At 39.7% G+C, this 60,948-nt stretch overlaps 1 protein-coding gene, 1 long non-coding RNA gene and 1 pseudogene across 2 annotated transcripts; 2 read left to right on the top strand and 1 right to left on the bottom strand.

Moving 5' to 3' along the window:
• Nucleotides 1-712: 712 nt before the first annotated feature.
• Nucleotides 713-3,443, bottom strand: LOC140516931 (inositol polyphosphate 5-phosphatase OCRL pseudogene; annotated as a pseudogene).
• Nucleotides 3,444-3,571: 128 nt separating this feature from the next.
• On the top strand, nt 3,572-32,072 carry LOC140516940 (uncharacterized). The gene is made up of 4 exons (XR_011971431.1): nt 3,572-3,655; nt 30,099-30,218; nt 30,761-30,826; nt 31,811-32,072. It is a non-coding gene; the product is annotated as an uncharacterized lncRNA (long non-coding RNA).
• A 17,607-nt stretch (nt 32,073-49,679) lies between these two features.
• On the top strand, nt 49,680-55,546 carry NPY4R2 (neuropeptide Y receptor Y4-2). Its single transcript, XM_072627760.1, has one exon. The coding sequence runs from the start codon at nt 49,753-49,755 to the stop codon at nt 50,875-50,877; it is 1,125 nt and encodes a 374-aa protein (XP_072483861.1). The 5' UTR covers nt 49,680-49,752; the 3' UTR covers nt 50,878-55,546.
• The last annotated feature ends 5,402 nt before the right edge of the window (nt 55,547-60,948 follow it).

Raw genomic sequence — 60,948 nt, 5'->3', positions numbered from 1 at the left:
TCCAACTCATAATTGAACAGGAATTCCCTCTCTAACATTTCAGACAAATGGCTATCCAACCCCTGCTTGAACACCTCTAAGTAAAAGAGAGTTTGTTATCTTACAAGGTGATCTAGCTTAATTTTGGATAGCTCTAATAGGATTTCTTTCTTATGCTGAGCTGAAATCTACCTGCCTATAACTCTACTCACTGATCTAGGTTCTCTATCTAAGACTAAATTTACTTCTCTTTACACTTGGCAGTCCTTCAGTATTTGAAGACAGTGATCATTTAATCGAACAAACATTTATTATGCATCTACTACATGCTATGCTTTGTCTCCCTTAAGTTTTCTGTTGTCATGTGAGATGATGGAAGAAACTGTACTAAATTTGTACTAACCCTATAATATATACTAGAAATCAAATTTTTGAATAAATACTTCATATCAGCTCACTGGACATTTGTCTTCCTCAAGAAAGTGGGAGGTGGAAAGTGATTTTGGTTATTTGGTTTTTCTAGCTGTATAGATTCTGGATAGATAAGAAATGTAGGAAACAGTTTGTGTGAAAAAGGGTCTGGGACTCTTAGTGAACTGCAAGCTCAATATCAATCAACAGTGTGGCACTGTGGCCAAAAAGGACCCAAACTACCTTAAGCTGCATTAATAAAAGCACAGCATCCATAATGAGGAACTTCTGCGCCAAGAATGACTCTGTATGCTACCTTCACTCCAGGGCTGGAAGTCATCTTGGACTTTTTTTTTTTGGACTGTGAATACATCTCTTTGCCCCACAAAGATAAAGCACAAAACATCAAAACATGGGATTCTTTGGCTTGGCAACATGATGAGTCTTAAGTCCTCCGATGTACAGGATATGTTGCTAGTGTGTTGTGGATCAAGGGGTTCCTAGAAGACTCACTTTCCCTAATGTACTTTTAAGGTACAGATTTTCAAAAGCTAATAGCCCAAAAGCTGGAGTGTAGATCCCTTTGGAGACAAAGAGGAATGCTCTCAAATCAGTTCTGAACATTCACAGCCTGAGATTCCTTTGTCCTGGAACTTGGAGGTGAGCATGGCAAATGAGAGGAAGAGTTAATGTTTATCACCTCCAAGCAAGAAGCCCAAGAGAAACTGGACAGCACGTTGGTGATTGTTCTGGGTCTGTCTTGCCTTTGAATTGGGTGGAGGCCGCAGTAGAAGACTTGAGAAAAGATTGGCAAGCATATTGGCATTAATGTTGTTAGTTTCAGAGTGCCTTAAAAGTTCTTGAAGGAAAGCTACAAGGTACCAGAAAACGTTTCTGTGGCACTGTGGAAGGTGTGAAATTACCTGCTGGCAGAGTCGGAAGTCATGTGAATAGTCAAGGCATCGTTGATATAGTTCATAACAGATAACAGGCTCTGGCAGAGCTTCCAGGAAGATGAGGAGTGTTTCAGCTACTGAGAGATTACTGCCAGGTACTGTCTTAAGAATGCTAGTATCCAAGGAATCAATAATTTGCCGAACTTCTTTTTGTGATCCAGGGGTCTGGAACAAATCCTTCTGGTCACAGGCATGCTTATATAAGTGGTCTACTAAGAGCCAGAGTTCCTTGGGAATCTGAAGTGGTTTTTCGCTGACACTCTCCTCCAAAGGACTCACCTCCAAGTCTATGAGTTTGGTAACAGGAACTTCTCTGATTGGTCTTCTCATCTGGCACAAAGCCTCCAAGGATGTGCCACAACAACTACGGAGGTAAGTGCCACTAATGGTCAAGAAGTAATCTTTGCCTTGATCCAAGTGAAGGACAAGAATGTCTTTGATACTATTCTCACCTGAATTCAGGGCTGGCACACAATCTTTGCTAACATAAACACTCAAAGAAATGTCTAATGTCTCATTTGGCTGCAAGCAGCCCTCACAAGGCTTAGCCTGAAGCCATGGTTTGCAGTACTGCCTGTCACCAAGCTTAGAGATGAAGGAAAAGTGACAGGGAACCGGACCATTGTTGGTGACTTGGAATTTCTGCTTTTGTGGTTGCCGAAATTTCACATTTTCAAACACAAATTCTCTCCTGCTTAGTGCTATTGAAGGAAGAAAATAATTTTCCATTCTGTCCATGAGTTGAACACTGTCTTCAAATATTGCTTGGTATTTCCTGTCATCTATAACCTTCACTCCAATATGGAACAAAGAACTGACGGGTTTGTGGTCACTGATTTTTAGCCCCATGTGACTCTGGTAGCGGAGCTGATTAACGTTTGCCCCTCTCCAAAGGACTCGGTCACACCATGCTGGAATCCGGCACTTCCCACTGGAATCCCACCGGTCTGTTTTACTGTCAAACTTGTATGTGGGGATAAACCTAATTTCTCCTTCTGTAAAGTCAGCAAAAGCTTTCTTGTTTGTACGCTGAACATTCAGCTGGTCTAGCTTCAGGAGCTTCTGAAGGTCATTTCTATTAATCAGTCTTTTCACTTCTTTGGCATTATATATGTAAAGCCTGTAGTTCAAATCTCCTAACCAAATGACAATATCGTGCTTCATGATATTCAGGTGACCCTGCTTTGGGACAAGGAAACTCATTCGGGCACAGATGTCCTTATAATCCTGATTCCTACCTTCCACATCCTCCATCTGGGCAGCCAGGTGGGAATTGACAATGCAAAAGGTAGTGTTGTGGAACAGAAACCTCACAGCGACTGCTCCTTTGTTCCCCATCTTCCCCATGAGCCCGGTGCCCACCGTGTCGGTCACAACATCCTGGATGTGCACGCAGTGCTCCTTCCTGGCAAATATCAGGAGCATCATTCCCACCAGGCGGACCAGCTGGACCTTCTTGTACTTGGACTTGAAATGCAAGGCCTGCTTCACGGAGGCTAGCCACTCGTGCTCTCTCGTGGACTCCAGGTAGAAGAAGGCCTCCATGCTCAGGTCCAGCTCCTGGAAGCCGAGGCAGTAGATGTCCGGGGGGTCCCGATCACACCGGAGCCACAGTTCTAGGCCGCTGTCCGGAGCCTGGCCATTCACATTCCACGTTCCAACAAAGAACCTAAACTTGTGAAAACTGACGTACTCCTTTTCTCTCCTGGCTGCGATAACCCTGATGAGCTCCTGCCGCATTCTGGGCTGGAGGCTGGGTGACGGGAGCTTCCTCACGCCGCTGCTCACCTGGGAAGCTTCGCGGCTTGCGCTCCCCTTTCCACGTGGGAGCTCCCTTCTCCCCGGATGGGCTGTGGGGGGGCGTTCATCCCGAGTCTTCATCTGCTGGTACGGCACGCTTCTTTTCTTCTCCAAACTCATCGCTGTAAGATGGTTTCCAAATCCGAAAAGCCCTTCCTGCGCTGCAAGGATGCCCTAACGGAGACGGTCCAATCGCTCATCAGGGAGTTCAAAAAGGCCCTCCACCTTCGGCCAGTGCGTGTCTTCCTCGGTTGTGGGCGGTTCCATCTGGAGGGCTGGGGACTTCCGGGGTCACGTGGGCAGGCTCGACCAACTGACGACCGGCAACTTCCAACCGCACCTCGGGCGCTCCAGTCTCGGCACAGGCCCGTGCGTGAACTGTCGCGAGTCTTCAGGAGCTCAGGAGGCGGGGCCGAACGTGTCTGAGCTCTCTCAGTTTGAGCCCTGCGTCTGAGAATGGACTACATCTCCCAGCGGGCCTTGCGTTCCAACTCGGCCTTCACTTCCCGGTAAGTACTTGGCACGTGGGACCCCATGTTCCAGGAGACTCTCTCCTGGCTATGTTTGTATTGTGGTTTGGGGACAACCTGGGATTGGTGGAGGAGTAGGCTTTAAAAATGTTTAAAATATAAATCATTATTAATTAATTCATTATTATTAATTATTAATTTGTTTTTCAGTTAACAAGCATTAGTATTTTTCTCTTTCTCATCTCAAGTTGAAAAGAAAAAAAAAAAGAAAAAGACCAGAACCATTGTAACAATTATGTGGTCAAGGAAAACAAATTCTCTATACTGGCCATGTCTTCAGGTGTCTCATTCTGCAATTCCTCAATGATCCTCTGGAATCCGTTGGCTGTTTTACTGTTTAGAGTCTGAGCATTCATTCTGGATTTTTTTTTTTTTTTAATAATCTGTGCTCTCCAAATTGAAGAAAAGGGGTGGTGAGAAAGAAATAGATCTCCTTGTTGAGTGGATGACTGACATAGGAAGCAGTGATCATAAAGCACCAGCATGATTTTTTTTTTTTGGAAATAAATTCTACCAGATTAATCTTATTTTCTTTTTTTTGGCAGCTTTACTAAACTGTAAATCAGGGGACCGAAGACCTCCGTTAAGACCCTGCTTGCTACCTGTGTGACCTGGGGCAAGGCATTTAGTCTGGGCCTCATCTGTAAAATGGAGAAATTGGACTAGATTGCCTTTAGGCCCTTCCAGTTGTAAATCTAGAAATGATTAAAGCAAGGTTGACCTATCTAGATTTTTAGGAAAGTGTCTCATGCTAGACAGGATGGAGAGGTATAGGTTAGTACAATTATATGAATTCAGAACCAGATACATGGTCTGACCCAAAGAATAATAATTTGTGGCTGTATGTTCCATTAGAATATGAACTTATTGAGAGCAGAGAATTTTAAAATATTTTGGGTTTTTTTATATCCCCAGTGTGCAACACAATCCCTGGCACAAAGAAAAACCCTTAATAAATGTTTGTTGACTGTTTAATGTATCAACCTAGAAAGTTCTCCAGGGGAGTACTCAGGGATGAGTCCTGTGCAATCAATACCATACACAAAGGATGCTTATTAGATTATCAGCTTATCAGAAAGCTAGGTCAATTACTCAACCCATGGAAGATCAGAGCCAGGATTGAAAAAAAGACTTTGAAAGGTTGTAACATTGAACTGAATTGAATACATTGAAATTTAATAAGTGGAAAAGTAAAATTATACTTGAATTAGAAAAAAATAAACTTTTGGCCTGAGGGATGATATATAAGGCTTAAAATAAAAATACACGTTGTCACCCAGGACTTTTGTTTTTTTTCTTTCCAGCACAATGTCAGGCATTATGTGCAGACTTGTGAGGCCCCACAGAGATGCCTGTGAGCTTCCCTGATCTTCTGGTGGCTGTAGGCCTTAGACTGAGCCCCATTCAGGCTGCTGGGACCTGCCCTCACCATCTGTTTGTTCTTCTGAGACAGTTTCTGGCTCTCTTACCTACTTTAAATCTAACTGTGGCATGATAAGGCATTCATCTTAAGAAGAATGGCCTTTTTTTTTTGGTTCACTGTAAGCTCAGTGCTGATGTCATCCTAGGCTGTGTTAAAGGAGGCATAAAGTTCCTTAATATAGAGGTCATAGTTCTGCAGTACTTTATCTTGAGTACTGCAATGGAAAGAGAGCAGGATTTGGAGTCACGGGACCTCTGCTGAAATCCAGGCTCTTCATGACTTTGGTCAAACTACCTTAGCTATTGAACCTCATCAGTAAAATGAGGGGGTTAGAATACATGACCTCAAAGGTTCCTTTCAACTCTAAATTTGCAATCCTGTTGTGTTCAGCTCTAGGCATTGCATTTTAGGGAGGGTAATTGAGAATCTGTAGAGTATCCAGAGGAGGGCAGTCAGCATGGTGAAGGGCCTCCAGTTCAGATGGTAAACTGACTCACTTCTCTCTTCTGTCTCATGGATAGCTTCTTTGTGTCCAAGGAATATGACACGGACTCTTGGGTAGCTATTTTTGATATGAGGACTTGCTGTTAATGAATTATTTGAAAGACTTCCCAGTATCTACTCTACAAAATTTTTTATGAAATTGATTAAAAGTGGTGGCTAAACTTTGCTGTATTTTTCTTGAGTTAACCTCTCCTCACCTGAGGAAACGTTGTGATTCCAGATTCCTTTTCCAGTTCCTGGTGTTTTTTGTTTTTTTTTTTTGAGACCAGCTGAGTTACTTCTCATCTTTTGTTTTCTCTTAATGGTGTCTCAGTCTGCTTTTTTAATGCATTAAAAATATCATGTGTCCAAACTTGAGTTAAAATAATTCAGGTCAAACCAAATATCTCTTAGCTCATATTCTTTGACTATAACTTGAAATGGAAAATTAATGTGCTTATCAAGTTAATTAAGTTCAGGATTTGGCCTGAACTGTACTGCCTTATAGGGTTGAGTTTTACCATGTAAGTCAGAAACTAGGCAACATGGGTGTTTAACAGATATTCTTTCATTATTCTCCCTATGCCATTATAGCAATCTAGTTTGTACTCACAAAGTTAGAGATTTAAGTGAGATTGTATATATGTATACAGTTATCCCTTCCACATCACAATTTCTCCATCATGGTTTTGATATATTGCAGGTTGGCATAAGAAATTAAATGGGAATTTTTTGGGAGTTTTGTGGAAGCCACAGATGACACGTGAAAGCCAGCAGAAACACAGAAAAATATTTTTACTTAACTTTGACGTCTATATAGCCTATACTTAATACTTAACCCAAATTTTACAAGATGGTACTGTAAACATCCCATAAAAGAAAAAGAAAAAAATCAGACTTCTTTCTGGTATGAAGGGAGGATCAAAAAATTTTACACAAAATTTCTAAATCATGGCATGGAGGTGCCGTGCCTACCATATGGAAGAGATAACATTTAAATATATGTATACACATATACGTATAAATATATACATATACACAGAAATACATATATTCTCTCTCTATATGTCATATAAGAGGCAATGTAGTACAATGTATAGGATCAACTTGAATTCAGTTGTAATTTCTGATATTTACTCACTACGTGACCTTGGGCAAATTACTTAGTGCTTTTCACAGATTTCTAAGATTATGAACTGCAGAGAAAGTACAATGGTAGTTTCCTCATTGGGGATTTTCTTATATTAATGAAATTACAGGTCTAGTACCTAGCCATCTTTGTATATATTTATGTATACACATATTCATCATATACATAAAATAAATCTGTATATACAAACACACACAGATATGTATGTATGTATGTATATATATGTATATACATATATATATATTTGGAGAGACAGAGAAGGAGAGACAGAGACAGAACCCTTAAAGAGAAAGAAACAACTCCTAATTAGGTAAAACCTTGACTCAGTGCTTGAGTGAGAGGTTCATTTTTTTTTTTCTTGTCATTTCTCAATCCTCCCTTCTCATCTATATGGTTAAAAACCCTTCAGGAAATAATTAAGATAGAAACACTTCAGAAAATATGCTAATTTTAAAGCAGATTAGGATGAGAAAGAAGTTGGTGATTTGAATAGGGATATCGTTGCATGTCCTAATCATTTTTCTCTAAGCTTTTCCATAATGTTCAAGGTCATTTAACTGTTCTATTGACTTAGTGTCAGTGTCGTTTGATCTCTTAAACTAGGTGAATTCCAACATCTTTTCCAGTTCTCACATGCTTTGAAAAGGGAGGTATCAAATAAACCTAGACAGATTGAAGAAATTAACGGATGATAGAAGGGAAGAGAACATAAAAACTACAGATGATATAAAAGCTTTGGATGAAGACCTCTGACTTTTTTTGACACCAGACTTTGGATCTTTTGAAGTATCTGTGATCTCATCAATATAGGTATTTCCTGGGTCAAAGCAGTTCTGAGCTCTTTCAAACTTTTGTATTTGAGATTCTTGTCCATATCTTTTCATCAATCATTCATAGAGGATCTACTCAACATACCAGTGTCCTATCTCTGGTCTCTTGGAGTTATTTATTTTAAAAGTGGAATATGGGTGTAATGTAGTTTCTCTGGTGGATCATCAATTCCTCCACTGTTGGACACTCATGTTAAGATTGTACATTAAGAGTGTAATATAGTTAACCATGAGTTAAGTAATTGTAGACAGTCTAAAAATGGTTTGGTTCTTAATAACTTCTTCCTTTATTGCTGCTCCACCATCTTCACTGCAGAAACAGAGACTGGTCAGGATGGAGTCCTGGTTTGCATTTTTGTCCTCTTCAATGGTTATTATGGTCAAAATATTCATCAAATTACTGGTGATGATCTCTTTTTAAAGTTACAGCTTGCCCCTTAGATGGTCATAGCATCACAGAATTTCAGAATTCAGTGAGACTTCAGAAGTCATCTAGACCAATCCATTAAAGTCGAAGAATCCCTTCCAGCTATCTGACCTTTTCTGGAAGGCCTCCAGTGAGGGAGAAACAACTGCCCATTCCATTTTTTGGATAGCTCTCATTAGGAGGAATTTTTCCATAGATGAAGCCTCTATTTGCCTTTTTGTAACATCCCCATTATTTGAATTCAAGTATCTGAAACAGGATTGGAACTCAGGTCTATTTGGCTCCAAGTTCAACATTCTCTCCACTTCACCATCTAGCTGCCTTGGGTAGAATCACCATACTACTAGTCACCAAGACTTGACACTTTAGATTTCTCTCTCATTCTTAATAAACAACTAAATGCTAATCCTTATTTTTTTTACCTCCAAAATATCTGTTGCTTCTGCTCCCTCACCTTCCTTCTCACCACCCTCACTGAGGACCATATTGTTTCTCAACTTTCAGTCCTTTCCCCTTCCAAACCTTCCCACATACTGTCCTCGGAATAACCTTAACAGTGCATTGATCATGTTATGTCACTGCTGAAGAACTTTAATGGGTCCCCATGACCTGTTGAGTAAAAGCCAATTTCTTTACCTTGTCATTCAACACTGTTCCTTTTTTAGCTCCAATACACCTTAATAGGTTTTACCCATCATCCCCTGTATAAGCTTTACATTCTAGCCCAATTGAAATGTTCACCCTTTCAGAAGGAAATCTTATATTTTCCAGCTTCTTTGCTTTCATGTTCACACTGTTCCCAATATTTGGAATATACCTCATCTTGACTTCAGACCTCTCTCTGAGTAAATCCTACCCAACCTCTAGACAAAACTTAAATTTAACCTCCACCACAAAGCCTTTCAGGGCCACTTCCCCACTTTAAGGAATTTTTTCCTCCTCAGATCTCACATAGCACTTTGTGATCTGGGTATCAGTGGACTCTATAACTTTGTGTTAAACACTGGTTGTTTATATCCTAGTCTTATCTCCCTTCCCAAACTGTAAGCTCTTTGAGGGCAAGGACTGTGTCTAATTCATCTTTATATCTCAGTGCTTAGCACAAGCCTTGTATATGAGAGGTACTCAATAAATATTTTTCGAATGTGGTGGTGGGGCCAATGTAGATATTATGAGTTTAATAACTTTTGAAAGCTTTTGTTTGTATACTCTTATCAAAAGCAATCAAATAGTGAAAAGACAAGACAATCTTTTGCTGTATCATGTGAACCATTAGTGTTAAAACTCAGTCTCTTCCAGATCTCTAGATAATGGTCTTTGTAAATACTATTGCCAGACAAAAATGCCTGGAGCCCTTTCAACAGAGCTGTGGATACCCAGCATGCCAGACTACTGCAATTTCAAGATGTGAACCTTCTGTTTGTAAGTATTACTATGAAGACCAAGTACATGTATACCTTACTGTATATTTATTTATTTCCCCTCATGAGTTTATTTACAGGCATTCTTTAAGTAAATTAGTTTCCTGACATTGGAAACTTACAAAAGTAACCAATGGCCTAGAACCTCAAGTTTCAGGTTTATTTGGAGCATATTTATTTGGACTGGGATCAATCTTACATATTCTTCTTGATCTGCTAATTAGTGGAAAGTCAATATAAGGACCTCAGCAGAAGAGTGGAAAGATGGAAATGATGCTTGGCAGGGATGTGTTAGATGAAATGGAGCATAGAGAACTCTGAGGTATGGAAAGTAGTTTGAAGACTGTTATAATAATTCAGCCATGATGTCATTAAGTCAATCAGGCAACACTCTAATTTTTTTTGTTTTGATTCCTTCCATGGCTTCTTCTACGTAGGTGAAAGCTCCTCCTAAATGCCCTCAATGTATAAGTTGTGGTTTTCCACATTTTTTTCTCTCTCCCTCCTCTCCCCCTTCTCTTTTATCCCTTCCTACCTCCCTCATTGTTTTTCTTCTTCCCTCTCTTTTTTTCTCTCTGTCACGAGGAATTCTAGCCCGCAAGAATGGTCCATGGGACACTAAGAAAAAACTCTTTACTCTTCTAGCCTGTCTGCCTGGAAATATTTTCCTTGCAAGGCACACTGATGTCTATTTCCAAAACTTTTGGAGAAGCATAGTCATGAGTTTGTAACAAGATTGTTTAGTCTAGTTTAATACTCCACATTACACAGATGAATAAACCTAGGTCCAGGGAGTTGAGTGACTTTGTTAAAGTCACTCAAATAATTAATGGCAGAGTTTGGACTAGAATCATGGTTTCCTGACACTCAGTCATGTGGTCTTTTCAATTTTCCTTTCCCCTCCCTCCATTGCTTGCATAACTCAAAATGGAGTTTTAATCCATAACATAGGAATAGTTCAATGGGACATTAGGAAAAGTGTATTTATTGCTTTAGCTTACCTTCCTGGAAGCATTTTCTTCCAGGAGCTGTCTCAGTGTACCTACAAGCTAAGAAGTAATGTTCTCACACCAGCTTTACCATGAGGTTGCTCATATGGTGTCCAGTGGAACTATTAATTCCAACTCCTCTAATATAGAAAGGTAACCTAACCCAGTATTAGAAAGAATCCTGGACTGGGAGTGAGGGGACCGTAGTTCTTGTGCTAACTCTGCCATTAGTGTAGGAGCAAATGAACTCCAAGTCCCTTCCAGCTCTAAGTCTATGATAAGCCATTTCAACTTAGTGCCTCAGTTTCTCCATGTGTATGAAGTATGGTTATAATTAGACTAGGGGCTCTTAAACTTTTTTGTGTTTGTACCCCTTTAGCAATCATGTGAAATCTGTGGATTTCTTCTCAGAATAGTGTGTGTAAGCACATAAAATAAAATGCCTAGGATTATAAAGGAAACCAATTATACTGAAATATAGTTATAATAATAAATTATTATTATTATTAATAAATTATTAAAAAAAGTTTATGGACACTCCCTTAAATTTATCCATGGACATCTTGGAACTCCAGATTAAGTTAAGAACCTCTGGGCTAGATAATCTTGTTACCCAAAGTAAGCCTCTGTGACTCTGTTTAGGTTTTTGGTGGTTTAGAATGAGTGTAAATAGCAATTGTTTTCTGTTCTGGCCAGAACTTCTGAGGGTCTCCCCCTCAGATATCTTTGCGATGATAAATTGAGTCATCTTTTGTCTTAGCTCTTATCTAGCCCCCAGTTATTGAATGGGCATGACTTCACACAAACAGAGACCTGGGAAAGACCTCAATTTAAAAAGGCCAAAGTCACCCATTACATCTTGGGTCATTGCCATGTACAAGTCAAGACCTCACCCTCATGATGTCATTTGCCCTTTTTGAGAATGGAAAATGAACAAAAACAATAACAAACACGGAATATGCTTTCTAATAGTTTTGCGAATTTATTATCTTTTGACTTTTATAATCATCCAGCTACCCACACTTACAAAAGCCCTTTGTAAAAAGGACTTTAACTGCTCAAGCATATAGAATTAGATACATATGGACTACTTTGGGGGAAATTTGAGCTGCAAGACAACCATTCAAATAATTATTAATAAGAAATGATGGATTAATGTAATCAGATGACTTTAAAGGAAAAACTTAACTTTAATCGCTTTTAAAAGTATTTGACACACCATGGTCACTTGGAGAATTCATATAATATAGACGGGAATTGGCTGAGAGTGAAGGAAAAAATATGCAGAAGTGGAGGCTTCCACTTACGAGGAAAATACAGCCAGGAAAATAAACTAGAACAGCAAAGATACCTTTCTTGGTTTACTATTGGACCATTTTTGTCCAGTTTTTTGTCTGAGTTGGAACTTCTATTGAGACAGAAAGGAGGAAAAAAGTTATGAAGGGAGAGAGTCAGAGACAGAGGGGCAGAAGAAGACACAGACAGAGATAGATAGAAACACTCCCATAAGCATTCTTCTGAACCAGCCATCAGGAAGAAGCAGCTCCCTCAGAGCCTTGCCTTTGTTTTTATAAAATTTTCCTCTAAACTATAATACACATAGATTTTATTGGCACTCCTGCTTTGCCAGGCAAGGATGTGTTTGTTCTTTGTTTTAATATTTTTCTATCCTCTGCCCGACCATCTGGGCTTGCAAATATTCCCGTAGCTTTGTGCAACAGATAAGAGTGCCAGGCCTGCAGGCAGGGAGATTCGTCTTCCTAAATTCAAACCTGACCTCAGACACTTACTAGTTGTGTGACCCTGTGCAAATCATTTAACCCTGTTGGCCTTAGTTCTTCATTTGTAAAATGAACTGGAGAAGGAAATGGCAAACCACTCCAGGGTCTCTGCAAAGAAAACTCCAAATGGGGTCACCAAAAATTGTACAACATTAAAAAACAATCACAAAGCTATAATTCTCTTGCCATTGGCTATCTGATAAATTGTATATTCTTAGAATCTTTTTCTGCATCTGCAAAAGCAAGGTATCAACTCTTCAAGGATTGTGATGCAGCGTGGAGGGAATTAAGAGGGAAACCTGTATGTATGCTCTTCCATTAGTTGGCTTGTTAAGTACAGTACAAATTGACCTTTGTAATTTTGCTAAATCTAGTTTCTCTTAACCATTTTTTTTTATCCTGACTAAAATTTTGTCCTAGAATTGTTAACTCTATAGTATATCTTATGATACTGGACCTTGTCATATAGTTAACAAAGATATTTAATAGTAATATTCAGTGAGGTCAAGATTGCTCCAATCAGGATTTGAAAATATTAGGGGCTTTAGAGAAGTCCTGCCACCATTGTCAGAGGCTAATTTTCCAATGACTCTCACTATTCCTGGGTGTCTATAATCTTATCACTAATCACATGAAGTCCTAAGTGCCATTATTTGGAATCATGGAAACAACATTGGATTTTGAGTAAGGGGACCTGAGTTTGCCTTCTGTCTCTAGTGCCACTTGTATGACTTTGGGCAAGTCTCTGGGCCTCAGTTTCCTCATCTGCAAAATGAGAGCATAGGAGCAAATGAACTCCACAGTCCCTTCCAGCTCTTAAGTCTGTGATTCCCAGACCCCAATATTCTGTCCATGAACTTTCAAGGAGGTGCAGTGCCAACAGTATCCAAGATGTCTTTGAGACCTGCCGTGCTACGATTGATTCCTTTATCTAGATACTTGCTACTCTTTGGAAAGAGGGCTAAAATTTACCTTGATTTTCTGTGAAAAAAGAATGTTCTGACCCAATGAGTAATATAAATGTGACAGGAAAACAGAATGTTTAAGTTATTCAGAGGAATAGTTTTTGAGCCTTTAGAAGCACTCACATGTATAAGTGGTAGTGTTTTATGATAGATAAGAGACCTAGACTTGGAGTCTGGAATACCTGGGTTTGAATCCTGCCTGAGCCTCTTGCTAGCTATGTAACCCTGAATAAGCTCATCAACCTCTCTGGTCTCAGTTTCTTCACCTATAAAATGAGGTGTTGTACTCAACGACTTTTAAGCTCCATTATGATTTTAAATGTAAGATCCCATGACCTATTAATTCCAAGTCATTGCTTCATAAATGCTTATTGACTGAATGCAAATTAAAGTTTAGCTCCCAGAATTGAACACAATCTTTTAAATAAAAATATGTATTTAAAAATATTCTAAAATGAAGGAAATCCTTCCCCCAATTAGGATCTTTCCTGTTGTACTCTTTTACTTCTCTCAATGTCCTCTATTTCCTTTTCCTCTTCAATTTCGGAGGTGGCTGTCCTTCACACCAGAGTTACTCCCTCCATTTTTCTCATCAGTCCTACCTTTTCTTGCATCTCCCATGACCACAAATCATCAATTATTTTCTCTCTTTCATGCATTTTCAATTTCTTCCTCTCTTCTGGCTACTTTTCCTCAGCCTACAATCAAAACCAAACCAAAGCAAAACCAAAACAAACAACCCTATTCTTTGGACTCTGCCGTTTCTTCAAGACATCATCCTATCTCCATCCTTTCCTTCGCTGCCAAATCTTGGTTCTGTCCCCAACACCCTATGGGAGGTGGGGACTCAGGGGGGCATCCAGTTACTTGAAGTTCATAAATCACTTCCTTGTTGCTAAATCTAATGCTCTCTTTTCTTTCTTCACCCTCCTCAGCCTTTTTGGGGCACTGACACCATGGATCACCTCTTTCTTTGGGACGCCCTCTCTTTTATTAGCTTCCATGGCTCCCCACTCTCCTTTCTCTTTGATTACTCCCTCTTTGTCTCATTTGCTGGCTTGTCCTTTTTTTCTCACCCATGTAGGTGTCTCCCAAGGCTTGCTCATTGGCACTTTCCTCTCCCCATTCTACTTTCTCCTCCTTGGTGATCTTATCCAGGCACATGTCTTCAATCTCTCCCACAGATAACTCCCAAGTCTGTCTTTACTCCTATCCTTTCCCTAGAGTTTGAGTCCTTTTTCCCCACCTCAAAGGTCCACCATGTTCTACAAACATTGATTATTGTTGTCATACCTATCCTCTCTCCTTCTTCCAACCAGCCCCACAGTTTCCCTCAACATAAATAGATTTCTCTTTGTAAAATATTATTTCCTTAGTTTATAAAATAAGCTTTCTTTAGAAAAGTAAAACTTTACTCAAAATAATTAATTTATTCATTTCATAGGATTATGGTGTCATATCTAGAAGAGACATTAGAGGTCATCAGGTCCGATCCTTTCATTTTATAGATGAGGAAACTTAGTCCCAAATAGATTAAGTGAAGGTTTCATGGCTGTTTAAGGCAAGATTTGAACTCACTTTTTCCTGACTCTGTATCTAGCAATCTGTCCACTATACAAGCTAAAGATATTTATTAAGGACCTACTGTATACAAGATATTGTGCTAGGCACTAGGAATACAATACAGCCTAGTACTAGGTGCCAGGATACAATATCAACCTTGTTCTCACAAAACTTATGTTGAAATTAGAGAGGAAAGCCACAAAGAACTGTGATATAAAAGAGAATAAGATAATTGCAAAAAGAACTCTAAGTAAAAATACTATTAGAAACTTGAGAAGGGAGATCACTAAGGATGGGGATGTAGGCTTGGGGGAGAGGGATCAAAAGAGGAAAAATAATATGACAGACTTTATGGAACAGGAGATGACCCCCGAATTAGACCTTGAAGGAAGAAAGGTCTTTGAACAGATGGAGACACGACATTCAAGGAGCGTGTTTCAGATGTGGGGGGTAGCCTGAGTAAAGAAAGCCAAGTAGATGTCAGAGGGCAGCACTGAGACAGTGAAAGAAGTAAATAAGCATTCATCAAGCCCCTACTGTGTGCCAGGCACTGTGCTAAGTGCTATTTTTTATAGCAAATATTATCTCATCTGGTTTTCACAACTCTGGAAGGGAGGGCTATTATTATTCCCTGTGCAATTGTAGACAGACAGGGCAGACAAAAGTTAAATGACTTACTCAGGGATATACAGCTAGTAAGTATCTGAGCCAAATTTGAACTCAAGTCTTTTTGACTCCACAGTGCTCTATCTACTGTACCACCTAGCTACCTCTGCAGGGCAGAGAATAGTAAAGGGAGATGATGCACCAGAGGGAATAAGAAACATATTGCAGCCAGAAAGGCATAAATGGTAGAATTAAAGCTATACTTTTTCCAGTAGGTAGGGGGGAATCAGAGAAGGTTTTGAGTTAAGGGGTTATGATGAAACCAGAGCACTGCTTAGAAGATTACTCAGTAATGTAAATGTAAGCATACATAGCTCAGTAAGGCAAATGATAGATTGGAAGAGACAGGCTGGGGGCAGGAAGACCAGTGAAGAACCTATTACGATAACCTGAAACGTAAGAGATATGGGCCAGAACTGGAGAGGTTTTGGTAGAATTTGAGATGGTTGGGGATGAATGGAAGAGATATTACAGAGGTAAAATCAATAAGCCTTGAATAGTTATCATGTGAATAGGGTGAGGAGAAGGGAAGCATCAGAGATGGATGTAGCTTTGGTCCTTGGCCCACCTCTGAGGCTCAGGTTGCCTAGTCATAGTTAAGAGGCCTTGAAGGGAGTAGAACTTTTTACTCTCTGTATTTCACAATGAAAAACTAGTACTTGACAAAGACAGAGTGAATGATATCACATATTCTTCCTCCCTCCCTACACTCTTCCACAGTTCTTGATTAATTTTGTAATTAATCTGTTAGTCTGTTCCATGAAAGGTACATTGTGGTAGGTACACAAATGACTGATCAGTCCTGTTCTAGGGTAATATTTCAGTGTCATGGTTCTTGTTTCCCCTGAAATTAGTTTTTGCATTTGTGTATTTAGGCTGTCTCAAGCTCTGTGAAAATAAAAAATCATGGATTACTAAAAACTCAAAACTGTTTTAGAAAGCATATGACTTGCCACAAGTAAATTCCAAGGAACCAGAAATATTCCCAGTGTATTCTGAAATGAAAAATCTGCATTATTTTATTTACCTCATGGCTTTATGGTAAGTTGCTGAAATAATGCACAAATTTCAGGAATCTTTTCTCAGCAAAATGGGCTTATGCTATTAATTCTTGATCCATATTTGAAGATTATCTATATATCTATATAGTCTAGGATGTTTTCCCCTTGGACAGCCAGCACATATCATTTATGATGTCCCTCCCAGCCACCTCCTCCACACACTGAGAAGGCAAGAAATGTAATACCAGTTACACATATAAAATCATGTAAAACACATTTTAATATTAGTCATATTGCAAACAAAAAAGCAATAAAATAAAGAAAGTGAAAAATTATACTTCAATTTGTATTCAGATTCCCTTAGTTCTCTTTGGAGGTGGATAGCATTTTTCATTCTAAGTCCTTTGGTCTTCTCTTGGATCATTGTATCAATCAGAATAGCTATCATTCATAGTGGATCATCATACATTATTGCAGTTACTGTGTACAATAGTTCACTTCACTTTGCATCAGCTCAGATAATCCTTCCTAGGATTTTGTGAAACCATCCAAGTTGTTCTCCAGAATGGCTGGATCACTTCACAACTCTACCATTAGTGCAGTAATATCTGAATTTTTCCACATCCCCTCCAACATGTGCCATTTTCCTTTTCTGACATGCTAGCCAACCTAATAAGTGTAAGGTAGTACTTCAGAGTTATTTTAATTAGCATTTTTCTAATCAATTATAATTTATTTTTTAATAGGAGCATTATCCTACTAGAATTTTGTAGTGTAGAATATTACTAGAAATCTGTTTGGTTAGAGTTTGGAAGTCTTTACTCCAAAAGATTTGCTTATATGATATTTTTGTGGTAAGAATTTACGTGTAACAATAACTTGGACTGGATCTGTAATTTCATTGATGTAGGGAACGCCTGATGAGCTAACTCCCTCTATCCTCACAGATCAGAAAATGTTTCATAATTTATTGTCTTAAAGAATTACCTGGTGGCATTGCAGGACTGAGGGACAGTTGGAATGCCACAGACAGGACTTGAACTCAGGTCTTCTTGACTCAGAAACTGGTTCATATCTACTATGTCAGGCCGTCTCTCCTATGATAATGGTAAAATAATAGTAATGGTAAAAATATCTCCTTTTTAAAATTCTTTTTCATCTTAAAAAATCTTATAATTGTATAGAATTTGACAGTTTTCAAATTCCAGTCATAGCCTCAGTTAAGCCTCCTAGTGGCCCTGTGAAAACTGGGGAGGGAGCAGATGGTAGCACAGAATTACAGAATTAGAAGGAATCTCAGAGATCATAGAGCTCAATACTATCCAAACTTGAATGCAACATTCCCCCAAAGCCTCCCTTTGATGAACTCCGGGGACGGAGAACCCAGAATTTCTCAAGGTAGCTCTTACATTTTGGAACAGATTCAATTGTTAGTGAGTTTTTTCTTAAATTGAATTAAAATTTGCCTCCCTGTAACTGCCAAAGGGTCTTACTTTTTCCATTCTAGGTCAAGAAGAATTCAATTTAATTCATCAAGCATTTATTAAGCACCTACTGTGTACAAGGCAATCTTCTTGAATCAGTATAATTCTTCTTCCGCATGATATTGCTTTAAATAGTTGAAGACAGAGAATCATAGAACCTAATTCCAGTTAATGCCCTGTTCCTTCTTTGCTCTAGGCTCTTCTCTATACCAAATTTCTTCAATTCATCTTCAGCTTTATGTTTCTTCATCATCTTGGCTGCCCTCTTCTGGACATATTCCATAAATCACAAAGTCTCATAATTGCCACTATTTACATTTTGTTGAAATGAAAACCATAAACTTCAACAAAATAATAAAAGTCTTATTTGTTCTATCTCTTCAGCTCATTCTTTCACAATTTGTTGCTGTTATTTTTATATAGTTGTATTCAATGTATATATTATTCTAATTCTCTTTACTTCACTTTACATTGCTTCATATAAATCTTTCCATATTTCTTTGTATTCTTCTTGAACTGATGGTTCACGCTTATTTGTCATGATTTATAAGTCATTGTATTACTATGATCTATTTTGTTCATTTTCCACCTGTTGGACAAATGAGTTGCTTCCATACTCTGATAGTAACGATCCGTTTCACGTGAGAGATAGGGAGTTTGGTTTGGACATCAAGAGCTTCAATTTCCTAGACAAATGCAATGACTCATTTCTTAGCTCATGCCTTTGTTTTCAGATATGCAAACAGATTAATGTTTATGTGCCACATAGCCTTCCAAAATGTACACTTGAGGAGATTGAATATCTGACACTTTTACATACATAACAAAAAAATTGATAGACAAAAGCTCCAGACCCAAAGAATCCAATGGAAATCATTTTTATTAGCACACCATAGAAGAACTTGCTAATTTTACAGGGAGACAAATCAAACTAACCAGTCAGCAATGGATGCTCATTAATCCAACAAGAGGTTAGATTTTGCTTTGATGAAAAAAACATCTATGAGATTTGTTAATAGACAGTTCATTTCTTATGCTCTGCACATAGATCAATGTGCTATTATTATGTGTATGAAACACAATAAATAGAAGAAATGACCTCTGTTCTTGAGGCATTTGTAATCTCAGGATGACATTACTGTACTTGGAGTACAGTGTTAGGAGCTCTGATCATGGTATCAGGACACATGTTAAGTTCTGTACATATCTCTACCACTAACCTGCTTAGTTACTGTGGGCAAGTCACTTTTCTTATTTGGGTCTTATTTTTCCTTCACTAAAATGGAACAGTTCAATTAGATGATGTGTCAGTTTTCTTCCAGATGTCCTGTTTTATGACTCTATGACATGTGAAGTGCCTAGTAAGAAAGAATTATGAAAACAAGTACATATTATTTATGAGAATTGTTAACATATTGAGTAAAAATTATATATATTTTGTTATTCTTTCATGAGGTATGAAAAAATTCTTCAGTTAAGCTTGATAGAATTATAGGGCAGCTAGCCATTGGTTCTTCCAAGGACATCTCATGCCCCTGGTGGTTTTTAAGAAACAAGAGACAATGTCTAAAGAAGCAAGGAGACAGGTTTGAAGAGTATCGAATCTGACAGTTGAAAAGAGAGCAGGCTACTGAAGAGGAACCCAGTTCTTCAATGGGAATCACTCCTCTCCTTTTGGGAATACTAGTTTTCTCTATTGGTTAAAATCTTTGACTTTTCTCTCTCCTGTTAAGTAAAGAAAGAACACAGTGAGTCCTGGGCTTCTAACGTTTAGCATGATGATACTTCCTCTTTGCCACTTAATTGCAGCTATGTGAACACCACACAGCTTTTTCTCTGACACTGGATTTTGCATGTAATGCCTCATTTACTAAAAGCTAGAATTCATTAAATAAATTATCAGGTTTCATGGCAGCTGGGATGTCATTTCTCATGAAATAATTTTACTTTGTTTCCTATTTTCATTTGGAAGTGTATGTATGTGTGTGTGTATGTGTGTGTGTGTGTGTCTGTATATGATTCAGACAATAACAAGATGTAGGTGTGCTATTCCTTAAAATATGGGAGCCAGACTCTTTTCTATTTTAACATAATTGAAAAATTCTCTGGAATCAGAATATTATTATGCTTACAAACGGTAGCTTAAAATTGACAGATGGATGGGTACTTCTTGGGTTTTTAAAGTCATTGGCTTTCCCATATTCCTATATATTATGGACAATAGGCGATTATGTTATATCATCTTTGAAAGGCCCTATCCATTCTTTCTTGAAGCTATTTTTGTAGAGTGACAGATTACCCAGGTTTTCCACTACTTGTTAAAATCCTAGACTCAAAGCTCTAGGACTGAAATGAACTTCAGAGGCCATCTAGGGCAAGCCCCTCATTTTACAGATGAGGAAACAGACTCTGAAGAAACTGAGAGATGAAGTGACTTAGACAAGGTCAAATAGAAGTTAACTGTTGGAAGCAGGATTTAAACCTAGGTCCTCTGGTTCCAGAGTCAGGACTTTCCAGGAATGACTCTCTGGAAATCTTCTCCCTTGTACTTTTCCAGGACTTCAAGATTTCATAACACATTCCTCTTTCTTAGCTTTTCTCTACTCTTAGGCACTAACATCATGACAAGGTGGTAGACTTCCTCCAGCTGGTCAAGGAGTCAAATGAGGTACTAGTTAGAGTGCAGTAAGCTTCTTGAAGGCAGGGACTCTTTCATTTTTTCTTTGTATCTCCAGCCTGAGCACAGTACCTGGTACATATGTTAGTAGGCTCTTAATAATGTTTATTGTTTTCCCAATTGATCATGAGTCTATATCATTCTCATCTTCAGTGACTAAAGCAGCCACATTTCTCACACATACATTGACTGATCTGGGGCAAAGGCTACTTCCACTGAGTCTTCTGCTCAGGCCTCAGGATCCCATGGCATGGTCAGTCAGGTAAGATTAAAATGCTCTGTCTATGGGCCTCTTGGAGAATGATAGGATGCAGTCCTAGGTAACCTGATTCCTTAAGTACCTTGCTATCCATATAGCAATCCTGATTGGATGGAATTATATCAGGTAAACCATTCACTGAAAATATTTCTCCCACAATACCTTGGTATTGAGAAGCCTTCTGCTTCTCAGTTGGCTAGGCTTGTGTGTAGGGGTGAAGTGGTTTTTCATCACTAGGATGTTGCTTAGTTCACCTTATCACTAGCTCCAAAGGCTTGTTGTTGGTTATCAAGGAGGTAGCTCAAATTGGTAGCACTTTCCTCCAGACATATAGGGCACCAGCCTTGTCCTTCTTATATAGTCCACCTAAAATGTCACCTCATTTAATCTATCCTAATGTATCATGAGCTCAAAACCTTTCTTTGTATTTGCAGGGCTTAGCACAGTGCCTGGCACATTGTAAACACTTAATAAATGGTAGTTGACTTGACTCAACTTTACTATCCTGGCTGCCCACCTTTGGATTCTTGACAGCTTATTAAACAGCCAATGAAAATTTATTAAGAACCTGGTTTCTCTATGTCAGACATGCTAGGAGCCATGGTTGCAAATACAGTAAATAAAACCATCCCTACTTGCAAGGAACTTACATTCTAACAGTGAGAGACAATGAGCATATACATGTGTGCATATATAAAAATAAGTGCCTACAGAATAAAGAAAAATAAAAACGAAGTCGTTAAATACAAGATAGGGAGGAGAGGCACTCGTATTTGGAGGGGGGAATCAGGAAAGGCTTCATGTAGATTAGATGGCTCTTGATTTGTGCCTTGAAGGAAGGGAGAGATTCTACAAGACACAAGTGAAGAGCGAGTGCATCCCAGGCATGGGAATAATCAGTGTGAAGGCATAGAAATGGAAGATGGAAGGTCATAGGGAAAGAATACAGAGAGGGTGAATTGAACTGCATTGCAAAATGCAGGCGGGAGAGTGACATATGTTGAGGCTGGGAGCAAGATGGTGAAAATTTAAAAAGTTAACCCAGCCTTTTATTCTAGAGGCAACATGATTTAGAGCATTTTTTCATATGATTATAGATAGCCTTAACCTCTTCCTCTGAAAATTGCCTGTTCATATCCTTTGACCATTTATCAATTGGGGAATGACTTGTATGATTATACATTTGGATCAGTTCTCTATATATTCTAGAAATGAGGCCTTTATCCCTGAGCTTAGCTGTAAAAATTCTTTCCCAATTTACTACATCCCTCCGGATTTTGGTTGCATTGGGTTTGGTTGTGCAAAAACTTCTCAGTTTAATGTAATCAAAGTTATCCATTTTGCATTTCATAATGCATTCTATCTTCTAGAGGCAACATGGAGCCACTCCAGTTTATTGAGCACGGAAGTGACATGGTGTTTGCCTAAGGCAAAGACTTGGTGGCAGGATGTAAGATGGGCTATGACTCCTAGAACTGGACCCTCTTCCTAGACCGGAGGATGGTGGAACTCTTACTTCTCCCTTTTTAGATGCTTTCCCTGTGCCTCAGTACAGCCTAGAGTTGCATCACCTTTTTTGCCTGCTATAATATACTGTGGACAGTTTACAGCTGATAATGTTTAATATAAAATTTTGGAATAATCTCTTTGTTCTCTCTGAAACAAACTCAGAGAATGCCTCTTCCTATGTCAGCAAAAGCCAGCCAAGGCTGACTCTACATTCCTTAAGGAGACCTTTAACCTAAGACACTATCTTGAATAATGGGACGTTTTCCATATCTTAATATTTGTAGACCTACACTATGTTATGGCATGTTAATGGTAAAGAAAACACAGACATCTTAGGTCGTAATTTCTATTGAACTTTGTTTACCCTTTCCTATGTCAGTTATCTGTTTAGGGCAGGAAGCCTGCCACTTACTAGTGGTGGGATTTCCTTACCACCTGGGACATATGTTTACCCAGCTTGGAATCTCAAGACTTGACTGACATTGCTTTGTTAATTGTCCTGTCTTACTGAATTTATGATTTGTTCAACTAGGAGAGTTCCTTTCTCACGGCAAAATGTATATAAGCCAGAAGATTTCTGCACTGGGTAGCCAGAACATTTCTGGCTCCATAATGCATTATGTAACTGTTTTCTTTATGGGGAATTGATCAATTAATTAATTAAATCATAAAATGTATGCATTTAGCCATGTTGCCTTTTCTTCAACAAGTTTTAAGGTCAACACAGGACACAAACAAACAAACAAAAACCCTAGAACTTTTTTTATACTAGTAAAATTGATTTTTTTAAATCCACATAAGATGTTATATTTATCCCTTTTGCATTTCATCTTACGAGATTCAGTCCAGACCATCAAGATCTTTTTGGAGTCTGATTCTGTCATCCAGGGGGTTTGCTCTTACTCCCAGATTTGTATTGTTGGTAATTTTAATAAACGCACAATCTCTGCCATTATCTGACTCACTGATTAAAAAAAAATCCCACCTGCCCAAAGTACTTTAGCCACAGCTACTCTGGGGTAATGGGAAAAGATCCCTTACCTTCTTACCTCTGTGTTACCACAGAGTGAAACTGGTCTTAAACCATTTGACCAAAACAAATGAGATCAGTGCTAACTACTGATGCCTTGGGAACACAGGTATCTCTCCCCAAATGGAGATTTACACAAATTGCTTCCTTAGGAACAAGCTGTGCCTTGGGAACAATAGGAAATGAAACAAGTAAAAACTATTCTTTGAGTGACTTTCAACAGGTCGAAGGGGAAAAAACAAATCAAACAGAAAAATTCAGGAAAAGTGGCCAGGCTGGCAGTTTGCCATTTATGCCAGATATATATATATATATATTTACCAATTGTATCATCAAGGACCCTGGCATAAACAGGAGGGCCTGATTTCTCTGTACAGGTTATTACAACTGCTTTTCTAAAAGGAAAGCAACTTTTGAGGGCTCAACAATCTACTTTAATGAAGAACATGTATCATTCACTTAGTTCAGGGGAAAAAGTCAGCACCCTGAACTTCAGAGAAAATACAAACAGAAATTCCAACTGTCTGACCGTAGACAATACATACATCACTACCAGAGAGAGAAGCACCAACACCTGCATTTTCAAAGCCAGGGGCTTCTAAAAATGGCTGCCCAGAGCCTCATCTGGCTCACAAACCTTCTTTCAAAAATAATCCCCAAAGCAAAACCTTACCTCAGAGTATATATACTCTTTTCAGGGCTGGAGGGTATGTCCCTTGTGACCCTGTGCCTCTTTAGAAATGAGCAAAAGGTGTCTGAGGCCTATGAATGGGCAGGGAAGATCTTTTAACCCTTCCCCCATCCACCATTAACCTTATATTAACCTTGCACCCATTGGCCAGTGTGACACAATGAAAACATCCTCTATCTTATCACTGCCTTTGTATCATGCTTTCCATTATTTCAGGTGGAGCCCATAAAGGGAAGCTTGATTAGGGGAGGTTTATTTTGTAGGAAGGCCCACACCTTTTGTTAATTGTTAATGAGGTACTGGGTCCCCAGGACTGTGATGCCCTCTGGCTCTGAAAAATGTATGCATACTCTGAGGTGAGATTTTGCTTTGGGGGCTTGCTCTTTGGCAGAAGGTTCATGTGCCAGATGAGCCTCTGGGTAGCTGTTCTACCCCCAGCTTTGAAAACCCAGATGTTGATGCTTCCCTCTCTGGTAGCTATGTATGTATGTAGTGGTCAGACAGTTGGATCTGTCTGTTGATCTTTGATGTATGTATTGATTATGGTCAGAGAGTTAGAAGCCCTGTCTGTTGGTCTTTATTTCTCTGCTTGTATTTTCTCTGTTGGTATATGTGATTAAAGAAGATTGTTGATCTCTTTTAAGTTGCTTTCCTTAGAAAAGCAGATGTAAGAACTTGTGTCAGCTGGTCATCCTGGATGGGTGTCAGGGCGCTTGCTGCTATTCATAGGTAAGTCAAGACATCACCCTGTGATGTCATTGGTCCTCTCTGAAAATAAAGGACCACCACCACCACCACCAACAACAACATGGAACATGTGTGATCCAAGGCGAAATGTGTTGATTGATTACATGGACATTAGGAGTGGCTTCCTAAAATACAAAAAGACTATGTTAGTTAATGTTGATGGTCATTATTGTATTACTTTGACTTTTTGTTTCACTATATCTGTATATTGAGTTCTCTTAGTTATCTTGGTGCCATGTGAACCTACCCTCTAAAATTTAGTCTTTGGTCTTAGATAATCTTCTTATGGCTTGTATTGTGTGGCTGGTCAATCTTGTTCTTACATTAATTTGTCAGGGAAAATTGTGATGTCTCCCATTGACAAAAAGGGGGAAATTGAGAAAAATCAAACAATCCTGATTCCATTTTGTAATTAATTCTGATACCATTCTGTATCACTCCCAATAGGCTGTAAAATTGCCCAAACTATGTTTCTTTGTCTCTAAACTTAGTTCAGAGATTCAGCTGGCTTGTAATGAGTGAAGTTAGGGAATCCAGTTCTCCCACTAATCACCAAATGACATTGAATCTTTCTTTTCCTGCCTTGGGTTAGGGTGGAAGAAAATGGTAACCATTGTGGTAATTGTCTTGTTGTTTATGTTATTTTCCTACTTCTGCTTGTATTATTGTTGTAGACTGGGTCTCCAGTGAAGCTCAATGGTAGGTTCTTTTGCTTTCTCCATGTTAACAAGACTGCTCATGTACTGCTCAAGTACTATCAGAAAAAATGTATGAGCAGGTCATGAGGGATGATGTGTATGGTGGGAACCAGAGTGTGAGTATGTGATCTATGACTCCATAGCTAATGTAAGCTACCTGGAATGAATGTAGACAGCAAAATAAGCTCCAGCTATCTCATGGGAAAACTTGCACATGACCCTAGGCCATCTCTGGCACTGTACCTTCTTTGTTCTATTTCTATATATGATCTGAATGGACCTAAGGTTGGTGTGGGTGTAGGATCTACTATTCAGCCCTCCTGCTGCAAAGGACTGGTCTTGGGAGTAAACTCATCCAATTAACCCAATAAACCCTATACTCATATAGTCCCCACACAGTTGCAGACAGCTTTTCTTTCTTCAGTTTTTCAGTATTCTCTCAGATGGTCTGTCACCTATACATTGGTATAATCAGGGCAGAGCAGATTTTGAGACTTTATTCTCAAATTCTCAAACAGACTGATTCTGTTCCCTAGGAACTATCTAAGTCCTAGAAAAGTATTGAACCTGTGGGCACCAAGTAAATACCTTCCTACATGATCCAAACTCAGCGATCCTTTCCAGAAAGAGAAAGGAACTCATTTCAAATCCTATCTTAGATACTTGCTTAACTATGTGACCCTAGGCAAGTCCTTTAATCTCTCAGTCTCAGCTTCCTCATCTGTAAAATGGGGATGATAATATCCCTTACCTCTCACTGTTGTGCAAGAATTAAATGAGACAATATACCTATGGAGTTTTGTGAGCCTTAAAGCACTAAATAAATACCAGTTGTTATTGTTAATATTTTCTCCAGGTAGAATCAATCCTCCACAAACTCTTAACTGTTGGGTTTCTAGGCCACTTTATTAACTTGAGATCTCCCAGGACTTTCATTTCTCTTTAGAAATCTTTCCTGTTCCTTTTCATAAGTATGTGCCCCGGGCCTCCCCCTTGTTTTCCTCCTAGGTTCACATCTAGTTGATAGGCAATGTTTTGAACAGAAGACACTTCCATCTCTTAGAGGTAAGAACAGAAAACTCTTTCTTGGTCCTTAAGCTTATTCTTCATGGATTCCCCAAATTGGACGGGGGAGCAATCATGGGATGATGCTATCGGTATTACAAAAAAGCCGAGACTTCTAGCAGCCTATCAGACCTAGGTTGGAGTCAGACGAAGTCACTGGTGAGAATAGTTTTGGTGGACTGGTGTGAGAGGAATCCAGGTTGAGTGAGTCTTAAGACTCAATCTTTGTTCATTTCTGTATTTGGAATACCCTCCAATCTATCATTATTGATTTAGACATTGAAGAAAGCTTAGAGTAATTTGATGCAAAGGAGAGACCAGTTAGGAGGCCATTTGTAATAGTAATAAACCAGTGGTCTTCAAAGTGAGTTATGGCCTAATCCCAAGGGGCGTTTGATCAACTATTCAGGGGGTGGAAAGATGTGTCACATCCTACTCTCCCTGCAATAGGTGGCCTACAACACAACCACACCCACCCTCATCCTCTAATATTCCCACCCTTCCACAGGGCAGGCTCCCTCCTGAGGCAGATGTCAGTACTTCAGCATAGTTATAATCTAATTTCAAAGTAAAATCCCTCCAAGGCTTCCATATTCCTTCCCCACTCCCCTGCCCCAGGGGGTTGTGGTTGTGGCAGGTCCCCCTTGAAGGCAAATCTATGCTCTAAGGCAGTGACCTGGGAATAAGAGTCCTACATTCCCCCTTCTTCTCTTCATAGGGACAGAGCGAATATATGTGTATGTGTATACACACACACACACATACATATGTATATATATATATATATATATATATATATATATACATATACATATATGACATAGTACAAGCAAATATGAAAAGATTGTGATGCTTATCATAAATGTCATTGCATCATCTTTCCCGCAGTCTCACTCCTCTTCCCAAGCTCCCTATTACTGTCAAAGACACTCATCCTACCAGTCACCCAGATGCACAACCTTGTTACCACCATCTGCTCCTTATTCCCCTTAATAGTATAATAACTAATATTTGTACAGCAGTTTCAAGTTGGCAAAGTGCTTTACCACACACAACAAGCCTGGGATGGAGGTGCTGTTATTATCACATGCCGGGCTACATACAAAACTACACATGCCTCGTTCTGCATCCTATGTCCATCGCCTCTGTCATGAATAGCGCGTTTCATCACTGGCTTTCTGGAATCGTGAATGGTCGTCGTACTGATCTTTGTTCTTGTAGCTTTCAAAGGTGCTTGTCTTGATGATATTGTTATTGCATAGATGGTTCTGATTCTTCTCATTTTATTCATCTTCTCATTTATAAATGTCTTCAACATTATTTTTTTTCTCATACTGATATTATAGTATAGATCTTCTGGTTCTGTGACTTCACTTCCATCAGTTCATATAAGTCTTTTGATATCTCTTTGAAATGATCTATTTCTTCATTTCTTGTAACACAATTGCATTTCATGACATTCACATACTCTAATTTATCCAGCTGTTCCTCCATTGAGGGGCATCTTTTTAATTTACAGTTTTTTTGCCACTACTAAAAGAGCTGCTGTGCATATTTTTGCTCATATAAGATCTTACCCTTTTTTCTTTGACCTCTTTTGGGTATAGAACTACTAGTAGTAGTAATTATAAATTGCTTTCCAAAATAGTTGCACCCATTCACAGGTCCATCAGTGGTGCATCAGTGTCCCTGTTCTCTCATGTCTCCTTCAACACTGATCATTTTCCTTTTTTGTGCGTATTGTCAATCGGATGGATGTGAGGTAGAATTTCAGAATTACTTTAATCTGTATTTCTCTAATTAGTAACTATTTGGAGAATTCATTCATATAGCATATAGATAGTCTGGGTTTCTTCCCTTGAGAACTGTTACAAACTGGGGAATGAATCTTATAAATTTCAGCCAGTTCCTCATGTATCTTGGAAATGAGACCATGCTGTTATGATTTTTATCCTAGGTAATTATTTCTCTTTTAATCTTAGTGTTTGCCTTTGTATGCTTATTCTTTGTTTTATATTTGTTTGTGCCTTTGACAGAAAAAGAGAAGTTTGTTAGAGGGATAGAGCTGATAATGAATTCTGTTTTGAACATGTTGAATTTGAAACATTTGAAAACTGTAAATTAAAAAGATGCCCCTCAATTGAGGAATGGCTGGATGAATTATAGCATGTGAATGTAATGAAAGGCAATTGTGTTACAAGAAATGAAGAAATAGATCATATCAATTTGTTTCAGGCATTTGAAATGCCTACTTGGCAACGGGTGATATGGGATTGAAGCTCAGAAGAGAGCCTGGAGTTGGATATTTAGATCAATGAGTTATCTGCATAGATAGAGATGATAATCAACCCTCCTCAAAGCTGATGAGGTCACCAAGGGAGAGAGGCAGAGAAAGAAGGGGACAAAGTCTTGGGGAAAATCCAATCAGGAATCTACGGTTAATGTGAAAAGGGTGATCACTGATGAGCCAGTAAAGGAGACTGAGGAAAAAACAGACAGAGAGGGGAACCAGGAGAGAGAAGCATCACAAAAATCCAGAGAGTATCCAGGAGGAAAGGGTATTCAACAGTGTTAAATACTGCAGAGAGTTCAAGAAAGTCAAGGGCTCAGGCTCTAACCACTGCTCCCTCTGGGGAAGTAGCTGTGAAGACCTTTATTTACCTTTAATATGAAATGGTTGGTGATTTCAAAATCCCTCCTAGCATTATAAGCTAAATTCAGTTTTTTCTACAGCTAACCCCACTAAGAGGCATGGGGAATGATGGAGAAGGGTTATGGGTAACCATTGAGTAGCAACCTTGGGCCCTTTCCTATGGCCCAAAAATGGTATTTTGACCTAGGATTAGTCTGAGTTGGTGCTGTAGGATCAGGTAAGTACCTTGGTCCCCATCAGGTCACAGGCTGATGTTAATCAACTTGATGTTGTTATTAGTTGACGGGTCCACTGGGGATGCAGCTAGAAGGACGAAGGAAGTAGACTGAACAATAGTTCACATTTACATTGCGCTTTAAAGCGTGCCCAGCGGTTTGCATATATTCCTCACTTGATCCTTCCAACATCGCTGTGAGGTAGGTGCTATTGTTATCTCTGATCCACAGATGAAGAAATTGAGTTTAGGAGACGTTAAGTGCCTTGCTTACCATCACACAAGTAGTAAGCATCCAAGGCTGGAATTGAACCTGGGTCTTTCTGACTCCCCATGCTGTACTCTCACTACTTATCCCATGCTGTAACCTCATCCCACAAGAGAATGCTTTTGGAAACAGAGGTTCCACATGGCCTCTTGTCCTCCAGTTCTAAAGTTCTTTGAGGAAAGTTTTCATTCAATGCTATTTAGTTTTGGAGTGAAATTCCATTGTGTAATCAGGCTTGTATTGACTCAATTAGCCTTGAAACTGTGTGGGTTTATTTGTATTGTGGATTGGTGAGGTCCTTAGTCTCTATTCTGGATTTCTCCTCTAGAAAGTTGCAAAAGACTCCACATGGCTTTGGTTGCAGCGCTTCATGCCCTCTGATTTGATCAGTACAAGGATCAAAACTAGCCCGTTGTTTGTTTTTGTAGGACAAGCAAGAGGCAGTGAGTGGGCTGAGTTTGGCTCATGGGCCATAGTTTGCTGGCATAATCACATCTGAATGGTGGAGCACTAATAACATGAAGATGAGGCCAGTAGTCTGCTGGAAGGTACCCCTGGATGCTCTGGAACCCTTATATGCCCCAGTCCTTCTTGGTGGGGATAGGCAAGGGTGGAAGGAGAGAAACTGCATCACCTTTTCCACTCCACATAGATATGGCCCTGCCTGGTCCCACTTTTGGCCTCTGTGGGAAGCTCTACTAGGTAATCCTGAAGTGGGATGTGGTCTGGCCCTTGGGATGGGAGTGAGAAGGATGGGAGGAGGGAAGAAACTCTGGTCCTTCCTCAGTGGCTGTAGCCCAGAAAGGCTGAGATACATTTACTTCCAGGTAAGTATAGCAGTCTGGCTGCCCTTCTTCCATTATCCTCATCATAATTCTTGAGAAGAAGGGAGGGAATGAGTGCAGGATGGCTTGTCTCTTTTCTGTGCCTGGGAGGTCTCAGGGTCAGCCTAATAGCCTGATAACAGGTTCAGCATTTCATTCGGCTTAACATCAAAACAAGTTGTTCCCAATATTAAACTCCCCAGAGCAACTTAGTCTTCCATTGATCCTTTGTTCTAAGAGGTGACCTAGATATTTTATGAATTTAGGTATCCATCATTATATGGAGAAATGTGGGAGTTCCAGAGCCTGGTACCAAGAACTCAAGAGCTACAGTAAGTTGCATTGCTATTATCTTTTCCTCCCCAAGAAGAGTGAGACTCAACCTTCCGGGGGAATATAAATAGAAAATCCATCCCTTCAGTTAAATCAGTCAATTGCTTTATGATAGTCACCTCAAATTTAAAGGCAACAGCCGTGGCTCCCCCACTCTTGTCTTTTCTAGACAATTCAGTCAAACTCTGCTTGGTTTCTGGTCCTTTCACCATCCAGATCACTCTCTCTGGATATCACCTGAAAGGGAAGAGAAAGGGAGAGAATTAGCATTTATAGAGCACCTATGCTAAATGCTTTACCAATATTATCTCATTTGCTTCTTACAATAACTCTGTGAGGTAAGGTTCTCTTATTATCCCCATTTTACAGTTGAGGAAACTGAGGGAAACAGAAGTTATATGACTTGCTCAGGCTCACACGCTAGTAAATGAGGTCAGATTTAAACTCAGCTCTTTCTAACTCCAGGCCAAACACTCCATCCTCTGTGTTACTAGCTACCTTGCAAAGATAATGAAGGTAACCCTACTAATGACGATGATGATAATAAAGGCTAATATTTTTAGAGAGCTCTAAGGTTTGTAAAACACTTTAGATCTCTTACTCTATGTGATTCTTTTAACAACCTTGTGAGGCAGGTGCTATTGTCTCTGTTGTATAGTGGAGGATATCTTAAAGACTTTCTTGATCCCCCTCGATTATTAAGAGTCTGCCTCTTGACATCTCTGTGCTTTACTTTGTATGGTCTTTGTTTCTACATACTGGTAAATAGGTTATTAAACCCCGCTCCCTCCCCTTACCCCCCACCACTAATGTAGGCTCCTTGGGGCAGAAACATTTTATTTTTGCTTTTATATCCCCAGTACCTGTGACAGTACCTTTAAACATGGTAGGTTCTTAATAACTGTTGAATTGAACTGAATTAACAGACAAAACCTGAAGTTCATCCCAAACTGACCATGGTTCTTCCCCCTATTTCTTTACAGATATTTCCCTCCTTCTCTGAATTCCAAGAACGAACATCAGAATCACTTGCTTGCATTTCTCTAGAAGGTTGATGCTCAACTGACTGTTTGACTACTTTGATGCAGTTCTACTTACTGCTTGACTGGCTGTCTTCAACATGCTTCTTCTTCTTCACCTGTAGGGTTCACAAGTGTCACCTTTCTGCTTCTTCTGCAGCTTTCTCATGGATGATATTAAAGAAAATGTAATATAACTTTTGTCACAATAAATGGCAGTCCCATATCCAGGGTGTTGCAGAGATTTTTGGTAAAGCTCTTGGTATTTGATGGATCATCTGATAGATAAGGTGGCTCCCGTTTTTCCCTGGGTTATGAAGGACTCTCTCTGACTACCCCCCTTTTCCTCCTCTAGTAGAAAGAGGAAAGTAGTAAAAGCAGAGATTCTCCTTGACAGCCAGGCTTCTAGTGAATAGGGTTGACTCTCAAAATGCCTCTTTTCCCAAGTGATTGCAAAGGAAGCTGTGGCCCAGTCAGATAGACACTACAGCTATTACAAAGCAATAGTGGATAATTACTGAAGTGCCTCGTTACTATGGTTACTCTACAGTAACCATAGTTACACTAACCATTACTCTACAATCTGCTCTCACTTCTTGGCATTGATCAAGGGGGAAAGGAGCTACAGTCCAAACAAAATTAACAGGTGATCCAGAAACCTTGTATGTATTTAGCAGTGGAATTCAACCAAAAATAGATGTTCCTGGTTTCCCCCCCAGTAGCTCACAGCCACAGTGGCTTTGGTTCCACCCTGTCAAATATTTTAATGAATCCCAAAATAACTGTCATCCCGATATTCACAAATATTTGCAATTTAGCTTTGTGTTGACCATGTAGCAACTTTTTATGTTGTTCTCCAGGCAGTTCATACTGTGTGACCACACAAAAATAGGCTTGCCCTTCTGCCACCTCCTACCTCTCTTCCCTTCATCCCACCTCCTTACAGATAACTCTTCCTTCTCCATAATCACCCAGATCGATCCATTCAGTTGCCGGTAAACAAAATGGCAATTCAGATGAACATTTCCAGTCTCCATATCACAGGACCTTTCAAATGTGACCTTGAATTCTACATCTATGTCCTTTGTTACTACTTAGGAAATGTAGAAAAGTGTTTCATGAGAAATAAGCAGAGACAGACAGAAGCTTCTTTTTGTCAGGGTGCTAGAGCCTCATCTATCCTGGAGGAGTTACTCACTTGGTTGAATGATCAGTGAGTCAGGTGAAGATATCCTTTTAGACACTTTCTTTAGGCATTTCACAGAACTATAAGGAGGAACAATTGCATATGGAACACATCCAGTTGAGATTGATAGGGTATAGGGGAAGCTTATTAAGGACAGCCTCAATCACACCTATAGGCAAGGTGGGGGCAGTAGCTCATAGGTTAGCGTGACCATGGCGGCCATTTGGCTGGGATGTTGGGTTGCCTGCAGGAAGAATGTGGTAAGGAGGAAAAAGGTGAGCTACAATGATAGGGTCCTGGGGGTGGTGGTGCAGAATGGGATACCAACTGACTGCTCACTCACTTTCTACCATCTCCTCTCCTCCTTGGCTACATTGACCCAAGTGTGATTAACTGAGTTCATGGCATTCTTACTGCCTGATAAAATTCATCTAGGAAAGTGCTTATTATATCCCTAGGTTTCTTGAAGCCTGGGCTTTGACAAAGTACATATAGTATTCATTTGACAAATATTTATGGAGGACCTATCATGCGTATGATGTGTGTTCCACTGTACTAGGCACTGTGGGGATACAAAGATGATTAAGACATGATCCTTGTCCTTATAGAGTTTATGATTTAGAAGTGGTAGTGGTGATAGGAATGGTGTTTCAGAAGAGTGTTAACTGGATCTAGGGAGGAAAGAAACTTTAGATTTATGAGGTGAGTTTAGGAGAGGAATTCACCTCCTAACATGTTATTACCCCCAAGGTGGACCTGAGTGGAGATGGTCAGTGGGATTAGCCAATTTGGCAAGCACTTACTGAGCATGTGAAAATCACTCCAATGGGTCCTGGCAATGTAAAAAACAAAAATGAAAAAACAACTAAGTTAAATGCAAGTTGATTTAAGAACTGGGAAATTACTAAGGGTGAGGAGGGAAGATTCCCTGTGGAAGGCGGCACCTGAGCTGAGTCTTGAACGAATCTGGGGATTCTAGGAGGTGGAGGTGAGGAGGGAGCCCTCCAAACATGGGGGATGGGCTCTATGGTAAGTTTTGAAGATGGGAAATGGAATTCTGATTATAGGACATAGGAAGTAGGTTAGGTTGGCCAGATCAAAGAATATGTGAAAAAGGAATAAATGTGAACTAAGTCTGCAAAAGTAGTTTGAAGATAGATTGCAAAGTACTTTATGTGTTTAGTTGTTTCAGTTATGTCTAACTCTTCATGACCCCATTTGGAGTTTTCTTAGCAAAGATACTGGAGTGGTTTGCCGTTTCCTTTTCCAGCACATTTTACAGATGAGGAAACTGAGGCAAACAGGGTAAAGTGACTTGTCCAGGGTCACACAGCTAGTTAAGTGTCTGAAACTGAATTTGAACTCAGGTCTTCCTGACTTCAGGTCCAGTGATCTATTCACTCTCAAATGGGTTTGTATCTTGTCCTAGGGGCAATAGGGAGCCACTGAAGATTCTTGAGTAGAAGAGTTATATGGTCAAATTGTGCTTTAGGAAAATTATTTTCTCAACTGTGTTGAAGACTGGAAAGGGGAGAGTTTAGAAGGAGGAGACCATTTAGGAGACTATTACAATAGTCCAGATGAGAAATGATAAAAGGCCTAGAATGTCATGGTAGCTGTTTTAGAGCAGAGAAGGAAATAAATATGAGATATGATAAAGACATATTGACCAGACATAGTAATTGATTAGATATGGAGGAGGAGGAAGAAAGAGGCTGAGGATAACTGAATTTTTGAATCTGGAAGATGTGAATGATAGTGGTGACTTTATCAGAAATGTAGAAGTTTAGAGGAAGGGTGAGTTTTGTCAGAAAATAATGAACTCAGGGACCCCTAGCTTAAGATACCCTGGGTAGGGAAGAGAGCAAGAGGCCAGAGCGTTCAGTATATGTGTGGGGGGGCTTCTAGCTCCTGCCTGAAGTAGGAAGAAGAGGAAAGCAGAGTCTGTAGGAACAATTAGGGACCAGGATAGCTCTGCCAGGTAGGTTGGAAGCTCCAAAGAATGAGACTCATGGTGTCTAGAGGTGAAACTCCTAATGCCTTGTTGCACAAACATTGAAAATGATGACTTCAGCCATGAGACCAGAGCTAGGGAAATGACTGAACCTTTTGGATGCTTCTTTGGTCCCTGAGAAGAAACTTGGGTCTCTGGAGGTCTCGTGTGTACACAGTACTTCACACAGGCCTCTGGGATTGTATAAGGGAGGAATCTAATTGGTAGTCTTTTCCTGAAGTTTCTGAGGCTTCCTCTGTGTATTGTGAGAAATTTGGTTTTTTTTTAAGCAAAAACAGGAGTTAGTGGGTGATCACAAAGAAAAGGAGCACAAGGTTTGATGGAGGGACTTGGAGGGAAGACTAAGGACTTGAGCCCGAATGTCACCCTCCAATGTTTAACATTTTTATCAATGATTCATATTAAGGCATAGAAGGCTTGATTATCAAGTATTCAGATGGCCAGAAGATGTGAGGAATTGCTAACATGTTAGTAGGCAGTCATAATTAAAAAAGAAATCTTGGCAGGCTAGAACAATAGGTCAAATTGAAAAAGATGAGACTTAAGTCCTACTTTTGGTCTCAAGAGATCGACTTTACCAATTCAGAAAATAGAATGTTTACACAATGGTTTATTGAAAAAGGATTTAGTACTTTTAGCATACTGTTCAATCAATCAACAATGTGACAAGGAAGTCATAAAACGTAATAGGATTTTAAATCACATTAAGTGTGGGGTGTTTAGAATGAGAGACATGATAGATGTGTTGTACTTTGCCTTGGTCAGGCCATATCTGGAGTACTGTGTTTAGTGGGGTGTAAGGGGTATTTAGGGAAGATTAGTGCTTCTGGAAGGAGGGCTTGCTGAGTCCTTTTCAGGGCTGCTCATCTACCTTTGGGGTCCATCTGCCACCCAACTCTCCACCTGTGACTCCAAGAAGCTGTCGTTTGTGCAGTGGCCATAACCTGGTAAATCCTTTCCACAGAGGGTCTAAACCAGGTTGAGGAAAACTGACAGACCAGAAACCTATGGATGAGTTAGGGGGGTGTCTACCCCAAGCATGTGAAGATTCTTCTTGGTGGAATGGACAGATGAGGTTCCAGCAACCATGAAGGCAGATGAAGCAAGTGCTATGGAGTGCTTAGAGCCTGGTCAGACATCTATGATGCCAAGGTCATTCACTGCATCCTTGCCATTATCAGTTGTCCTGACTTTTGTCCTGCCACTGAACTGTGGTGACTCTGGAAGAGATAGTGAGGCCAACAACTTTGTGCAACTCTGCCTCACTTAAATCCAATTCACAGGGGGCAAGTGAAGACTTCACCCTGTGATGTCACTGGTCCTCTCTGAAAATGAAAGAGAGCACAATAAAAACAGCAATGTGTTCAGTACTACATTCTAGGAAGGACATGGAAAAGAAGAACGGTGTCCATGATGTTGAAGGGACTTGTGACAATATGATATAAAAGTTGGCTGAAGACACTGGGGGTAATTAACCTAGAAAAGATAAGGCTTGAGTGGGAGAAGAGACATGATAATGGTCTTCAGAAATATTGTCATGTAGATGATAGCCCCATCTATTCCATGTGACAAATGTGCATATAAGAGAGGGGTCAGAGAAGAAGGAAGAGAGCTTTAATTCCAGTTGGATCTGGAAACTCAGTTTTAGATGGGAATGAAAGTAGGTCCTGTCTCTCCCAACAAGATAATTTAGATGTGTCTGTGTGTGTGCATGTGTGTGTATGTATAGAGATTGTGGTTTGTAAGGAGATGATGGAATAGATTCCTGGGGTCTAAGATGTCTAGATAATGTGCAATGTAAGTTCGCTCTCATGCATTTGGCCATTAGGACAGTTTGTCCCCAGAGTGGGAATTGCAAAAATAAGTAGATTAAGTTGTGCAGAGTCTTTGGGGGCCTAGGGAGTTCAGTGGCAGGTAGAACAGTGAGAAGGTGACTGGGGTGGATGACTAAAGCCTTTTGGTGGCTCCATTACATACTTTTGTTTTTGCCTTTCCTCCCTTTGTTCCTGGAACTAAGACATGGATGACTTTTGGGACTACAGAAAACCCACATAACCCTTAGAAATTGCTTGGAAAGCAATCACTTGATATAGTCTGAGGGAGAATGCAGGTCAGTCAAGAATTTATGAAGCACAAAAGGACTGTCTAATCCTAAATTAGAGAAGAGGCTTGAAACAGGAACTTCGGTCATGCTAGTAAGAGAAAGTCATTTCAATGGATACATTAAATAAAAGCCTGCAGATTCTCATTCAGTGGTGTCTAACTCAAATAGACATGGTACTAGGTTCAATCTGTACATAAAGATCCGCATATTGACTTAGTTTTAAAAATGAATGTTGTGTTTTATTGTATTTTAAATTATTTTAATAAGTATTTCCCAATTACATTTTAATCTGGTTTGGGGTGTACTTGGGAGAGTTCAACACCTCTGCTCTAATTACTTACTGGGCTAGTCTGTGTTCCAAAAGAGCATGTAGGGCTAAGGCTCTGGGTACTCACAGTGCCCTAACAGATCTCTCTCCTTACAAAGAGAAAGCTCTGGTTTAGCCGAGGATGATTTTTCTCCCCAGATTTATGACTCAACTTATGAGGACCTGTCTTTTTCATTAACAGAGCTAAGACATCCTTGGACTGATAAGCTACAAAAAAGATATGGAAGAATCCATTCTTCCTTCTTTGGGGAAGAAATGGTGCCTAGTAGGTGGCAGCATCAGGAATGGCTGTATGGAGAAAATGAAGAGCAGGGAGCAGCTCAGATAAAGATAAATGATGACCAACAGAGTGTCCAAGATGCCCAGTGGGGAGGAATTCTAGTGACAGGACCAGAAGACATAGGTAACCTGCATCAATTGAGTTGTTCTTCCACTGGACCATACACGTTACCCTGGCCATACAGTTTTCCTATTTGTACTTCTCCATACATGTGTCATAGTCACACAGATTCTTATATTTCCATATATGTTACCTCTTCCTGTTGATAATGTGATCTGGTGCCCCAGGTTTGTAGGAGGCAAGAGGCTAAATAGTCCATTGGCCAATTATGAAAAATAAATATATGAGTGGGGGCTTGGAAGCTATGGTTTTGAGTGGATCTTCAGAGTACTTAGAACCTTGAGTAACTTTTGTGTGTGAGCGGTAGTATTTCAGACATTACTTTCATTAAGCCCAAGGACATACAGCTTTCTTTTTCAGAAGAGATGGGCCAATATTAAAGGGAGCCTCCAATATTGAAATATATCTTGCCTAGGACATTGGACTCCAAGAGGATGATCTGATGACTAATATCTGAGATCTTTAGGGGAGAAAACCCAAGCCTCCAAATCTCGTGATAAGAGTAAAAAGCCAGAAGCCCTGTTGAGCCTATATGTTGTTCAGTCATGGTCAGTTGTATCTGACTCTTTGTGGTCCTATTTGGGGTTTTCTTGGCAAAAATACTGGAGTGGTTTTCCATTTCCTTCTCCAGCTCATTTTACAGATGAGGCAACTGAGGCAAACAAGGTTAAGTGACTTGCCCAGGATCACACAGCTAGTGAGTGTCTGAGGCCAGAGTTGAACTCAGGTCTTCCTGATTCTAGGTCCTGCACGCTCTCCATTGTGCCACCTACCTGTCCTAAATATGTATAGGAATAGAAAAAAAAAAGAAAAATTGTGTTTCTCTAGCAAGTCACTGTACCTCTTCGGTAATCAAAGCCTATTGGTTCAGTTAGATGATGCCCCCACCAACAACACTACTCCCCTGAAAAAATGGAGAAGCTAGATGGGATGACCCCAGATGGATGCCTTTTCTTCCTTTTGAAAGTACAGTCTCGAAGGCTTGCAATAATTTCTTAGTCACAGAATCCAACAGCCTTTTCTCTATCTTCATTTCCTTCTCTTGATGGCATTTATGTCCAAGGTTATTTTGTTTTGTACCCCTCTTAGTAGTGACTAACACTTTCTGTCTTGCATTAGTCACTTGCGGACATATCACATCACCCTAATCTCCTGGAGGACGGAAATACATTATTCATTTTAAAATTTTCCCTAGGGCCTAACTCAGAGCCTTGTAGTAAATGAGTCTTCAATAAACATTTATTGAAGTGAATGGAGTGCCACTATAATAAAAAAACATAAAAAACAACTTGAAAGCTTGAAGGTACCTTAGAAATTATCTGTTCTAAACTCTTTATTTTACAGATGAGGAAACTGAAGCTAGAAGATTCAAGACTTCTCCTTGGTCATAGTCTTGAGACTAGAATTGAGGTCTCCTGACTCCTAGTGTTTACTACAGTGCAGTACCATCTTGGACAAGATATGTGGCTCCTTTGGGCCTCAGTCTCTCCATCTGGGAAAGGAGGTGGCTGGTCACGATGATCTCAAAAGTGTCTTTCAGGTCTAATTTTCTTTAACCCAAGGAGGAGAGTGAGTGAGCAAAGAGTTGGCTTTGGTGTCAGCAAGAATTGGGTTTGACACCTGCTTTAGACACAAACTGGGTGTGTGACTCTGGGTAAGTCACTTACCTTCTCTGCATTCCAGGTCCCATGCTATGAAGGAAAATCAAGACATGTAGATCTACATAGAGGCAGGACATTCCTTGTTGGGAGCTTCTTTTATTTATGGAATCACAGATACAACGGAAAGAGTTTGTGGGGGAGACGGTGATTTTATCAGTTCAGGGAACATTTAGAATACTCTCTGTGACTTACTTATGTAAGGCCCAGAGAGATACCTGAGGAATGCAAGGACACACACACACACACACACACACACACACACACACACACACACACACACATATACTCAAGGTCACATTGCCTCCTGTCAGAGGAAGATTTTGAACTTTTGTTGTTATTCAGTCATTTTCAATTGTGTCTGACTCTTTATGACCCTATTTGAGGTTTTCTTAGTGGTTTTGCCACTTCCTTATCCAGCTCATTTTACAGATGAGGAAACTAAGACTAATGGGGTTAAGTGAATTACCCAGGATGACACAGCTAGTAAGTGTCTGAAACTGGATTTGAACACATGAAGGTGAGTCTTTCTGACTCCAGGCCCATTGCTCTGTCTACTGTGCCACCTAGCTCACCTGAACTTCCATTTATCTGACTCGAAACCCAACCTTACTCACAGTGCACTACTGCATCCCTATAATAATACCCAACATTTACACAGCACTTTAAGATTTGTAGTGTTCTCCTTAAAGTTTCACCCTTGAACTTTAGAGCAGCTTTGTGAGGTAGGAACAGCATATATTATCAGGCCCATTTTATAGATGGGAGAAACTGAGGCTCAGGGAAGTTGTTACTTGCTAACAGTTACACATCCATTAAGAGTCAGATTTGAGAACCTAGGTCTTCCTGATTCTGAGTCTAGCACTCAAGCCCTTGAACTGAAACACATATGGCTCCTATAGGCCTAGGGCTCTATGAAGCTTCGAGAGATCCAGTCTGATGCTTCCTGTAATGTCTGTTCTTAATCACCAGGAGGTGCTTTGCAAAAGCTAATTTTGCTCCTCTCAGCAAATTAAAGTGGAGGGCTGATCTAAGACCAGGACCCAGAAATCCTGACAATCCCTTCAGACCCCAACCATTTACCTCAAAAAATAACCTCCCCTGCTGCAATCCTGAGTGCTTTGGTCCCTCTCCTTGCCAGAGGCTTTGCTAGGCTGACTCTGCCCTGCCTCTGTATCACCTCAGACAGTTCCAAGCTTCTGGCTTTCCCCAGGCAGCTGCTCCTTGCTTGGACTTAGATGAATTCACATCAACAGAGGGTGCTAGAACTTCGAAGGCCAAGTACAGGCAAAGACAATCCCCTCGGGGTCCCCTTTGCTGAGAGAGAAAGCTGGGTTCAACCCCCTGGTAAGAACTCGGGACTGTAACTCCTGCTCAATTATCAGGAGCTCGGGGAGCAGAGGGCTGGTTTGACTTGCTGCTGCTACAGCTGCTTGGCTCAGTCTTGCTGAGGAACCTTCTGAATGAGCACAGAGCGTCTGACTCCTGCCCACCTGGGGCTGGGGGAATGAGCAGGTAAGACATCTAAGGCTTCCAAGCAGGCTGGGATAGGGCAATGGGCGAAGGGCTCCAGGGGAGGACTCCATCTGGCTAATTTCCTTCATTCTGGGATTTCTCAGTTTTTAAAAATGATCTACGAAAGCCAAGCAAGTGGGTGCTGTGGATCAACAGGTACCCTCTCTGGTCACACATCTGCACTTGTTGCAGGTATATTAGAGTTACCATGTGAAATAGATCTGACAGCTTGGGGGAGTTTACTTACCATATACAAGGCAGGCAGACACTCAGGTAGTGTTTATTGACGAAATAGATGAGTACATCCATAAGAAATGGGAGTGGTATAGGAACGAAAAGGGGTTATTGCCATTCTCTAGCATGCACCCTCACCTGAGACCTTCTGGGCTCTCTGTGGTGTTGTATGGTTATCTCTAATATGCTGTGGTTCTCCCCGATGATAATGCAAAATAGACAGCAAGGATTCCTCTTTCTTCTGACTATGAAGGGAAGCTTGAAGCTATGTGTATTTACCCTGGAAAGCTATCTAAAGGAACTCAGATATGGAGAGAAAATTTTACAGAGCTCCCAGCTGACTCATTGAATGATGTACCCAGGAGAATTGTCCTTAAGTCTGTATAGTGAAGAGAAAATGAGTTTATTCAATTAACATGTTAGTCCAAACAATCAATTGGAATGGGAATTGAAAACAAGAAAAGAGGGCATGATGTCAAAATTAAGAGAAATTTGAGTTTTGACTCAGAAAATGAGGCTCTCTTGGATTTCTGATCTATTGTCATGTTTTCTTATGGCATGAAAAAAATCCCTTCGATGGAGCTGAACCTTTTTTGCCAGCAAACAGGTAGGATTAAACAACTTGCTTTCATTTGGATATACAAAAAAAATGAAAATACCATTTAAAAAGTGGACTGATATTTGAATAAATAGTCACAATGGTTGGCATTTTATATAGGTCTTTAAAGTTTACAGAGCATTCCCCAGGTCATACTCTTAGAGACACTGTCTTATTTAATCCTTACCACAAGGTAGGAGGTTTAAGTATTGTATATCCACTTCACAGATGGGGAAACTGAAAAGGAAAGAAGTAACTTGTACAAAGTCACATAGTAAAAGATGGAACCCAGATCTCATTCCAAGCTCAGTGTTTGTTTTACTACTACATCATGATGCTGTGAGTGAAAAAGGGAAAAGAATTTTAAAAAATGAGTATCATCATGGAATCACTGAATCATAATCCAGGGACCTCAAAAGCCATCCCTTCACTTTACAGATGAGGAAACTGAGCCCTGAGGAATGTGAAGTAGATTAGCTCAAGGTCAAATAAATTACAAGCTTCAGAGGTGAGATCGAATCTCGGTCCTGAACAAATGTTCTTTTTACCAGACTGTTTTCTCTCATTATTGGAATTTTGTGTTTGTTGATTCTCCTGTGAAGCTTTGCTAACATTTTGTTTAAACCAACATGAAAAAGGAATTGGGTTCTTTCTACTCTTACCCCTTCACTTTTTTCTCTCCTAAAGCCAAGGTCTGTCTCTAGGATAAAATATAAATTCCTGTTGGATATTAAAAGCCCTTCACACCTGGCCCAAGACTATCATTCCAGCCTCATTGAACATCACTCTCCTCCCTTCACTCTATAATCCTGCCAAGTTTGCTTTCTTTCTTTCTTTTCCTGACACCCGACACTCTATTGTCTGTCCCTGTTGGCTATACTCTATGCTTGGAACGTACTGCCTTCTTTCAGCCTTGTAGAATCTCCTTCTTTCAAGACAGCTCAAATGCCATCTTTCACATGGAACTCTTTGTATTCCTCCAGCTCCTAGTGCCTTCCTTCTCCAAGTTACCTGGTATTTATTTTGGATGTAATGGTGTATGTACATGTTGGTTTTCCCAATAGGAAGTAAGCTTCTTGAGGGGTTTATTCCCAGTGCCTCATATTTCTATCTTGCATATCATAGGAGTTAAAATATTCACACTAATTGTTTGATTTAAATTTCTGGGATTTGGAAAATAGGTTCTGGTAAGGGGTTTTCTTTTGTCTGCTCTCCATCATGGATTTATATTCAAATAAAATCAATAAATATTCATTAATTACCTTTCTGACCCTCCATTTCCTCATACATAAAATGGGAGGATTGGATCAGATGATCATTAAAGTTCCTTCCAGTTCTAACATTCTGTGATTTGGGCAGGGAAGAAGCTAGCTGGTTTTAGCCTCTTCCCCATGTTAGTTTTCCTCCCCCTTTCAAGGTCTTTTAAAGATGATCACTGTTGTAGGGTGAAAAGGAATATTCACTGATTCTGTCACCTCAGCGCAACATAATTCACTTCAATTCAACCAACATTTTACATGCCTACTTGTATATAGAGCACCATGCTGAGGGAAGGGGGAGAGGCAGTGTTTAGATATCACATTGATAATAAGTCTAGAACTGGAAAGTATCTTAGAAGTCATCTAGTCCAGTCCCCTCACCGATGAGGAATTAGTTGTAGGGAGGTTAAGAAACTTGCCCGTGATCCCTTAGGTAAATATTACGGGCAGAATTGGAGCCCAGGTCATCTGGCTCCAGATCCAATGCTGTTTTCACTAATATGCTGTGGTTTCTGCCCTCCTGGCTCTTACAGTTTAGATTTGGTTATCTCTATTACCTGAGAAGGCAGCTAGGTAGTGTAATAAATAGAGCACTGGCCTTGGAATCAGGAAGCCTTATCTTCATAAATTCAAATCCAGCCTCTGACACTTACTAGCTGTGTGACCCTGAGCAAGTCACTTAACCCTGTTTGCCTCAGTTCCTCTTCTGTAAAATGAACTGGAGAATGAAATGGTGAACCATTCCAGTATCTTTACCAATGGCTGTAGGGGGTGCCCCTTAAGGTGAGTCTTTCAGGGAGTTAACGATCCAAGAGTGAAGATGAAAAGGCAGGCTTATATAAAAGCATGGAGATGGGAATCAGAATGTTGTGTAGGGGAACCTTCACCAACCTGTTTACTTGGCTCTGAATTTCCTTTCTAAAATTAAAACCAATGGTTTTTACAGGAAAAAAGTACAAATAACTATTTCTACCATTGTTCTGGACACAATGACTCTCTGAAAGAACTCTGAATGATTTTTGACATTATGATCATGGGAATATAAGCCCCATGAGGGTGTGGACTGTTTTATTAATGTCCGGCCCAGTGCTTAGAAATAAGTTATAATCAATAAATATATATTGATTGATTGTAAAGAAACCAAAACCATCTCTAAGACTACATTGCCATTTTTGTACTCTTTGTTACAGTGTTAACTCCCATTGAATGGAAGTCCTTTAAGAACACCAGGTCTTTTTCATATTATACTTTTGTAGCTATATCTCTCCCATATGAAGAAGTTAATTTTTTGAATCCTGCAGTAGGGGACTTGAAATTTATTTTTTTAAAATTCAATTTCATCTTAGTAGACTTGGCCTTCCGTTCTATTCTGTTGAGAGTTTTTGGATCCTGAATTGACCTTCCAGTATTTTAGCAATGTCTCCCAGTTTTGTGTAAAATATGACAAGCATGCAGTCATGATTTCATCAAAGTGTTTGATAAAAATCTTGACGAGCATAAATCCTTTGGATAATTCATAGAGACCTGTCAGAGTAGGTATTTGAAAGCAGGTCTCCTTAGCTTTTTCTTGGTATCTTAATTAAAAATATATAAAAGAAAATAATCCTTCATAAGACATAGGGAAAGACTAAATGAATTATTATTAATATGAGTGACTATTATAAGGCAGGTACATACTCCTTGCCTCCACTGGGGACTGGACAAGAGCAATTGAAATGGCAGGTATTTATGCTAGCCATAAGGGAGTGACCCTGTCTGCTGTGAGACCAAATGTCATCTCCAATTCCAGAGTCCCAGAGTTGGAAGGAACCTCAGAAACCATCTGGTTCAACCCATACCTTAGCAAAAATCCCTTGCACAGCATACCAACGAGTGGTCATAGAGTTCTGGCTTAGAGACACCAGTGAAGGGGAGCATACTTTCTTCTGAGGCAGCCCTCTCCACTTTTCAAGAGCTCTCATTGTTAGAAAGTCTTTCCTTATGTCAAGCCTCAATTTACTTAGTTGTACATTGCTCCTACAGCTAGGTAGAATAAGTCTTATCCTTCTTCTCTATGGCATCCATTGTGAACAATTAGCATGTCCTGCCTAAATATTCTTCCTAGTTCCTTCTGCTCAAGTATCATGTGACATGGTCTCAAGACCCTTCTTGATTCTAGTGGCCTTCCTTCAAATAGGCTCCAGTTTATCATCATCTTTTATAAAATGGAACACTTAGAACTGACTACCATATCTCAGACATGATCTGGTCAAGGCAGGATACAAAGAGAATATCACCTCTATTGTCCTGGACACGAACCAATAACTCTTAAGGTAGCCTAAAGTCAAATTACATTTCTTAGTTACCATTTCACATTGTTGACTCTTATTGAATTTGGAGTTCATTAAATTTCCTCTTCCTCACATTTTTTCCCCCAGATGAACTATCTAGCCAGAACTACTATCTGTCTTTACTTGCAAAATTGACTTTTTGAACCCCAGTGTATGATTTTGCATTTGTCCCTATTATATTTCCTCTTTTTATGTTTTTTCCTAAATTGTAGCCTATATAAGTCAATTCAACAAGCATTTATTAAGAACCTATTTAGAACCCTAGCCTTTCAGAGCTTTCAAGGATGATGGTTGACAATCATTCGTGTGGAATCATGTTGTGCTACTGCATTGGTTGAGTGGCTGTGGGTACCCTGGCTCTCTGATACTGCTTCAGACTGCCTTGAAATTTCATCTGCCTGCCTAAAAAAGTTATGGTAAGCAATGTTTGGGTCATTGGCAAGAACAAAGAAGACAAATATGCCAGAGCTAGAAACCTCATCAGAACCTTATATGAACTTATTAGGTCTGGAACCTTGGTTGGGAACCCTTAAGAAAAGCATCTTTCTTGCAAGGTTCCTTGTTGGAAAATAAGCCCAGAAGCAGTAACCTGTCCTTGGTCTTTGGGCAGCTTGCTTTGACTCTTCTTCCCCAGGGACTTCCCTTCTCATGGTGAGCCTGGGCAGCTTGGGAGGAAAACCAGACTGAGTTGAGAGTCCAGTGGAATGAATGGTAGTAGAACAATTCTTCACATTAATAGAGTACTTTAAGGTAGGCAAAATACTTTCCTCCAATTAATCTTCTCATAGTAGTACAAATATTATCATTCCTATTTCACAGATGAGAAAACCAAGGCTCAGGGAGCTCAAATGACTTACTCGTCATATAGTCAGTAAGCATAAAGGCAAAACTTGAACCCAGGTCTCCTGACTCCACAATTAGGTCCACTTCCCCAAATTTCTGCTGCCTTTGAGAGGTTCCCCTTTGTGTCTTTGATTTTGTGATTCATTAACAGGGAATTTTATAATGGATTCAGAATTAAGATATTTAAATATTTGATCTCTTTGAAAAGCTCTCTGTGTTAGCATTGTCCTGGCACTCAATGGCACATGCCCACATCATTGTCATGATTTTCCAGGTTAGAAATGGGTTAACTGACATTTAAATAGCTTTTTATACTTTCAAACATGTTCAGGGCCATTATCTCTTTTTAACCTTACAGAATATTAAAAAAATATTGACATTATCTGTGCTCTTCAACTCTGACAAACATTTATTGAAGTTGTGGTTTATGGATTATGCAAACCTCTTTGATAATAACCTGTAATATTGGCAGTTCTCTCTCTAGTGCTACACGAAACAGAATCTCCACAGATGGTGTATATCAATGTCTTTTGTTCTCTTTGTAAGCAACGTTTCCTTGATCTTTCTTTATCTGTTTCATTGTCACCATTTTTCTAGGGTCTTTTGTGCTTCTGACAAGCTAGTCTCTCCACTCCTTATGTTTCAGCATTCTTACTACTGTAATAGACTTAATGTATCCCCAAAGTTTTCATTTTTTGTTCTTCTGTTCTATGTTTCACTTTCATTCCATCCCATTTTGACCTGTCATTCATTGCTCAGTCCTTGACATAAATTCTTGATAAGAGCAAAGATAAAATGAACGACAAATTTGAGAATTGTGGGCCCTGGAGTTTGTCATTAATCCTAGCATTTTATTTTTGAGTTACTGATGGTTTCTAGCAGCATCTTTAGGAACCTGGCTCTCGGTGGTCCTTGATGATATTGGAGGTCAGCGACTTTGGGCAGTGACTGTCTTTTGCTTCTGTCTGTATCCCCAGGGCTTAGCACAGTACCTGGTATATATTAGGCTTTTGATAAATGTCTATTGAATTGAATTGCTGAGGGATAACATAACACAGGGGTTGGCTACTTCTTTCTTCCGTCTTGCTTTAAGGAAGGGACTTGTAGCAGGAAGGTGCCTGGAGTAGAGAAAAGACAACTAGATTTTTAGTTAGATGACTTGAGTCAAAGTTCTGACTTTGCCCCTGAACTAGCTGTGTGATCTTGGTTCAGTCATTTAACTTCCTTGACTTCTATATTCTTCATCTTTAATATAAAGGCAACAATGCTTATACTACCCATATCACAGGATTGTTGTGAAGATCAAATGAAATAATGGATATAAAATGCCAAGTAAACTTTTAAGTACTATAGGAATGTGATCTATTATTAATAGAATGAGTGCTAGGCTTCTTGCTAGGGGGTAATGAAGTGGGTAAAAGCTCTGGACATGGAGTTAGGAAGATCTAACTTCAAATTCTGCCTCACAGGCTATGTGACCAGGTCAGGACATATATTTCTTTCCCTCAGTTTCCTCTCCTGTGAGATGGGTATAATAATAACAACACATGCTTCCCAGGGTTATTGTGAAGATAAAAATAAGATAATATTTATAAAGTACTTTGTATATCCTAAAACACAATATAGATGTTATTATTAGGCTGAATATTTACTGACCCAGAAATCTGTATTTGTCTCTTTAACTTTTAGCTTCATCTTATCTTCTATGTGTACTATGCTCCATTAGACTGCTTTCCATCTTTTATACACATTTAGTGCTTTCCTGTATCTTTGGTGTTTATTGATGCTCAGACCCTGTTGTTTCCTATTGGGAGCTGTCCACAATCGAAGCTTATTTGGAGAAATAAGGATGGTGGCCTTCCTTATTAACATTAACATGTCCAGGCTTAAAAGGATATAAAATATTTTGAGCATGACAAACTCATTATTCAATCTCAGGTCATGCTGGACACTTAAGAAAATTTTAGCCACCTAGAGGCAGCTGGACTTGAAGTTAGAAAGACCTGAGTTCAAAACATCCTGCAAACACTTACTAATTATGTGACCCAGAGCAAGAATTAACCTCTCAGTCTCAGTTGTTTCATCTGTAAAACTAGCATATCACAGGGTTGCGAGGATCGAATGAGAATTACACATGCAAAGAGCTTTGTAAACCTTAACGTGCTAGATAAATGCTTATTATTATTATATTAGCCTGACCTCAATGTGTGTTTCTTGCCCATGTGTTGGACCTTGTGAATGTTTTTTTGTTGCTCTACTCTTATGATCTCTGGGCAGACCTCTTACTTTGGCCTCCCATTTTGTGTTTTGATCTCAATATTTCAGTACTGGGAGCTCCCTTGATCTTTCGAGACTTTCCTTCTGCAGAATTCTATTTTGTGGCATCATGGGAAGAGACCCCAGTTAGTCCCATTGAATGACATTATACAAGGGTCCAGATGGTTGAAATCCCCTATTCCAACAATATCTTGTCCCTGTGCCACATTTTAAAAGGAAGCCCGGTGTGTGTGTGTGTGTGTGTGTGTGTGTGTGCGTGTGTGTATGTGTGTGTGTATGTGTATGCATGTGTTAAACAGATGATTTGCTATTGACTTAAACTGAAAATATAACAAAATGAACAAAACATTTATAAGTAATTAAAATTTAAAAAACCCAGCAGAATAAAGATAACTTCAACAACATATGTCATCCCCTCCCATTGTGTTTGATTACTCATGTACCCATTTCACAGAACTAGATGTCTTCCAATATCCCTTTCATCTCTAAAACTTTGATTCTACGAAGTAGGTATATTGGGACAAATCTTTGTGTGTTGTCCCATGCTTCTCTACTCCACTCCTGCCCACTGATATCTTCCTAGTGGTATTCAGAATCACTTAGACTTATATTGATACTACCTCTGATATATCTTGCATATGTTCCCTTAATTCCACTAACATGGCTACCTGGCTCTTTTCACCACTTTGGCAGTAGCCTCCTGATTGCTCTCCTTGCCTCAGTCTCTTTTCTCTCTAATCCACCCTCCACACAGATGTCAAATTGATATTCCAGAAGCACAGACCATGGCTGTGTGACCTTGGGCAAGTCATTTGACCCGATTCTCCCAGTCAGTGCTCTTCCCATAGAAATTACTTTTGTATTTTCTTTGCATAGATTTTGTATTTGCTTATCTGTATGCATGTTGGTTTCTTCAACTGAGTATATATATGCTCCTTGAGGAAAGGATTTATTTTTACCCTTTCCTTTTGGAAAGATGAAAATGCAATATTTCCCTCCCTCCTTACCTGTAGAAGGCATTTAATAAATGCTTATTGAATTGTAGTTTGGAGACTTTGCTCAATGACCTTTCTCTTTGCAGGTGTTCCCGGGTGTCTTTGTAGACCTGCTGAAGCGCCTGTCATAGCTCAAGAGATCCTGCTGTTCGCCTTGTCTCCAATATGAGTTCAACTAATTTTTCCAATCTACTGTCAGTATTAACCCAAGCTCAAAACAGGAGCTGGAGAAAGGGTGTCCTATCAAATTTCTCAGATCATTGCCAGAATTCCATTGACATGAATACCTTCCTGGTCATTGCTTACAGCTTGGAGACCTTCATAGGCATCTTTGGCAATCTGTGTCTGGTGGGAGTGGTAATTAGACAGAGGGAGAAAGCCAATGTGACTAATATCCTCATTGCAAATCTGGCTTTCTCAGACTTTATTATGAGTCTTTTTTGCCAACCTTTTACACTCATCTACACCATCATGGATTACTGGATCTTTGGGGATGCCATGTGTAAACTGTCTGCCTTTATCCAATGCATGTCAGTGACTGTGTCTGTTCTCTCTCTTGTTCTGATTGCCCTAGAAAGACATCATATGATCATCAATCCCTTAGGCTATATGCCTAATATGGTTCAGGCCTACCTAGGGATTGTGGGTACTTGGCTCATTGCCTGCTTCTTAGCTATGCCCTTCATGGCCAATAGCATCTTGAGGAATGTGTTCCAAAAGAACCAATCCAAAGCCATGGATTTTCTAGTGGACAAGGCTGTTTGCACAGAATCCTGGCCAACGGCTCAACATAAATCCATTTACACCATCCTCCTGTTATTCCTTCAATACTTTGCACCCTTGACCTTCATCATTGTGTGCTACCTTCGCATCCATCGACGCCTGAAGAGGAGAAGGGATCTTTTTAAGAAGAACGAGCACTGCTTGGGTGTAACGCAGATGAAAAGGATCAACTCAGTGCTTCTGTCCATGGTTGCAGCTTTTGCCATTTGCTGGTTACCCCTGCATGTTTTCAATGGCCTTGAGGACTGGTATCATGAAGCTATTCCTATCTGCTATGGGAACCTAATTTTCTTAGTGTGTCATTTGGTAGCCATGGCATCCACCTGCATCAACCCCATCATCTATGGATTTCTGAATAGTAATTTCAAAAAGGAAATGAAGCCACTATTCTTCATTTGCCAGAATAAACCTTCAAAGGAAATCTATGAACAGTTACCTCTTTCGACTGTGCAGAGTGAACTCTCCAAAGAATCTTTGAAGTCGAGCTCTGAGCCCAACCCTGTCTAGCAGCTTGGAGATGAGCCACTGCTGCAGCCAGCAGGTCCCACTGTCCCCATTTACACTCTGGCATGGTAGAAGCAGAAACACAATAATGATTGCTAATGGTGACCTAGGAAACATGGTGAAACCTACTTTGTCCATTTGCACTGCAGTGTCTCAGATGAAAATATTACAGCCACTCATTCCTAGACTTTTAATACTTTGAGAGATTCATAGTTTTTTCCAGTAGATGCTACTTCCCTTCATCAAGACATACCTTGGAAGATTGTCTGCATGTATTATAACAACAATAGTAACATCACAACCACAAGTTATTACCTTTTGGCCACCTCTCTGGTGATAAGCCCCTTCTCACCTGGCTGAGCTGTTTTACGACAACAGTCATGTACATATTCCTTCTCTAGGGCTGTACCCAAATCCTTTCCAAATGAGTAGGACCAGTTTGGTTTGGACTCTTTTGGCTCAGCTTTCAGGAACCTAGGGGCAACCCCATGAGATGGTAAAATCTCAAAGCTAAAAAAAATTAAGCTAAAAATTAAATGCTAAAAAATAAATGTGAATTCTAGGCTACTGCAAGAGCTGCAGAGTACCTTGCTCCTTGCTGCACTAGCATGTTCCAGGTACTCTAGAGACGGTCTTTATCCTGATGACTCAGCAATAAATGAGATGGGGGAGAATCCAGGACTTTCGTTTTTTTCCATTAATGTTCCTGGGAACTAACAAATAAATGCATGTTTGGAGAGAACAATTTCCTGGAAGTCAGAAGTAGTCAGGTGGTGATCTCAGTGAGTCCTCCCACTCTGTTGTATTTAGGCAAATACAGCATGGAAGTCAAGATTTAAGCCATGGTGCTTATCTGATGTACTCTCCTTTATTCATGAGGGTCCATCTTTGAATTGTTTTTCACGTACTGGTCATGAATTTGCTCATATCCATCTATACACGGGTGCCTGTTCATTTTTATTGTCTCCACCAGCTAAGAACGTCTCATGTTAAATGCTCTAGTCTTGGCTGGAAAGCCAGATTGAATAACCAAAGGGCACTTATTGGCAAGGTAATTGATCAGGAGAATTAGATTCCATGAATGGTCATGGAACAGAAAACAGATGAGTGGCCCTGGCAAGTAACAGACCTCTGATCCTTAGTGCTGTGCTCTGATAAGCTGTGTATGTGTGAGTGTGTGTGTGTGTGTGTGTGTGTGTGTATGTGTGCAGGGGTGGGGCAAAGGGGAACAGGATGCAGACTTTTGGGAACCCTTTGTAGTCTGGTACAGTACATAAAGCATTCAGAATCAGTAGCCCTGGTTCCGAATCCTGCCTCAGACACTTACTAGTGTCGTAACCCTGGGCAAACCACTTAAAGTGCATAAGTCTCTCTTTCTTCATCTGTAAAACGGAAACATAATCATTTACCTCCCAGGGTTGTTGTAAGGATCAGATGACGTAAGTGTGGAAAACATTTTGCAGACCACAAAGTGATGTCTAAATATGAGCTGTTGCTGCTGTTGTTACAGGTTTTATTAACCTGAACAAGGACTGACACATTATTTGGTTAACACAGCTAACATAGACTTGTAGTTAGGAAAACAGTTCTGTTTTTTTTTTTACTTTGGGATTTCATGCAATAAATGAGGGTTTTTTTCTTGTTGATGTGGAAGTAATTGTAGCACAGTGAGTCATCCTCAGTATCCTTTCTCTGCACTTTGAAGGGCAGAGGGAGTGGGGGAGTCTGGGTAGTAGAAGAATGGGATCAAGATTACTCTGGTCAAAAGATGAAAGAGGTCACAGGAAAGAGATGCTCCACTGGGAGGTCAGCTAAGTTGCTGCCAACCATGGGGGCACCAAACATCAAGGTATTAATTCATGACAAACAGAAATCAAGGAAATCATTGAATGATGTTTACTGTTTCATCACTAAAATATCATAAATGGAAAGGGATGATGTATTTTTCTTTGAGTCATGAAATGACATCTGTTTCTTTGTAATAACATTAAAAAATTGTTGTATGTGGAAAAAAATGTGATATTTTGGGTGGGAGGTTGCTTCTTGCTCCCTCACCTGGCCCTGTGCTGCCACCCCATGGGTCTTGTTGCCTTGGTGCCACTTTCCTCAAGCCCCCTTACTTCCCCTCCACTTTCTTTGGCAGTTAGGGAGAAGGGGGCTGGGGAAACTTGGGCTGTGTTGTGAGGGCATGGCCCAGAATCTCTGGGGGATGGGCCTCCCACCTCCCTCCCATGATTTCCCCTAGGGGTGCACTGTTCCTTCTGCATCTACCCCAGCCCCTTCCCTACCTGAATTTGACTTAGGTATAAGAATTCCTAGTCATGGCTCGGGAAAATGCTTTGCAAACCTTGAAGTACTAAACACATATTAATTGTTATAATATCATCACCACTATTGTTATCGTTTTTAGTATTCTACATAAAAATAATTGCTGGAGAAGGAAATGACAAACCCCACATGGGGTCATGAAGAGTGGGACCTGACTGAAACGACTAAAAGATAACAATTTAAAAATAATTGATATTTAATATTGTACATATATACTATGCTTTCATCACTTTAATCTAGTGCCTGATGGGGATGCCTGAGAGTGACTCTTGGACTCAGTGGACAAAAAGATACTCACATCGGAAGTAGCCTGAAACCATGTATGGCCTGGAAACCACAACCTTTGACCTTGTAGCAAGAAGATGCAAGGAATTAGTCTAAAGGAAGCTTGGTATAAAGGAGCACTGGCTTCATTTTGTGGCAGAGACAGCCACGTCTTTTTCCTAGGTCTTCCAGGGACCTGTTAGGACACCAGAGTCTTGTGTGATGGCTTAAAGGACATCCTGGACAGCTTAATGTTTTGTGCTTTGCATGGACATAACATTGGAATTGCTTATGTTTGACAAAGAACTTTGACTTTGTGCTCACAGAGTTCATGACTCAGGCCCTCTCATCTTCAGGACAGTTTTCTGTTTGTAAGAATCTCTTTCCTTTAGCTTAAGAAAATGTACCTAAAGTACTAGAAGATCCACTAGGTTATAATTTAGCTCTTAAAAGATCACTAAAGATGCTCTTTCTGCAAAGGACAAGTGGATTTCATTGGTGAAGATCATTGGGAGATCCCAGAAGAGAAGCAATTTGGGATTCTGATTGCATGTTTTCAATGGTACCTCACTTTAGTAATGAATTGTTACAAAAAAGAACCAGCTGAAGTAGAAGAGTGAGAGGAAAATACCAGTTAACTCTGTATTAAGTAACTAGTAATATTACGTTAATTAAGCATCACCAAACATGAAGGGAAAAGATGAAGGAATGAATGTATTTGAGGGGGAGGGAGTTTTCAGCATGATGGATAGAAAGGGCATTGAACTGAGAATTGGGAAGACCTGAGTTTGAATCTTGCCTTGGACACTTAATAACTCTGTGACTTTGGGCAAGTGGTTTAACAGCTGTTAATCTCAGTTTCTCCATCTGTAAAATAAGGATAATTAATAGCACCTATCTTATAGAATTGTTGTAAGGATCAGATAAGAGTAATATATATATATGTATATATACATATAGCACTTTGCAAATCTTAAACTGCTATATGTGTTAGCAATTACTAGTAGAGTTATTAAGAAACTCTGTTTCATTGTTTTAAAATAGATTATACTTAAGTCCTAAAGTACTTTGATCTCTAGGGTCCCATTTAGCTCTTGATGTATGACCTTGTGACCTGTGATTATTCAATTCTAGAATCCATCCTGGGGCTACTTGGGAGAGGTGAACTTGGTTGTACTTTGATATCAAGAGGAAATTTTTAAGAAGATAAAGTGGTCCTTCTCTTGAATTGTTGGGATAACTGGCCCAAGCATCCTCAATGAATAATTGATTCTTAAAAGGCTTGACCAGGTACCAGAAAAAAATGCACACGTACATATGTATACGTATATATGTATATATACATATACATGCATGTATTCACACCTCCACTAACCTCTATCCCCATATATATGTATTTACACACACACACATACACAGTCTCATTTCCTCGAAAAGCACTAGGGAATCCCTAAAAAGCAGAAAAAAATTCCTCCTACTTCCCATACCTGGACCATCCTAGTAATATTTATCAGCCTGAGTTGGCACCTCACTGGGTTGGGGGAGCATGCTGTAGTGGATTCAGAAAATTCAGAAGGTTGACAGTACCTTTGTGATCCTATGTAAATTAACCTCTCTGAGCCTCCTTTTTCCTCAGCTGTGAAATGGACATGATAAGCAATATTTGCATTACCAGGGTGGTTTTGTAGAAAGTTCTTTGTGCTGCATATTTGTGTTATTATTGTCCTCTAGGAAACGTAGCAGGCAGGATGTTAGTGACAAAGATCATACAATTCTCCAAATGACAGGAAGTCAAAGCAAAATGGAGAATAATAGAAAACAGGTCTAATTTCATCCCTTTTACTATTTGCTTGTCTTACTAAATATTATAAATACTGTCCAAGTAGCAATCATCATTCATGAGATGTGGATTGGGCTGAGAATTTGAATGAGATAGGATGGAGACTTACACATGTGGGTTAAAGTATGTTCTGTTCTTAAAGTCTATGTAATTGTTTTTATTAGGCGCTTCTGGGAATGCTTGACTGTTTGGAAACACCTTAAATATGATTGGTACACATTAATTAAACTGTGGCAATGAGCAGCATTATTGGATGTATATTTTTTCATTGAAAATTTTATTGATTACCTTGATAATATTGATTGGTTACATATCATTTTGGTAATTAAGCAGGATTCCAGGTCCACCTCATAATTTCCTTATTGACTGATATCTACAAAGTCACAGAATCATTGGATTTAAGGCTATAAAGGACTTCAGAGATCATCTCATTTTATAGCTGAGAGAACCAAACCTAGAGAGTTTTCTTAGGTCATAAGGGCAATAAATAGAAGATCCCTCTATTCAAACCAAGGTCAAGCGATTTTTCCAGTTACTTAGGCACATACCCTGAGACCAAGATTGAAGCTCTAGAAATCTGAAGGCACTGTTTTAAGTGCTTGCTTGTGACTAATAAGCAAGATGAATTAGAGAGAGCCTAATGCAAGGAGGTAAGTACAACCTCATAGATACCACTGTGACTTGGAGGGCTACAAGTTATGACTGAAATATAACTTTGGATAGGCATACTTTATTTTATTTTATTTTTATTTTTATTTTTTTTAAAGCCAAAGAAAACAAAGTTTAGTAAGGATTTGCCTAATTAGGTTGCCTCTTAAGGAGCCTAAGCATTTGTAACGCTTGTATTCACAAGCGGGCCAGATAGAATCTCAGCTGGATTGCATCTGAGCACCTTCATGGAGGCAAGATGGAACTTAAATACAGAAAAGAGTACAGGAGGGATCTGGGGGATGGGGGGGGGGGCGGGTCTGGTAGTCCAGAGTGATGGGAGGAGGGGTTTAGGAAGGGTGTTGAGGAGAAGTCCAAGGAGGGTCAAAGGCTGGAAACAGCTGGAGGCTATCAGGAGATGTCAGACAATGGAGGGTTTGGGTGGGAAGCAGGTGGGGCAATCAAGAGATAACAGACAATGGTCACAGATTTGAGTATGAAAAGCCTGGTTCTGTGGGGAGATACAAGGAGAGCTCAATTTGAGCATGAAAAGTCAGATCAAGTGAGGAGATTCCAGGAGAGCTCAAGGAAGTTCCCAGAGTCTGAACCTCATCATTCCCCCCTCAAACAGATTGAACCCAAATTCTTTTGGGGTAAAGGGCGAAGATCTCAGCTTCTGAAACTTCTTTCTGCTGACAAGGGGCGTAGAGCTGTTCCTGCCTTGATGGGTCCTGTTCAAGGGGTCAGACTTCAGAACGTGGGTGGTGCCAGGTCCAGTGGGCTGGAGACCTTGGATTCAGACGGAGGTTGGTATACAGCATGGGCTGTCATCTGGAAGTTGATGGCTTGCACTCTTCCAGTTTGAGCAGAAGAACTTGAGATTAGCTGCTTATCCGGATCAGGGAACCATAAATGATGAGGTTGAGGGGTGATGGGGGACCCCAAAATACCGACAGTCCGGGTCGCGCTTGAATGAATTCGCCTCAAGCCTTCTTAAAGCCAAAGAAAACAAAGTTTATTAAGGATTTGCCTAATTAGGTTGCCTCTTAAGGAGCATTTGTGACGCTTACAAGCGGGCCAGATAGAATCTCAGCTAGACAGAGTGTGAGCTGGATTGAATCTGAGCTGGCATACCTTATTTTAAAAGGAAAGTTGGAATAAGAAATCACATACTAAGAAGCTGTACTCCTGTGAAGAAATATAGGAATCAGAGGATAGAAATATGGTAGGGAATATTTGGGGAAACATTAATGGAAACAGAAACAGATGCAGTATGAGTGTATACTACAGACTACCTAAGTAAAAAGGGGAAATCGATGAGCTCTGGGAAATGATTAGAAGCCTGGCACAAGAAGAATTAGACATTAGTGATGAGTGACCTCAATTATCTAGGCATCTTCTGAAGTCTCTTTCTCTCTGTCAGAAGAAGAGTGAATAATTTCCTGACTTGCCTTAATGATAATTTCATGCTTCAAAAGGTGAAATAACCATCAAGGGAAATTTTATTCTGAACCTGACTCTCACCAGCAGGGAGAAACTGGTTGCTGGAGTGGAAATAATGGAAAACTAGGACAGGGAGAGAGGAGTGAGAAAGGAGTAACTTTTATATCTTATAGTTAGTGATAAAGCAGAAGAAATCTGAGAATGATCTGATACGTATTTAGATTTAAGAGAAATTTACTTAAAATTTTTCCCTTTTATTTTTTCAAATTAATTTAAAAAAATTAACAGAAGTCCATCTTCTTTACCCATTGATAATTCAAGAAAAATAAAATCCCTATTGCAAACATATATAGTTGAGCAAAACAAATTCCTGCATTCACCACGTTCAAAAAAGAATAGTGTCTCAATCTACACTCTGAGTTCATTACCTCTCTAACCCTAAGGTGGGTATCCTGTTTCATGGAATTGTAGTTGGTAATTATGTTGATCAGAATTCCTAAGCATTTCAAATTTATTGATCTTTGTTCTTGTCATTTAGTCATCTCAGTCACGTCCTACTCTTCGTGAGACCATTTGGGATTTTGTTGGCAAAGAAACTGGACTGGTTTGCTTCTCCAGCTCATTTTACAGATGAGGAAACTGAGGCAGACAAGGTTAAGTGACTTGCTCAGGGTCACACAGCTAGTAAGTGTTTGAAGATGGATTTGAACTTAGTTCTTCCTGATTTCAGACCCAGTCTCTATCCACTGCACTATCTAGCTGCCCTTTCGTCTTTGTTGTTACTGTGTAAATTGCTTTCCTAGCTTTATTCCATGCCAGTTCATAAATATCTTCCTAGGTATCTCTGAAACCATCCTGTTCATCATCTTTTACAGAACGATATTGTATTCCATCATATTAATAAACCAAAAGTTGGCTAGCTATGCCCTAACTGATAGACATCCACTCAAGTTCCCGATTCTTTACTGCCACAAAAGAAGCTGCTATAAAACTTTTTGTATTTACAGGTACTTTTCTCCATTTTTATTTAAAATATCTGATTTCAGAGTACTCAAAGGAAGTTAGATAAGATCATCTGGAGCAATATTCTTCATGGAAAATTATACTGGAAGGGAGAAGAACCTATAAAAATGAAATTCTGAAGACACAAGTAGAAACAGTGAGAAGGAAAAAGGGGACAAGGTTAAAAAGATTGATGTGGATATACAGGGAACACATTAACCAACTAAGATTTTTAAAAGATGTACAGAAGTTGAAATAAAGGTAAAAGAAACTGAATACAAAAGTATGACCCAGTTCTCTAAGAGCAGTATCAGCAGTGCTAAAGGATAAGAATATAAGAATTTCAAAGTATCATATGATCATATGAAATATCATATGCATATGATATACATCATAATTATATAAAAGATTACCCAAAATCACTAATAATAACAGGAGAAATGCAAATCAGAACAACTCTGAAGTTTTATTTCACATGCAGAAACTGGCAAAAATGACAAAAGATTGAAATCGTCAATTTTGGAAGGACTGTGGAAAGACAGGCACAATAATACACCATTGATGAAGCTATGAATTGATTCAAATCTCCAGGAAAGCAATTCTGAATGACACTTTTAAAAATGACTGAAGTATCCATAAGCCTTTGACTTAGATACCTTAGTGCTGGATGATCCCTCTAAGGTTGTCCAAGATTATATAACAGAATTAGTCCTACTAGAACCAGAGGCAGCCCAGATGGGGTCAAGTTGTTTGTGTGTGGGCTGCAGTAACTGACTAAAGTCATTCTGCCTGGCTACTGGATCATTTCCTTATTAATTCTCTAATCTGGTTCCTATCATTTTCTCATAAATTATTAGAAATGAAAATCTTTCTCATTGATTAATTAGCTCCAAGTCCTTACTCTGTTTCTAAAAAAATGGGAGAAATTTTGTGATAAGCTTTTGTTTCTCTTTCTCTTTCTCCCTCCTTCCATGTCTATTTCTCAACCCTCCTGGTCTCATAGACTTTAACATCATTGTTATTGTTCATATGGTCTATTACAGTAGTGACCAATAAAATAAAGATGCAAATCATTATTTCCAATGTATCAGAGTGAATAAAGCTCATTGACAGAGTCCCCTCTGTGCTTTTGAAAAGCAAGGGAAACAGACATTGAGTAAAACTCTTACCAAATGCTGCCAAAGTTCTCTCAGGAAGGTTATTAAATTTCTTTCCCAGGTCGCTAATTCTCTAGACTGTTCCATCTCCTCAACTGCATCACCCATCTTGGGATGACTGTACCCCGAGGGCTCCTTCCAAGCTAGCTCAAGTTGATGAGTAGAAGAGATGGTAGGCAGAGACAAACAACCCTGTGTGAATCAAAAGTCTCTAACCGTGGTAGAAATAAATTTCCCTCTGGGAAGAGAGGGAGATGCTAATTATCTTATGTACAATGCATCTTTGTTTTGGTTCTTTGCTGGTACTTATGTGAGAATGCTGCCTTTTCTAACATACCTCCAAATTACCTGTGAGTGAGAATTTCATGTTAGGACATTCCTTATCCACTCTTCATATAAAGCTTTCATTTGGGGAGGCCAGTTTAGGTCTCCTAGTATACAAACTGGTGTTTGCACATCCTGGGAATTGTACCTATATCTAAGCATCAAGGGCATTCTCATTTCCTAGAAAGATAATTGTACTTCCCTGGATGGAGGGCTAAATGCCATCACTTTCCTTTTTCACAGCACGTTTCAAACATTTAAGACAGGAACGATATTTGTCACTCTTTCCTTTGTCTTTCCAGTTGTCAGGAGATGCAAGGTAACTAATGCAAGGGCTAGAAAGAACTTTTGGTTCCTCAGAATGTTGTTTAAATGGATTTGATTCTTAGACATCTGTCGGGGTTGGCAGTAATTGAACAGTCTACTGCCAGACTGCAGATAATACAGAATTAAACATTAGGACAAGAGAGTCAAATGACACAGATGTGACTTGCACTCAGTGACAGATATTGTCTTCTGTGCTCATTTTTCAATCTCCAAAATACTAGCATGCAGAGAAAAATCACTGGACTTGGTGTCAGAAAGCTTGGTTGCAGTCCCAGCTCAGCTGACCTACTGTTACTAAGACCATGGATGAGTGACTTCGGCTCTTGGAATCTCAGCTATAGAATGAGCATCATAACACCTGGTCCTTGCCTCTCTCATAGGGTTTCTGTGAGGTTCAAGTGAGATAATTTATGTAAAATGTTTTGTAACCACAAAGCTCCATAGGAATGTAAGGAGGGATGGGCAGTTAGGATGCAACATCATCAAGGGAAAATGATTCTCAGATGTAGGAGAAAGAGAACTGGATTTGGAATCAGAAGACATGGGTTCGAATTCTTCCATTTGTAATTTGTATGAAGCTGAGTACTGCCCTCTTCCCCATGGGGTTCTTGTTATTAATTGGTGTGTAAGATGAAGGACTTAGACTCTATGTTCCTTTTGACCTTATGAATCACAGGAAACACAATTTTGAATAGCACATGGAAAAGAGTCTATCACAGCTTTTAGACCCAATTAATTGAT

This window comes from Notamacropus eugenii, chromosome 1 (assembly GCF_028372415.1).
Source record: "Notamacropus eugenii isolate mMacEug1 chromosome 1, mMacEug1.pri_v2, whole genome shotgun sequence".
Lineage (NCBI taxonomy): Eukaryota > Metazoa > Chordata > Mammalia > Diprotodontia > Macropodidae > Notamacropus > Notamacropus eugenii.
The sequence above is the reverse complement of the archived record's forward strand: the minus strand, read 5'-3'. Positions and strand labels throughout refer to the sequence as shown.

Excerpts from the sequence above, each read along its gene's own strand:
- NPY4R2 (XM_072627760.1), top strand. The coding sequence starts at position 49,753 with ATGAGTTCAACTAATTTTTCCAATCTACTGTCAGTATTAACCCAAGCT.